Source organism: Bombina bombina, chromosome 4 (assembly GCF_027579735.1).
Source record: "Bombina bombina isolate aBomBom1 chromosome 4, aBomBom1.pri, whole genome shotgun sequence".
NCBI lineage: Eukaryota > Metazoa > Chordata > Amphibia > Anura > Bombinatoridae > Bombina > Bombina bombina.
In genome coordinates, this window is record NC_069502.1 from 681,303,749 (window position 1) to 681,375,837 (window position 72,089).

Here is a 72,089-nt window from a genome sequence, read left to right on the forward strand (position 1 = left end):
GAGGCGGTCGACCGGGAAGGTTTTCCTCCAGCCTAGGAGGGTTTTCCTGGTCATACACCAGCTTTTCACAAGACAAGCAAACCAAAGCTTCCAGGGATTGTGGTTGCTCTGAGGAGCCCAAAACCACTGAGAAACAACAGGGGTGAGGTTGTAGGGGGGTGGGGGGGTAGCCTTAGCTGTCTGGTATCCGTGACATGGATGAAGACTTCTGCCCGGTTGGATGAAGACTTCTGCCGCTTCGTTGAGGACTTATGCCGGCTTCGTTGAGGATGGATGTTGGGTCTTCAAAAACTGTAAGTGGATATTCGGGGGTTAGTGTTAGGCTTTTTTAAGGGTTTATTGGGTGGATTTTATTTTCAGGGCAATGGGGAGCATAGGTTTTTTAGTTAGAATTTTATTTGGGGGGTTGGTTGTGTGGGTGGTGGGTTTTAGTGTTGGGGGTTGTTTGTATTTTTTTTTTTACAGGTAAAAGAGCTTTGCAATGCCCCGCAAAAGGCCCTTTTTTTAGTTTTTTTTATTTTGGAGGGGCTTTTTTTATTTTGATAGGGCTATTAGATTAGGTGTAATTAGTTTAAATATTTGATCATTTCTTTTTTATTTTGTGTAATTTAGTGTTTGTTTTTTTTTGCAATTTAGTTAATTGTATTTAATAAAATGTAATTGATTTAATTGTAGTGTAAGACAGGTTAGATTTTATTTTACAGCTAACTTTGTATTTATTTTAGCTAGGTAGCTAGTAAATAGTTAATAACTATTTACTAACTAGTCTAACTAGTTAAAATAAATACAAACTTAGCTGTGAAATAAAAATAAAACCTAAGCTAGATACAATGTAACTATTAGTTATATTGTAGCTAGCTTAGGGTTTATTTTACAGGTAAGTATTTAGTTTTAAAAAAGGAATTATTTAGTTATTAATAGTAGATTTTATTTAGATTTATTTTAATTACATTAAAGTTAGTGGGTGTTAGGGTTAGGGTTAGACTTAGGGTTAGGGGCTAATAAGTGTAATGTAGGTGGCGGCGAGGTCGGGGGAGGCAGATTAGGGGTTAATAATATTTAACTAGTGTTTACGATGCGGGAGTGCGGCGGTTTAGTGGTTAATGTTTATTATAGTGGCGGCGATGTCCGGAGCGGCAGATTAGGGGTTAATAATTTTATTTTAGTGTTTGCGATGCGGGAGGGCCTCGGTTATTGGGTTAATAGGTAGTTTATGGGTGTTAGTGTACTTTTTAGCACTTTAGTTATGAGTTTTATATTACAGCTTTGTAGCGTAAAACTCATAACTACTGACTTTCAGTTTACGGTATGGATCTTGAAATTTTAGGGTGTACCGCTCACTTTTTGGCCTCCCAAGCAAACTCGTAATACCGGTGCTGTGGAAGTCCCATTGAAAAAGGACTTTTTAAAATCTGCGGTAGTTGCGTTACGGCCAAAAAAGTGTGCGGTGCCCTTAAACCTGCAAGACTCGTAATACCAGTGGTAGTGAAAAAAAGGACCTTAACGCTGCTTTTTCACTCATACCGCAAAACTCGTAATCTAGCCGAAAGATAGCAAGAGAACGAAGAAAAATTGATAATAGGAGTAAATTAGAAAGTTGCTTAAAATTGCATCCTCTATCTGAATTGTGAAAGAAAAAAATTTGGCTTTAGTATCCCGTTAAGCATTCAAATAGTTTTTCAATAAAACTTCTCTATCCAGTACCTGTTTTCTAAAGAGCTGACTCACTAAAGTGAGTTAAATGTTGGTAATAGTTGGTTCTGTCAGCTTCAAAGGTTAATATAAGAATTTGTTTGTTTTTTTTTGTTTTTTTTTAAATCAATGCCGAGTTCTTTGAATTCTTAATGAATCAGTTCTTCTGTTCATTCTCATTTGCATATGTTTGACCAGACTCTCTTTCTGCACTTAACATGCTTTGGAATTCTTAGCTAATTCATCGGAAGCTGGCCTCAAAGAGGTCGCACAGCAGTAAGGGGGGCAGCATAGCAATATACATAGTTGTGAAACTGACTGATTTATTTTCAGACACCTTCTGGAGCAAAGTCATTGTTTCTGTGTATGACATTTGGTGCATTGTCTGCTTTTCCAGAACACTTTAGAGGATTTTAATGCATATTGGGAATCATAATATGAGAGATTTGTAATTTTTCTCTCTTAGAATTTTGTAATGTTTTGGGCCTAAAACAGAAACCACAAAATAGAACTTTTCTTGTAAATTTGGGACTCTTGACTATTTTGCAGAATGCTGATTGGTGTGTTTTTCTGATTTTGTTTATACAGTATTTGAATGTAAAGTAATGCAATATCAGTTACAAAACATTTTATGACGTATTAAAAAGTGAGAGAAAACCAGTGTTCTATAAATAAGATTAATCAAAATAATATTGCGTTCAAATATTTGCAGCTCCAGACAGGTTATGAGATTTATTTTCCCACAGAACATTCTCAGCACACATTTGTCTATTGTAGATGAGGATTCTGGGTAAAAGCATGTAACTGAAATTAACGTTGTCCCACTTTTTAGCTTCTAAATACATTGTAATATGGATGCCCTTATGCTAGTGCAGTGCTGCACAAGACAGCTTTAAAGCATAGCAAGTGTAATACGATAGAGAGCCGCACAGCATACGGTAAAGTCCCAAGACAATGCGCTCCACCATTCCAGAACATGGATGTCCCTGAAACCTGAGTACAAAATGTTTTCAGTGGCACCAGCCACCCAGGTTCACGTTGTCCTGGTTACGGGAGCACTTCATCAGCTCAGCTAACAGATGGCTAGTAAGCAACAGGCAGCATATGTTGTAATAAGCACTGACATCGGCACAGATGGAGGGTGGACAGTGGGCAGGTTCTGAAACATAACCTGACATTTCCTTCTATTTTGGTGCTTCATTGTTGAAGCTTACACAGGGAAGATTAGCTAGAAAAAGTGAATGGTATTAGTGAGACACCGAAAAACTGATTACTAACACTTCACTGTGCAGGTTTAAGAAGTTTTTTTTTCTTCATTCCTTATTTAACTTAACCAGCCTGTGAAACATTGTTTACAACAGCCTGCATTACAAAAGGAAGCTCGGCACTTGTATTTCATTCTTTACGATGTCTGGGTTGTCCTGCTAGAGACAATAATTGTAGCTAGTGCTTTCACACTGACTGATTTTTACACACCATGCAGACAAAAAAAAAAAAGAACTACCTTAAAAGCTGAAAAATTATGTTTTAATATTTAATAATGTTTGTGTTTTTACTGTAAATAGTTTACATTCCAATGTTTTTCACTTAGAAGAAAATGTTATTTTTATTTTAAAATATTTATTTATATATATATATATATATATATCTGTATATATCTATACCTATATATTGATATGAACATGTGAAGAACATTGGAATATAAAATATTCATTACTACCTTAGGGTTTATCGGTGTATGTCTAACGCGTTGTTGGGTTAATGTGCGAGCAATAAGTGTTAGTTTTTTTTTCTTCATCATGCTCCATTGAAGTCTATGGGAAGAAGTTAATGCTGTTGGTATATCCGAAGTCCTGCAGTTAGCACGCATTGGGTTTCTCTTGCGTGCAAAGAATTTACTTTAAACTTGTTAAACACGCGCTAACACGCCTGCGTTAAAAGTTTACTTTGAGCGTTGTTTGCGCGTGAGTGGGAACAAAAAATTGCACGCTACTTGTAATCTAGCTCACTGTGTGCAAAAATATAAATATTTAACAAATCAACCTTATTGCATTTGACCAGTTTTGCTAAGGCTGGGGTAGGTACAGTTAAAGGGATATTAAACAGTCCTCCTTTGGTAAAAAAAAATATATTAAAGGGACAGTCAACACCAGATTTTTTGTTTAAAAAGATAGATAATCCATTTATTACCCATTCCCCAGTTTTGCATAATCAACACAGCTATATTAATACACGGTTTACCTCTGTGATTACCTTGTATCTAAGCATCCTCTGACAGCCCCCTGATCACATGACATTTTATTGATTATCTATTGACTTTCATTTTAGCCAATTAGTGCAGTGTCTGCCACAAGCCATGGGCGTGATCACATTGTTATCTATATGGCTCACATGAACTAACTCTCCCCTGTTTTGAAAATCAAATAAAAAAGCATGTGTTAAGAGGCAGCCTTAAAGGGCTTAGAAATTATCATATGAACATTCCTAGGTTTAGCTTTTAACTAAGAATAACAAGAGAAATTGGTGCTAAAAGTAAATTGGAAAGTTTTTTAAAATTATATGCCCTATTTGAAACATGAAAGTTTTTTTTGGACTTGACTGTCCCTTTAAATCAAAGTTAACATAAAAAGAAACAGATTGTTTTAAAAAAAATGCAAATAACTTGTTTTCTTGCAAAATTAGCACTGCCCCAGTGTTTTAAGAGCAGAGGATTTTTAAAACCTAAAGTTTTGTTCTGTCAGTTCTGGTCATGAGCAAATCTGACTCCCTGTTATCTGGTCTATTCACTAAACTAGTTTTATCACATCAGGCTAAGATGAAAGTTTCTTACAAAGGTCTCCTCCTCCTTATAGGGCTGTGACAGGAAGCACAAATGTAGTGTAAAAAATATACAAGGTAAAATACATTTACATAGATGAATAATAAGTAATGCAATGATTTATATTAAGTAAAAGCAACTGCTTAGTGTTTTTGTTTATTACAACAATGAAACAGACTGTTTAACATCCCTTTAAGCTTTCACTAAAGGGATTAGACCAAACATAGCCCTACTTTGATTTCAAACGTTTGCGCTGTTTTTATTAGTAACATTATTCTTAATATTACACTGTTTCAAATGCACTGTTCTAATTTGCATCATTTCTGCGGCAGCATTTCAAAAGTAAATTAGTAAACATTGATGGGTGTGTGATATTTGTTAAACCCAAAGACTGCTATCTTGGAACAGAAATGCACATTAATGTTCCTTTAGAATTTTAAACAGTTAATTTAAACGTAAAATTAAAGGGACACAAAACACAATTTTTTTCTTTCATGATTCAGATAGAGCATGCAATTTTCAGCAACTTTCTAATTTACTCCTATTATCATTTTTTCTTATTTCTCTTGGTATCTTTATTTGAAAAAGCAGCAATGTAATCTTAGGAGCCGGCCCATTTTTGGTTCAACATCTGGGTAGCGCTTGCTGATTGGTGGCTAAATGTACTACATGCTCTATATGAATCATGAAAGAAAAAAAATGGGTTTTGTGTCCCTTTTGAATTCCAGATAAAGGCCTAGATTAGAAATCAAGCACTAAAATGCAAGTTATGACGCACTAACACAACTGGCATGTAAACCATGGTGCTTCAACACCTCTTGTATTTTTGCGCTGCCCTTATGGTTTATATTTCTAGACGAGCATTAGTATGGTGTGCACTGCAGTAAATCATCTTGGTTAGCGCAGTTAAAGGGACAGTAAACACTTTGGGCTAGATTTTGACCCACACTCAGTACCGTTCACGTAAAAAAAAATGCAGATATGCGCTCCATAGGTAATCTAGCCCCTTATCATTACAAGACATTTCTGTTGTGTTGCTATAAAATAACATAAAGGGACATGAAACCCAATTTTTTTCTTTTATGAATCAGATAGAGAATACAATTTTAAAGGGACAGTCAACACCAGAATTTTTATTGTTTAAAAAGATAGATAATACCTTTATTACCCATTCCCCAGTTTTGCAAAACCAACACTGTTATATTAATACATTTTTGACTTCTGTGACTAACTTGTATCTAAGCATTTTCTGTTCTCCCCTAATCACATGACTTTTAGTTATTATCTATTGACTTGCATTTTAGCCAATTAGTGCAGTGTCTGCCACTAGCCACGGGCGTGATCACAATGCTATCTATATGGCCTACATGAGCTTGCTCTCCCCTGCTGTGAAAAGTAAATAAAATAGGGGCGGCCTTCAAGGGCTTAGAAATTATCATATGAGTCTTCCTAGGTTTGCTTTCAACTAGAATACCAAGAGAACAAAGCAAAATTGTTGATAAAAGTAAATTGGAAAGTTGTTTAAAATTACATGCCCTATTTGAAAAATGAAAGTTTTTTTGGACTTGACTGTCCCTTTAAACAACATTCCACTTTACTTCTGTTATCTAATTTGCTTCAATATTTAGATATCCTTTGTTGAAGAAATAACAATGCACATAGGTGAGTCAATCATGAGGCATCTATGTGCAGCCACCAATCAGCAGCTACTGTGCCTATTTAGATATGCTTTTCAACAAAGGATATCAATAGAATTAAGCAAATTAGATAATAGAATTACATTGGAAAATTGTTCAAAATTGCAGGTATAAAACCCATTTATTTGCAGTTGTTATTACTTAAAGCCAATTAGGGACAGCTAGAGTTAGCCTTGAGAACTCAGCAGGCTTTATTTTAAAGGGCCAGTAACCCCACCAAATAATGTTATATAATTTTGCACACAGTGCGGAATTATATAACATTAGCCTAGCGCCAGGTTTCTAAAGCAGAGTATTGCAAAGATATTTACCTCCGAAAATATATTCTTCAGAACACCTCTCCTGGCTCTACCGAGCGGGTCTGCTTTTTACCTAAGCGCATCGGGCACGCTGTCTAGTCACAGCACGCACGATTGTGCCATTAAACTGAATGTAGCTTGCTCCTGCTCTGGTAACTTTTTTACTGTTACTGCTGCATGATATAGAAAGGGTTTAGGAGGATATTTGCAGCTTATTCTAAAGTAAGACTTTAAGATGATTAAGTTGTAAACTGTCCCTATAAATACCTGGCTTCTTAGCATTAACCCTTTAGCAACTTTACACATTGTGGCATCACAAATTAACAATTAAAGGTCTCTGGGCTGGCGAGATTATTATAGAATGCTCGCCAGTACTTCTATTTCCATGGCCACTTTTACCCTGAAAACAGGGTGCCTCGCTAAGGGACATATACGGCATTTTCGTATGAAAAGTACACAATAAAATTAGTTTTTTAACATCATACAAAAAATAATTGAAACATTCACACAAAATAAGCATGAAAAAATTGTATTGTTAAGGTGCTTTAAAAATCGTAATGAAATTGTTCACCAGAAATTGTATTTTATCAAAAACGTAAAATTTGTAGGTAAATTACACAGGAATAAAGTGTTTTCACTATGCACAGTGTAAATCGTAATTTAAGTACACTGGATGCGCAAAAAAAGCAAGAAATTCATACGTAAAAGTACAAAATATGAAGTGTAATTGTTTCTTTCCTGTAAAATGGGCTGAGAATGGGCGTTCCAGGGGCATATATGAAATTGTCTCTCTAAATCCAGCGTAATTCTGTAAAGATTTTCGCACTGCAGACCTCAGTTTTTTCTCATCAACTAAAAGGTGGCAAGCTTTTCTCAAAACATTCAAAATACTTATAACCCTAATAGACAAACACATGCATATGAAAATATAGGCAATTGTAAGATGCTATACACAAAAAGCAGCGTAATGTTATTTAAATTGGCTGCAGGATTTAATTTTTATAGTGTCCCACCTGTTCTCTGCTAACTTTGCTCTACAGAGTGAATTGTCCCTTTCCAACAAGCTCCATTACTTTTAATATAAAAAGATAAGAGGGCGCTCCAATGGTGAAGTATGTCTCGATGACCATAAACAATATTAAAGAGTATGTGCACAATACTCACAAACACGATGCACTCAGCAGTGCAATTGAAGCAGGCTGAACTCTGAGTTGTATAAGTTGGTCAAATTATCCCAAAGGATAAACAGAGGATAACCGGACGCTCACAGTGTATATAACATCAATACAATTTATTTACAGCGCGTTTCTCAGTACATGACTGTTTCATCAGGTGATCTTACTTTTAATAGGATACATTATGCCACTCGCAAAGACTGCCCATTTTTTTTTATAATAATTCCATCAAGCCAGCCCCTGTGAGAGTCAGCGAGAAAAAACACATCTGAAATTGTGAGGTTTAGATCTTTGGGCTCTAAAAGTCACTGTTGAGCACCAAAAAAATTGGTTTGTCTGAATCTTTTGGAAAGGGCCTTTTGATAAAGCCTTGATGGCGAAACGCGTCAGAGGCGTCTGTGTATAATATTTTAATAGCATAATGGGATTATAATAATCATAATATATGAGGCGATGAGTATTGAATAATTTAGAGATTTTAGTGTAATATATGAAGTGACACAGACGGCACTATATAGTATGCAACAAGGTTTAATGGAATAAGAAAAAGAGTTATTCAGAAATCCCTGTAAATTATGGAAGCACCTTGGAACTGCATAAAAGAATAAACTGTGCGCTATATACAGATTTACTCAATTATGCTATCTCGTAAAAAATGGCTATTACTAATTTCCCCTCTTCAATTTCAATATTATATGCATTATTGTGTTTTTAATATATTTTTGTATTTATGTTACAACTTACAAAATAAAAAAACTATAAAAATTTAAGTTTTAATATATTATAACAATACGAAGAATTATGTGATAGTTACGTCCGTGAGTGCAATAGGTTTTTTCTTTTTCAGTCCTTTACTGAAATTTTCTTTTTTAGTATGTTATAATACACTGTACCCTAAAAAAGACTGTATAATATATTAACAAAACTTTTTTTACTATAAGGAAGACGTACATATAAATTATAATAAAGTAGTGCTATTGGTTTCGCAGAGTATTTCCACACAGAAATTGCCTACCTTGGAGTGGCCATGAAGACTTTTCACTAGAGTAATCACTATTGTTTTACAGTTCCTTATTTGATAATCTCCGCTGAAGAAAATGACAGAAAATTGGGTCAAATTAGATATTAAAAATACCGGTGTATTGCAAAGTTTTACTAAACATAATTAAACATTTTGGGCCAGTTTACAAGTGGAGCTCAAACATTTGCGGGCAAGCGATATTGGTTTTTCACGATCGTTTGCACACAGGTTAATTTGCGCGGGTAAAACTCGATCGCTTGAGCAAAATTTACGTTAATGCGTCCTAAGAGCTGTGGTTAACTGTTTTGCATAACAAAAAAGTGTCATAAAACACATCCTTTAATAAATTACAAAGTAAACTTACACTTATAATAACACCATCTAATAAAAATTATAATAAAAAATATTGCACTCAAAGGTTCTATGGGCTCAAAGGGCTAACATTGAGATAGTGATACATAGTACATATACATCTCCAAAGATAGATATGTATGTATTTATATATGTCTATATTTCTGTACATATATATTTATGTATTAACATGTGTATATATGTATTTACAGACATATATACACATACATATGTATACATATATAGACATATATAGAAGTACATTGGAGCCCTTGGCAATTAAGTAGATGATAACATGTAAAAGCATATTTATGCAATAATTATACTTAGTAATGTGTATTTACTGTAAATATTTCCTATTCCAATATCCTTCACATAGGGAAATATGTTCTATGTGTTTCTAAATAGATATATAGATATATATTGTTCAGAAATACCATAAGAATGATAGGAGACTATGTTCTATTTATTGATAAATACATATTTCTATATATGTGCAGAACATTGAAATGTGAAATGTATTCATATTTTCATGTCGGGTTAGTGCACATGAGAATATGCGATCTTGTTTGTATGCGAGCAGGGTGTTGATTTTTTTCCCCCCACTTTTTTTTTGCTCAATTGGCTTCTATAGGGACATAGGTTATCGCACACGCAATATTGTATGTTTTGCACTCGTCTGGTTAGTGCAAGAGCGCTAACTTTTTACTTTCAACTCGTAATACAAGTGCAACCCGACTCACTCAAAAAGTTTACTTTTAGTGCAATTATCTCTCTAGCGAAAGAGTTAAATAGTGCTCCACTCGTAATCTGACCCTTTATATTAAAGTTTCAAAAGGTGTACTGTCCTTTTAAAGGGACATAATACCCATATCTTAAATCACTTGAAAGTGATGCTGTGTAACTGTAAAAAGGTAACAAGAAAATATCACATGAACATCTCAATGTAAAAAGGAAGATATTATTTTACCTCAAAATGTCTTCGGCTCACATTAGTAAGTGCTGTTTGAACAGTTATGCTGTAGCTACTGTCATCTGCATATTGAAAGGGAAAAAACAGCCAATCAACTTCATCAGTGCTATGTCATACTTTGCTTTACTATGATCTCATGAGATTTCACCTACATCTCACAAGATTTCATAGTAAACTTCCTTAAACTGAGTAGGCAAAAAATATGACTGTGCTGGCACATGCCAGATGCACACCCCCTTGCTAGTCCTGGGACTAGTATCCTGATTGGCTGCTTAAAGTCTCTTTACAATTGGATGAGGCTACTGAGGAAAGTTGAAGGTAAAATATCTTCTTTTGTTTACATAGAGATGTTCAGGTGATATTTTCTAGTCAACTTTTACAGATATGCTGTCATGTCCCTATACAGATTGCTTTCTATTATAGAATTTTTAGTCAAATTAACAGTATCACTATAACATGAAGACTTTTTTTTTTCTTAATACTTTCACTTCTGGACCAAACAGTTATTACAAATTATCTAATGAAGACGTCCACATTTAATTTGAGCTTATATGGTTTTTGTTTCAATAACTATTTTTGAAATTAGTTTAACTTTTTATTCCCTGAAAGTCTATTGAGCTAATCTTACAAATATTTTTTTTTTATATTTCACCCTTATTAAAATACTTGTTTTTGCAAATTAACTGCAATGGCAATATGTGTGTTTTGATATGAGATTGTCTGAGTTTACATAATTCCTGGCAATGAATTATCACAAACTGTTAACCATTACATTTTCCTTTTTAATGGTTAACATCTCTCGGCAGATAACATAGAACATATTTTTTTTTCTGTTACCATTTACTAAATATCTGCAGGGATTTACTGTTATCGGTTCCAATTGACGTCAATATAACCAACAAACAATAGTTTAACCACTGCTGAACTTTGGCAAAAAATTACATTTTATAAATGGAGCAAGTAAAGCACAAAGAAGTTTCACAACCGTGTTCAAAATGTTACAAACAATATTAAACATATTATGGTGTTTGGATTGATCCATTTGTACAGTAATTAGGGAAAATAATAATTTACATGTGTCAAATGAATCTTTTGTATTCTAAAATCGCCAAGTGTTAAACAATTTAAATGCCATATTTATATGGGATGATGGGTATTCTGAGCTTGTTTGTCAACGATTTCTTTATTACTTTTTATATGTTTGAATATTTTTTATATTTACTTTTTTAAATACTTTAATCATCAATTGAGAAAACACAAAGGATAGTTTTACATTGCTACAACCTGCCCAGTTAGGCCGAGTTTCCCCTGAGGTGGTAAAGTTTGAAAACTGGTGATAAAAACATGTATCTTCATTAATATCTATAGAGAATTTTTATGTTACCACCGGTTTCCAAACTATACCAACACAATGGAATCTAGGCCTCTAAATCTCTCTAGTTAAAAAAATTACCTTACCCAATTTTAAATTGAGTTTCAGTTTATTTCATTCATATGTTTTCAATCATCATCAGTAGTCAGACTGAGGGACTTTAAGGAATAATAAAGTAAAAATTAAACTTTTATGAGTCGGATACAGATAGAGCAAGGGTTTTTAAATCTGTTCTCAGGCCTCCTTAACAGACCAGATTTTCAGGATTACCTTGGGTGAGAGCAGGTAAAATAACCATGTTTACTATAAGTTGATTATTTTACCTGAGCTCCAGTTCAGATATTCTGAAACTCTTGCCTGCTAGAGAAGCCTCAGCACAGGTTAGAAAACCATTGAGATAGAGCTTGCAATTCTAAACAGTTTTCTAGTTGACTTATATTATCAAATTTGCTTTGTTCTTTTGTCATCCCTGTTGAAGAGCATAACAAGGAAGTCCCAGAAGCAGCAATGCACTAGAGCTAGCTGGTAATTAGTTGCTGCCAGGGCCACATTTAGCATTTGCAGGGACCCGGGCAAGGCAAATATGTGGAACCCCTTGACCCAGCTCCCTTATTTGCCTACACCTGCATGCCTGGCCCCTGACCCTTGATTGGCCTAACCCCTGACCTAACATTCAGTGGGTCCTATATAAAGAATAACACTATACTGTACATTACAACTTCTAATACTATAAATGCTTTTTTCATAAACTGAATACAGGATGTACATTGCACCTTCACTACTGATAACAGTGTAGGGCACCCCAAAGCACAGAGCATGGTGCTGAAATGGCAGGCCTGGTGGCTGTATATGTACTGTCTACTGTCATCGGATCACTGTGTTCAGCTAGGTCCCTGTAAGGCATTGCTGCTTCTAAACCTACTTAAGTTACCTTTCGACAAAGGATGCTAATAGAACAAATCAAATTTAATAATAGCGGTCATTTGAAAAGAGATTTAAATTTATCTGAATTATGAAAGTTTCATTCTGACTTTACTGTCCCTTTAAAGGACCACTAAAACAATAGAATTGCATAATTCACAAGTCCAAAATAAAAAGACAATGCAAAAGAACTCTGAATTTCAAATAAGCAGTAAAACATTTTTCAGACAAATGTATTTTTCCCCCATTTCCCGGCCCCCTGTATCATGTGACAGCCATCAGCCAATCACAGACTAGTGTATGTATACCCTGTGAACTTGTGCACATGCTCAATAGGAGCTGGTGCCTAAGAAAGTGTGTATACAAAAATGTACAAAATTTGTTAACCCCTTCACTACCGGGAATTTCAGAGAAGAACTTGTCTAAAATAATTTTTAAATTTTTTTTAACATGCAATCACTCCATTAAAAGGGCCATCCCACTCCCTCCCTTCCCGGTCCACTGCTGGACTGCCAACCCAACTACAGGTTTCCCTCCTACACCTCCCGCCAGCACCAGCAGATGTTTGTTACAGACGGTGACACATACAGTGTCACTGACTGTAACGATCAGGCATCTGCCTTCATATGGAACTGGAGCACCAATCATGCTCTGATTCCATATGCAGGTAGATGCCTGGAGCTCAGGAACCCAAACTCTTGGTTGTAACTTAAGCTCTGATGCATATATACATCATGCAGTATGATAGGTAAAGTACGGCATGACGTATATATACGTAATTTTGGGTTAAAGGGTTAATAGAAGTAAATTTGAAAGTCTCTTAAGACTGAATCATGAATGTTTAATTTTGAATTTAGTGTCCCTTTAACAAACTTACCTCCCTTTATAGACTTTGTGACTTAAAGGGACATGAAACACAAATTTTTATCTTCCATGATTTAGGTAGAGAATACAATTTTAAAAAGGTTTCCAATTTAATTCTATTATCAAATTTGCTTTGTTGAAGAGATATCTAGATAGGTAGCGTGCACATGTTGGGAGCACTAAATGACAGGAAATAGTGCTCTTGCCAACGTATAAAATTGTTGCAAAACTGCTGCCATATAGTGCTGCAGACACGTGCACACTCCTGATCTTACCTTCCTGCTTTTCAACAAAGGATTACAAGAAAACAATGACAATTTGATAATAGAAGTGCACGTTGTTTTAAATTGTATGTTCTATCTGAATCATGAAAGAAAAACAAGCAAGATCAATTAATATCTATATTGAAACAATAATTATAATACATATTTAAGATGGCAACACATTATTGCATCAATCATCAACATTGCTTCTATGGTTTAGCGGACTCGTCACATGAAATTGATTCCTCCTCATTGCATATTTCTACAATTAATCAAATTTCATATTTCTATGAAAAGGGAAAAAAATGAGTGTGTATTAGGATCACATTTTTAAAGTTAATTATACTCAAAGTAAAACAAAAACATTCTAAAGAGGGTTTAAATATTTTAATATTTTTATTTTATTCCAAACCCCTCTTTGAGATTGATTTATCATGTCTAAAAAAAGAGTAGGCACAACGCACAACTGTGACATTATATGCACCATCAGTGCCAGTGGACTATTCTTTTTTACCACAGAGACCCATACAAAAACAAAAAAACAAGCAACCAACGGAAAAGATTGAAAATATAAAACAAACAAGATGCATGGAGAGTGACAGACAGGCAGAGGACAGCAGAGGCTGCAACAGCAGGATTGAGATCAGACTACAACTACAACAGCAGGATTGAGATCAGACTGCAACTACAACAGCAAGATTGAGATCAGAGACTACAACTACAACAGCAGGATTGAGATCAGAGACTGCAACTACATTAATAACTATTAATAGATAATAAGTCAAAAGTGAACAATCTAAAGTATATTAAACAGTTAACAAAAAGATCTCCTCCACATATTATAGAGCCCTCTCAATCCAGTTAACACACATGAGAAGATATTAATAAACAGCAGGATTAGAATCCAAGGCTGTCAGTACATTAATATCCTAAAGCCATGTCCCAACATTGCTGAAAAATTAGGTAACATTTGTACCACTTCATTAGAAGGGACATATTCATATATACAGATTAATATAATACAGGCACATAAGTAAAATCTCTAAATATATCTTATACTTGTAACATGCAGATCTCCTCAAGTTGCTATATGTTATCATATATATTAAACTAGAAAACTATTGTCTGCCCATATGAACAACAGTGAGGACTGCTCGCAAGCACTAAATAATTTTATATTGGCCCTGAAGTTAGCGGCCACAAATGAGTTAAGACTATTGCATTGTACAAGTATACGAAAGTGTACTTATATTATGTCAGCTAGAAGAATAATAAGGTGGTTGAGACAAAGTATAAGTTGATCCGTATATGGGCAGCAAGCCAAGCTATTTCTCAAGGAGACAAAAAAAGCAAAACTTAACACCTGACTTAAAGGGACATTCCAGCCAAAATTTGAATGAACTTGGGTGCATTTCAGATTTGAACAGAAGCATTTATAGTAATGTACATGTATTAGCAAAAATGCTTCTAATAAAAACTATAGCTGTTTCAAAAGTTTTTTTAAGTATGCTCCGTGCACCAGCATATGAAACAGCATTTTCTCAGAGAACCTAAGGTGCTTGTACCATCTGGCCATGAATCTGTTAATTGTTGACATGATAGAAGTCCCACTGGTGCTCTAAGCAGCTGCAATATTTAAAATGCTGGTGCACTGAGAATATCTATCTATGTTTCACATGCACGTGCAGAGAAAATTTTTAACACTAAAACAATAACTTTTACTAGATACATTTCTGCAAATACATGTATATTACAAATATGTTTCTATTGAAAGATGTAATTCATCTATGTGCATTTACATTTTATCTGGAATGTCCCTTTAATACATGAGTAAAAAAACTAAACAATTAACACAGTGAGCTAGAAACTAACCTGTAACATGGAACATTAGTAAGCCCTATAATTGCATATGTTGGTGTGGGTGGAAATAAGAGTAAACACCCCAAATATGTTATCTACAAAACAGAACATTAATGAATCTGAGAATCTGCCCCTGTAATTTAGGACCTCTGGGATATGTAAAAACGTATAGCCCTCATTCTAATATTAATAACTAATAAAAGGAGCACTGTAAAGCGTTGCCAATGCATCCCAGCAGCTGACAATGGATAAACAGCCTAGGAAAATGTTAGAAATCAGTAGATAATGAGGGCAGAACCATATTAAACTTTTCTGTGGCATCTGTTAATGACAATAAACTTATGGAACATGCAATCGAAGAGACAATAAACTAAATTGTGAGAAAGTAAAAATGCTCACTAGCAATAGCAATCACATTGTTGTTGAATCTGGACGTTTATCTAAGAGCCCTAGGGAGACCCTGACATATTGATCCGATTAGGAGTCTTCCCTTTTGCTCTTTAAATTCATATGCTCTATCTGAATCATGAAATCAAAAATGTTGGTTTCATGTCTCTTTAAAGGGATAGTTTAGTCAAAATTAAACTTTTATGAGTCAGATAGAACATGCAATTGTAAGCAACTTTCTAATTTACTCCTATTATCAAATTTTCTTCATTCTCTTGTTATCTTTATTTGAAAAAGCAAGAATGTAGGCTTAAGAGCTGGCCCATTCTTGGTTCATTGCTGATTGGTTTCTAAATGTAGCCACCAATCAGCAAGTGCTACAAAGGTTCTGAACCAAAAATGGGCCGGCTGCTAAGCTTACATTTCTGCTTTTTCAAATAAAGATATTAAGAGAATAATAAAAAATTGATAATAGAATGAAATTAGAAAGATGCTTAAAATTGCATGTTCTATCTAAATCAGAAAAGTTTAAATTTTGTCTAGACTATCCCTTTAAGTGCAGCAGGAAGACTAGAATCATTGCATTTAGGGTTTAGATCTACTGGGAAGGTCAGGGACAATGTGTATAGGGATTATGTGTGGTAATGTCTGAATGAGCGCATTAGGGTAATTATGGTGAGAGAATTCAGGGAAGAAGCAGTTAGGGTTTTGTCTCTGTCTGGGGGAATGGGACAGCAATGATTACAGTGAGGTGGGAGAGTTACAGTTTACTATAAAAGACTAACACTGGTGCCTACCGCTAACGGCTGGACATAGTATCAAGCTATATAGTATCATAGCTATTGTTTAATGACCCACAAACAGGACTAGATTATAGCTGGTCAAACATGATCCCATCACTGAAACTAAAAACCATTATATTGACTTTGGATCTAGTCCTAATTCTGGCCTAGCATTTGCCATAGCATAGCATGAACTCTTCTTCTCACCATACTCCTTCCAGACAGTCTGGTCTGTGATTAAAGGGACATGAAACCCATTTTTTTCCTTTCTGCTTCATATAGAGTATGTAATTATAAACTATTTTATAATTTACTTCTATGATCAAATTTTCTTAGCTCTCTTATTGGGGTCTATCTATCAAGCTCCGTATGGAGCTTGAAGCCCTGTGTTTCTGGCGAGCCTTCAGGATTGGATTCTATCCGATTGGCTGATAGAATCCAATCTATCCAATCGGAATTCGAGGGACGCCATCTTGGATGACGTCCCTTAAAGGAACCTTCATTCTTCAGTTGGACGTCGAACGAAGAGGATGGATCCGCGCCGGAGGTCTTCAAGATCAGCCGCTCGTCATCAGATGGAAGACCATAGAAGATGCGGCTTGGATGAAGATGTTTGCCGGTCCGGATCTACTCTTCTGCCCGGATAGGATGAAGATTTCTTCCCGAAGATGGACCTCTTCATTCGCCGCTTGGATCAAGACTTCAGCCGGAGGATGGACGTCACTCTTCAGCCCCTGCTTGGGCTTGAATGAAGACATCAGAGGCTCTTCTGGACCGATCGGTGAACCCAGTGTGGTGAAGATAAGGTAGGGAGATCTTCAGGGGCTTAGTGTTAGGTTTATTTAAGGGGGGTTTGGGTTAGATTAGGGGTATGTGGGTGGTGGGTTGTAATGTTCGGGGGGGGTATTGTATGTGTTTTTTTTTTACAGGCAAAAGAGCTGAATTCTTTGGGGCATGCCCCGCAAATGGCCCTTTACAGGGCTGGTAAGGTAAAAGAGCTTTGAACTTTTTAAATTTAGAATAGGGTAGGGCATTTTTTTATTTTGGGCGGCTTTGTTATTTTATTAGGGGGCTTAGAGTAGGTGTAATTAGTTTAAAATTGTTGTAATATTTTTCTAATGTTTGTAAATATTTTTTAATTTTTTGTAACTTAGTTCTTTTTTATTTTTTGTACTTTAGTTAGTTTATTTAATTGTTAATTTATTTATTTGTAGGTATTGTATTTAATTAATTTATTGATAGTGTAGTGTTAGGTTTAATTGTAACTTAGGTTAGGATTTATTTTACAGGTAATTTTGTAATTATTTTAACTAGGTAGCTATTAAATAGTAAATAACTATTTAATAGCTATTGTACCTGGTTAAAATAATTACAAAGTTGCCTGTAAAATAAATATTAATCCTAAAATAGCTACAATATAATTATTCGTTATATTGTAGCTATATTAGGGTTTATTTTACAGGTAAGTATTTAGCTTTAAATACAAATAATTTATTTAATAAGAGTTAATTTTTTTTAATTTTTTTCGTTAGATTTAAATTATATTTAACTTAGGGGGGGTGTTAGTGTTAGGGTTAGACTTAGCTTTAGGGGTTAATTAGAGTAGCGGTGAGGTCCGGTCGGCAGATTAGGGGTTAATAATTGAAGTTAGGTGTCGGCGATGTTAGGGAGGACAGATTAGGGGTTAATAATATTTATTATAGGGTTATTAAGGCGGGAGTGAGGCGGATTAGGGGTTAATACATTTATTATAGTAGCGGTGAGGTCCGATCGGCAGATTAGGGGTTAATAATTGTAGGTAGGTGGAGGTGACGTTGGGGGCGGCAGATTAGGGGTTAATAAAGATAATATAGGGGTCGGCGGTGTTAGGGGCAGCAGATTAGGGGTTCATAGGGATAACGTAGGTTGCGGCGGTGTACGGAGCGGCAGATTAGGGGTTAAAAAAATATGCAGGTGTCAGCGATAGCGGGGGCGGCAGATTAGGGTTAATAAGTGTAAGGTTAGGGGTGTTTAGACTCGGGGTACATGTTAGGGTGTTAGGTGCAGACTTAGAAAGTGTTTTCCCCATAGGAAACAATGGGGCTGCGTTAGGAGCTGAACGCTGCTTTTTTGCAGGTGTTAGGTTTTTTTTCGGCTCAAAATGCCCCATTGTTTTCTATGGGGGAATCGTGCACGAGCACGTTTTTCCAGATGGCCGCGTCCGTAAGCACCACTGGTATTGAGAGTTGCAGTGGCGGTAAATTATGGTATACGCTCCATTTTTGGAGCCTAACGCAGCCATTCTGTGAACTCTAAATACCAGCTGTATTTAAAAGGTGTGGCCAGAAAAAAGCACGCGTAGCTAACGCACCTCTTCTAATGCAAAACTCCAAATTTAGGCCTAAGTTAGTTTATACCCATTCAATGTAGAGATGTGGATATTGGGTCAATATATCCTCTTCCTCTGACCACTATTATGTAATGGCATATTAATAGCTAATATGTAACTTAGTAAACAGATAATCATAGCATTTTATGAAGAAAAAAAAACAGTGACTCTTAAACAGCAGATGAACATCATCAAATGTGAAAATGTTCTGATGAAGAGAACTGTAACCTAGTCAGCCGACACCAGAGCGCAGAATTGAAAAGACATGTATCAAGACTGAGTTCCATATCGTGCAGGATCTCGATTGTGTGACCAGGGAGGTTGAAAATAGTGACAACAACACTCGATAGCCTCCGAAATCATCATCTGTACCATCAGCTGCAATGGACTTAGTTAGGGGTTGAAGTTGCTCAGATCTCTGTGTGTCGCCAGCACACTTTGTAACGTTAAGGTCAGGAGAGTCCCAGTTGGAGCAAGCAGTGTAACTCATATCAATCAGTCCAGTAATAAGCTCAGGGCTGGTATATGAGTTCTTCTTCCTCCTCTGGAATTCCGATTGTGTAGCATCTATCCCAGGGTAAGTCTTTAGTTTATGCGGGATGTCACCTGAGCTGTGTGTGCCCTGTTTACCGGTTTCCTCTTCTGCTGATTGAGAAGCGGCTCTTGCGACTCTGCTGCCTTCAGCTACCTCCCATGTATCAAGGGATTTATAAGTCTCACGATCTCCGGGCACTCTCTCAGAAGCATTAGTGGCATAGATGATCGCTAATGGCGGAGAATACTTAATATCATGTGGCTTATTATCATCAGGTAGTATAGTTATGAAAGCCTGGCGCAGCTGCTGTTCAAGACTTTCAAAATGTGTTACAATCATCTGTTTCAACCTCTGCTCCCATAGGGTTATACGTTCACAGATCTGTACGATGCTGCTTCCACGTGGCTCTTCACTATGCAACATGGCTTCCTGCTATGTTGAGGAGGACTTAGTCAGTTTATAGACTAGAAAGGCGGTTACCAAAAAAGTAATGGCCATAAATCGAAAGCTCATAAATTAAAAGCTCGGTCTTTAGCACATTCAGTTCAGCATATATAGCTGCGTTGCCTGACACTTCAGGAATATGGAGGGGTGAGAGTAGATTCAGGCCGTAAGAAGGCCTCTGCTGCGTATCTCCTCGTTAGTGGTCTGCCAGGCTGAAGATATGAATACTTGGTGTCATAAGCAGTTGCTCTGGTATTTACCCTTACTAATCCCGTAAAAGTAAACCTGGATTGGCACTTAGGGAAGCAATAAACAGCAGATTTATTGACTTCAGTGTTCAGCCGTTTTAGAAAAGGCAGCCATCATTGTCGGTGGTTAGACACGCCCCCCCCCCCCCCGAGGGAGGATTTTTTGAGGATGGGGGTGACCTTTGCATGTGTTGAAGGAAGATGGGAATGAACCGGTATTAAGGTATAGGTTGAATGTGTGAGTAAGAGCTGAAGTGAGGGTAAAAGACAGAGAAGGTATTAGATGTGAAGGGATAGGGTCAAGTGGGCAGGTAGTGAGGTGTGAGGAAGACAATAGGGAACTCACTTCATTCTCAGTGGTTGGGGGAAAGGTACTGAGAGTGGTGGAGTGGGTGGCCGGGGGCAGAGATGGAAGGTTGCAGTCTTGTGTTGGGATATTAGTTTGGATGGCAAGTGTTTTGTTAAAAAAGTAGTCTGCCAGGTCTTGAGCACTAAAGGCAGATGAAGGGGGTGGTGCATGTGGATAGAGGAGAGAGTTGAAAATGGAGAAGAGACGTTTAGGGTTTAAGGAGTGAGTAGACATAAGAGAAGAGATGTAGGTTTGCTTGGCTAAGTGAAGGGCAAAGGAGTACGAATAAAGAATTGTTACAGTGGAGGAAATATGGTTCAGAGTTGGATTTCCTCCAGGCAGAACGGGAGCATTTTTGCAGGTAGCATGTTTGCTTAGAGTGCCAGGGTTGGAGCTGACAACGTGGGGTTTTGCGTATTTGGGGAGGAGCAAAAGTGTCAAGTGCAGAGGATATATATATATATTTTATTTATATATATATATATATATATATATATATATATATATATATATATATATATATATATATATATATGTGTATATATATATATATAGGTATAGATATATATTGTACCAAAATACCATCAGATATATGCAGGAATATGTATTTATAAATAAATAGAACATATTCTTCAATGTGAGGAACATTGGAATGGGAAATATTCATATCTTCATGTCGGGTTAGCACATTTGAGACTATGCGATCGGGCTTGAGAGTGAGTAGGGTTTTTTCCTTTTTTTTAACTCCATTGACTTCTATGGGGGAACCAAGCGTGCAGAATATTGAAAGTTTGGCTTTCTACGCTTGTCAGGCTATTACTTTTTTATATTTAAACAAATGTGAATCTCTTTGAAAATTAAACTTTTTGACATAGGATTATGAGTTATGGGGTAGTATTTGGGTTTATGATAAATAAATGGCGAGCAAGGAAGGGTGAAGATATTGGAAAACAATTGGATGCTTAGTTAGAGGGATCCAAACCCCCCAAAAAATTATTTTGTTATTTAGACAAAACAAACAATTAAAACAAAATATTCCAATTTACTTCTATAATCAAATTTGCTGTGTTCGCTTGGAATTCTTTGTTGAAGAGATAACCTAGGTATGTGTGTGCAGAACTACATGGCAGGAAATAGTGCTGCCATCAAGTGCTCTTGCAAATGGATAAGGTATAGGGATCCAGACATGTGCACACACCTGAGCTTACATCCCTGCATTTTAATAAAAGATAATGGGGCCTATTTATGAAAGCCTGTCTGACACAATCCGACATTGCGGATCATGTCTGACAGACCTCGCTGAATGCAGAGAGCAATATGCTCTCCGCATTCAGCATTGCATCAGCAGGTCTTGCGAACTGCTGGTGCAACGCCGCCCCCTGCAGATTCGATCGGGTTGTATTGCGGCGATCTCGGTCCGCCTCCTCAGAGCAGGTGGATCAGCCAATCAGAGAGCACCCAATCTGAGAGACAAATTCGTGAGAAGTCAATATACATCACTTAAAAAACAAACAGATTGGCTTACCACACATAGGTCCACTGGAAATCATCCCTGTGGAAGATGTGTGGCGTGCAAATACATGATAAAAACTAAAGTGTTTTCAACCCACACAGGCAAAATATACAAATTAAAACACCACATTACATGCAGTACTGAAGGGGTTATTTACCTCCTCTCCTGCAGTTGCCCACGTTTTTACGTGGGTAAAACCAGGAGAGCCATAAAGGACAGGATAACTGAACATAGGGATGACATTAAATATAAAAATCCCAAGAGTAATGTGGCAAAACATTTTGAAGAAATTCATGCCTGCAATCCTGACTCCCTCTCATTCATTGGTATTGACAGAGGTATTACTAATAACAGAGGGGGTGATAACGATAAAGTCCTCCTCCAGAAGGAATGTAGGTGGATCACGATCCTACAAACCCAGATACCCAAGGGGTTGAATGACAGGATAGACATGGCCTGCTTTCTATAAGGCATGGCTGTCATCTTAATCCCATTCTCGTTTTCAGACATTCGTTTACCATACAGTGATATAATAAAATTACTCAATTGAGTACTAATTTCATAGTAGTATTACACTGTTGTAATATAATACAATTTTTCAATTGAGTTTTTTGAATTCAGGGCCCCTATTGGCGTAAATTTTATTTGGTAACTTTCCTGTATTCTTCATATAATATGCATGACCAAATCATGACTTATTTTGTACATATTTTGTTTTACTTAATTTTTCACTTAGGTTAAAAGTTAGGCTTGCTATCTTTTCAATATTACCAATATTAGAATCTGAATATTATATAGTGAGTCCTCATGTTTTTAATTATCCTGTTTAGCACTATTGAACTCTATAGCTTTTCAATAGGGGCGTGCATTCCCTTAAGCTTAAAAGGGAGAGGAGATGCTCCCTACGTCATTACGCCCTGACGAAGCCCGACACACCCAGCGGGTGAAACGCGCGTCGGCATTGGACAAGCCGACACGGAACATGTGGTCTGTGTGAACGCCACTGAACATAGACGCTTTGCAAACTAAACGCCAACGAAGGATCTCCTGTAAGATGACTGTGGGGATCCAAAAAGGACTTTTTACCATCTACTAGTCCTTGGAATGTGCAGGAATGTGCAGGAAACAGGTCGTATGCTACTATAACTCTTGCCTGATAAATAGGCACATCTTTATATGATCTGGATATCGCTACCCGGTTGTAAGGGTAAAACTGCAAGTCTCTAAATAACACCATCACTATGCAAAACTACTATGCAGTCTTCTACTTTGCATTTATGCTTACCATTCCTATCATGAACTTTTCATCCTCATGTATTTAAGACTGCTTGCACGAGACTGCCTAGCAACTAACAGAAATATATGCTACTATCTGTCCGTTACTCATTCCTGCTGAGCTAATTTCTATGCTTACGCTTATACTGTTTGCTACTTGCTTATTAACAGACGTATGTACATATTTTGAGATACATTATTAATAACTACTTAGATCCCATTAATATACCTGCACGGCATTAAGCCTTACATAATAAGGTGCCGCACGCAGCAGGGTGTAGTAGTTTAATAAGTGTGTCTCACTAATATAACTGCTCATATAAATGTATGTACACGACATTGACATGCCTTATATGTACTGCCCATAGTTACACTATATTTTCTTGGGCGCAATGTCAGTATCTACTTAGATCCCATTCTTATACCTGCCCGGCAATTAACCTTATACTTGAAGGTGCCGTTCGCAGCAGGGTGTAGTAGTCTGACAAAGGCTTCCTATGAGATATATTTACTCAACGGTTTATACAATGAGATATCTATGTCTGACATGATAAAAAACAGCAGATTTAGCTATCTGCTGTAATATTGGTATACCTTTTGAAACTCTTTGTCAGTATATGTACTATGTTCAAGCATTCACACTAACCCCTGACCGGTCAGGTTTGTATTATATTTTTGTGTTTATTTTTTCTTTTGTATGTACATTTTTTGGTCCATAGTATTTAGACATATTGTATCTGTTTTTTAAACAATATGTCTCGCTAAATAAATAAATGCTAGAGATTGTCCTCTCTTGTGGCCACGTAAGTTTATTTTTTGGATACTCCTCATTTTACTTTATTGAGCTAAATAAAATACTTTTTGAAAAGAGTGCTGAATTCCCTGTCTTTCATCCTGATATACCTGGCTCAGGATTTCTTCTCTGTCTTAAACCCATATAATATATATATATGTGTATATATATATATATAGGTATAGATATATATTGTACCAAAATACCATCAGATATATGCAGGAATATGTATTTATAAATAAATAGAACATATTCTTCAATGTGAGGAACATTGGAATGGGAAATATTCATATCTTCATGTCGGGTTAGCACATTTGAGACTATGCGATCGGGCTTGAGAGTGAGTAGGGTTTTTTCCTTTTTTTTAACTCCATTGACTTCTATGGGGGAACCAAGCGTGCAGAATATTGAAAGTTTGGCTTTCTACGCTTGTCAGGCTATTACTTTTTTATATTTAAACAAATGTGAATCTCTTTGAAAATTAAACTTTTTGACATAGGATTATGAGTTATGGGGTAGTATTTGGGTTTATGATAAATAAATGGCGAGCAAGGAAGGGTGAAGATATTGGAAAACAATTGGATGCTTAGTTAGAGGGATCCAAACCCCCCAAAAAATTATTTTGTTATTTAGACAAAACAAACAATTAAAACAAAATATTCCAATTTACTTCTATAATCAAATTTGCTGTGTTCGCTTGGAATTCTTTGTTGAAGAGATAACCTAGGTATGTGTGTGCAGAACTACATGGCAGGAAATAGTGCTGCCATCAAGTGCTCTTGCAAATGGATAAGGTATAGGGATCCAGACATGTGCACACACCTGAGCTTACATCCCTGCATTTTAATAAAAGATAATGGGGCCTATTTATGAAAGCCTGTCTGACACAATCCGACATTGCGGATCATGTCTGACAGACCTCGCTGAATGCAGAGAGCAATATGCTCTCCGCATTCAGCATTGCATCAGCAGGTCTTGCGAACTGCTGGTGCAACGCCGCCCCCTGCAGATTCGATCGGGTTGTATTGCGGCGATCTCGGTCCGCCTCCTCAGAGCAGGTGGATCAGCCAATCAGATTGAGCTCGCATTCTATTGGCTGATCGGAACAGCCAATAGAATGCAAGCTCAATCTGATTGGCTGATCCAATCAGCCAATCGGATTGAACTTGAATCTGATTGGCTGATTCCATCAGCCAATCAGAATTTTCCTACCTTAATTCCGATTGGCTGATAGAATCCAATCTATCCAATCGGAATTCGAGGGACGCCATCTTGGATGACGTCCCTTAAAGGAACCTTCATTCTTCAGTTGGACGTCGAACGAAGAGGATGGATCCGCGCCGGAGGTCTTCAAGATCAGCCGCTCGTCATCGGATGGAAGAACATAGAAGATGTGGCTTGGATGAAGATGTTTGCCGGTCCGGATCTACTCTTCTGCCCGGATAGGATGAAGATTTCTTCCCGAAGATGGACCTCTTCAGTCGCCGCTTGGATCAAGACTTCAGCCGGAGGATGGACGTCACTCTTCAGCCCCCGCTTGGGCTTGGATGAAGACATCAGAGGCTCTTCTGGACCGATCGGTGAACCCGGTGTGGTGAAGATAAGGTAGGGAGATCTTCAGGTGCTTAGTGTTAGGTTTATTTAAGGGGGGTTTGGGTTAGATTAGGGGTATGTGGGTGGTGGGTTGTAATGTTGGAGGGGGGGGGGTATTGTATGTGTTTTTTTTACAGGCAAAAGAGCTGAATTCTTTGGGGCATGCCCTGCAAATGGCCCTTTTCAGGGCTGGTAAGGTAAAAGAGCTTTGAACTTTTTTAATTTAGAATAGGGTAAAGCATTTTTTTTTATTTTGGGCGGCTTTGTTATTTTATTAGGGGGCTTAGAGTAGGTGTAATTAGTTTAAAATTGTTGTAATATTTTTCTAATGTTTGTAAATATTTTTTTTATTTTTTGTAACTTAGTTCTTTTTTATTTTTTGTACTTTAGTTAGTTTATTTAATTGTATTTATTTGTAGGTATTGTATTTAATTAATTTATTGATAGTGTAGTGTTAGGTTTAATTGTAACTTAGGTTAGGATTTATTTTACAGGTAATTTTGTAATTATTTTAACTAGGTAGCTATTAAATAGTAAATAACTATTTAATAGCTATTGTACCTGGTTAAAATAATTACAAAGTTGCCTGTAAAATAAATATTAATAATAAAATAGCTACAATATAATTATTCGTTATATTGTAGCTATATTAGGGTTTATTTTACAGGTAAGTATTTAGCTTTAAATAGGAATAATATATTTAATGAGTTAATTTTTTTCGTTAGATTTAAATTATATTTAACTTAGGGGGGTGTTAGTGTTAGGGTTAGACTTAGCTTTAGGGGTTAATACATTTATTAGAGTAGCGGTGAGGTCCGGTCGGCAGATTAGGGGTTAATAATTGAAGTTAGGTGTCTGCGATGTTAGGGAGGGCAGATTAGGGGTTAATACTATTTCTTATAGGGTTATTGAGGCGGGAGTGAGGCGGATTTGGGGTTAATAACTTTATTATAGTAGCGGTGAGGTCCGGTCGGCAGATTAGGGGTTAATTATTGTAGGTAGCTGGCGGCGACGTTGTGGGGGGCAGATTAGGGGTTAATAAATATAATATAGGGGTCGGCGGTGTTAGGGGCAGCAGATTAGGGGTACATAAGTATAACGTAGGTGGCGGCGGTGTGCGTCGGCAGATTAGGGGTTAAAAAAATTAATCGAGTGGCGGCGATGTGGGGGGGCCTCGGTTTAGGGGTACATAGGTAGTTTATGGGTGTTCGTGTACTGTAGAGCACAGTAGTTAAGAGCTTTATGAACCGGCGTTAGCCCAGAAAGCTCTTAACTCCTGTTTTTTTTCTGCGGCTGGAGTTTTGTCGGCGTTAGAAAGATCCCATTGAAAAGATAGGATACGCAAATGGCGTAGGGGGATCTGCGGTATGGAAAAGTTGCGGCTGCAAAGTGAGCGTTAGACCCTTTAATGACTGACTCCAAATACCAGCGGGCGGTAAAAACCAGCGTTAGGAGCCTCTAACGCTGGTTTTGACGGCTAACGCAAAACTCCAAATCTAGGCGTTAGTGTTAATGGATGTTGTATCTCTGAAGTGCTTTATTTTACATGTTAGTACTTGACTATTAGAAGTTGCTTTCACTATCTGTTTAGCTTGTTAGGTTGTGTTAATATGGAATCTGACTTGTTTTTTTAAGAGACATGACCCACTTAAGCTTATATTGTTTCCATACCTTAAGGCACCCATTTACTTGTTACATATAGCCATGAAGTCAATACATGAGTGAATTTTATGCTTATAATCTCCATTAGGCTGTTTGTACTTAAAATACTAGACACCATGCTTTTGATATGTCTATAGGAGTAATACCCATGTGTAATCATGTGCAATCCTTATTTCAACTATGCTGACCTTCAAACCTCAAATGCTGTCTTTCCCCAGGGAGCTAAATTACTCTATCATATGTGAATCCTGTGTTATATATGATTCAAAACATTATATACAGTTTGTGCATTATACTATGGTGCATGTTATACTATAAGCCCTCAATACCTATATATGGGGTGGACGTGTTGTCAGCGGCCGAGACAACGGACCCCCCTTGGCTAAGATACTATTTTTTCACAGACTATTCCAAGAGGATATAAACATTGGACACCTGTAGAGATAGATAGGAAAATTGGTAAATTCAGAGAGCTACCATACTTTGACTACTCCCTTGCCCATGTTATATTTCCTTTGAATATTGTTCTTCTTCAACTGATCAGATATAAAACGGTTTGTAACCATAATAGTCCTATCCTAGGTAAAATTAGACCGATCCCCAATCAGCATAATTTCCACCTCCACATATAGCATCCTAGTGACTAATGTTTCCTTACAAAATCTCAGCAATATTATCTAATATCCTATTTTTTAGTAATTTGACCATTGTGCTATATAGTACTCTATAGAGATACAATACCAGGCCCATATATACAAATGCTGAGCTATATCACCAGACTTGTACCAAGTTTTAGCATATAAACAAATATGGTCTATTCATAATGTTTGCACCCTCGCCCTTTTTTATTATATTAGATCTCCTACGTTTATTACAATGGTCCAAGTGTAGTTTTTTAATCTCATAAAAGGGGGAGACCACTTTAAGTGAGCTGAATACACCATAGGAGTTTTGGTATTATCCATAAATGAAAAAGTTCTGTGTTTGCACTCTGCTCCTAGTTTATAAAAGATATCTAGAAATTCTGAAAGTTTGCCAATTGTACTTTACTTTCCTTTAAACATATCATTTTGGTCCATGAGTGACCAATAACACATCTAGACTCCCTTATATAGCATTGAGGAGTAATGTGAGGTCCAAGAGTGGCCTATTAGTACCAGTGGGAGATATGTAATACTGCAAATGAGGTCTCAAATTAGTAGGTCATACTTGTATGCAGAATATCTTATATGTATTTACGATATTAAGTCAAATGTGTAACTTTGCTTGTTTTTCTTAGTCATATCTATTGACCTTTCATATTTCGTTTGTAATTTCTAAAACCTCAATAAAAGAAAACTTAAAAAAAAAAAAAAAAAAATCCTCCCTCGACCCCAATTCTCCTGCAAACTACCGCCCATATCACTGTTTCCACTAGCTTCAAAAGTCCTGGAAAAACTAGTTTTCGATCGCCTAACCCACTTCCTGTCCTCCAAATCATTGCTTGACCCCTTGCAATCTGACTTCCGTCCCCAACACTCAACTGAGACTGCCCTCACCAAGGTTACTAACTATCTTCTTTCTGCTAAAAACAATGGCCACTACTCAATACTTATCTTACTTGACCTGTCTGCTGCCTTTGACCATCCTCTTCTCCTACGGACTCTCAGCTCCCTCCGGCTCTCTGACACTGCCCTCTCCTGGATCCACTCTTGTCTCTCTAATAGGTCCTTTTCTGTCTCCTTTGCTAGCAACTCCTCCTCTCCATTGCCTTTGTCTGTTGGAGTACCTCAAGGCTCTGTTTTGGGTCCTCTACTCTTCTCTATTTATACTTCCTCACTGGGTAAACTTATCAGTAGCTTTGGCTTCAACTGTCACCTCTCTGCTGATGATACTCAGATCTACCTATCCACCCCTACACTCTCTCCTTCTGTCATTTCTCTCATAAGTGTCTGCTTATCTGGCATTTCTTCTTGGATGGCCTCTCACCACCTAGAAATCAACATGTCCAAGACTGAGCTCCTTTTAATCCCCCCTCTAATTCTACCCCGGTTTCTAATGTTTCAATCACTGTTGGTGACACCACTATCTCCCTATAACCCCAAGTCCGCTGCCTAAGAGTTACACTTGACTCCAATCTGTCCTTCATACCCCACATCGAATTGCTCTCTTAATCCTGTCACAACCACCTACGCAATATCTCCAAAATTTGTCAGTTTCTGAGTGTTGAAACTACTAAACAGCTAATCCACTCCCTGGTAATTTCCAGACTTGAATACTGTAATAACCTAGTAACTGACCTCCCTCTCTCCCACCTCTCCCCTCTTCAATCAATCCTAAATGCCTCTGCTAGGCTAATCCACCTCTCCTAAGACTCTGTATCTGCTGCACCTCTCTGCAAGTCCCTTTACTGGCTCCCCTTTCACAGCAGAATTAAATTCAAAATTCTCACCCTGACCTACAAAGCCCTTACCAACGCAGCCCCCCCCACCTGTCCTCACTCATCAACAAATATACTTCAGCCTGCCCACTAAGATCCAACAATGACCTGCTCCATGCATCTTCTACCATCACCTCCTCCCATGCTAGACTACAGGACTTCTCTCCTGCTGCACCAACCATCTGGAATGCATTTCAACGAGCTGTCAGACTTTCCCCTAACCTTTCTGCCTTTAAACGCTCCCTAAAGACCTTTTTGTTCAGGGAAGCCTATCTCCAAATTAGTAACAAATGAATTCCACTTGCCTAATAGCTCCCCTCATCTAACTCCACACTAACATCATTCTCACCTTTGCAGTCTCCAATTCCTGTTTCTCACCCTCCTACCCATCTAGATTGTAAGTTCCCATGGGAACAGGGCCCTCAATTGCCCCTGTATTTGTTTGGTAAACTTTGTCTGGTGTCTTTTTTATATTGTATTGTACTGTACTTTTATTTTTGTACCCATGGGCAGTGCTGCGGAATCTGTTGGCGCATTATAAATAAATAATAATTATATATATATATATATATATATATATATATATATATTTATATTTATATTTATATATATATGAAAATCTATTGAGCATATTCCCCTATGTGCAGAACACTGGATTGTGAAATACTTACAGTAAATACACAATATAAAACTTTATTAAATATGAATATTGCACAAATGTTTTTTCATATTTTAATCTTCTTCACTGCATATATACATATCTATTTATAAGTTTATATGTGTATATATGTCTGTAAATACATATATGCACATATAAATATATCTGTACACACATACAAACATACAGTCATTGGAAAAAGAAAGTATACCCTCTATGAATTCTATGGTTTTACGTATCAGGATATAACATTCATTTAGTCCTTAGCAGGTCTTAATATGAGGTAACTATATCATCAAAAATAATATATTATCAATATAAATATGTTTGCCCTGAGGAAGCCCCATTGACATTGTAGTCATGTGGGGGGTGAAACGTGCGTCGGAAGTGACATCATCAGAGCGGGAGGCTCAACTTGTCTTTATCGCGGCTTGACAGAGGAACGCTGTGGTTATTTGGCCGATCATGTGATATGGCGAAGTGTTTGGATGCTGTTTTTTGAACATGGCCTACATTAGTGCTTAAACATGAGCAGCATCTAAAAACTGCAAAACAGCTCGGCAAAGGGCCGGAAATGAATTAGCAGTTAAGGGGTTAAAATACAGTCTTTTAGACAAACCAACAAAAATATGCATGTTATACAATTCTATGCCAATACCCCCCACAAATATAAATAACTTAATACAAAATTAAACAGAGATAGATACATACATGTCTAAATATGTATATGTTTGTAGATATACTGTAGATGTATATTTGTGTGTACATATGTATTGATATGTTTATATATGTATTTTACAGACATATATACACACATATAAACATATGTATAGATATATATTGTACAAAAATACCATCAGATATATGTAGAAATATGTTTTTATGAATAAATAGAACATATTCTGATTTGTGTAGAACATTGGAATGTGAAATATTCTTATTTCCATGTTGAGCTAGCACACTTAAGAAATTACAATCAGGTTTGCGCGCAAGTAGGGTATTTTTTCCCACTTTTCACGCTTCATTAACATCTATGGGGGAATACGTTAACTCAATCGCCATATTCAAAGTTTGGCTTTTTGTGCACGTCAAGTTAGGGTGCAAGCGAAAACTTCTTTTTTTTACTTTCAAGTCGTAATATGAGCGCTACCCGATTCTCACTAAAAGCTTACTGCTAGCGGAGTTAGTGAGTGAGCGAGCGGGCGGTAGTAATAAATAGTGCTCCACTCGTAATCTAGCTTTTAATGTTTTATTATAAACACAGAAGTTATGACCATATGTTTGCTATTAAATGTGTGTCTTCAATGTAATGAATATCTGCAGAGGGATGTGCGTTGGCATATCAGAGCATCTGCATTCCTGGTTAACAATTGCATAACAACGCATGAAGTAAAGCGCTACTTGTACATTTGTAGATGCATTACATAAAGGTCAGAAGTACACTATATTAATATATTTATTTATAAAAAAAAATTTCAATAATTAATATTTTATCTGTTAAAAAAAACCTGGAAAGCATTTTTGATGTTGCATCTTAAAGGGTCATTTAAGCATGTGTCTTTAGTACTTGTCTGCTAACAGAAGTTTATTTGTATTTTATGTATTGTTTGCTATTAGTGTGTGTGCTTGCATGTGAGAGTTTTGGGTGACTACATTGTGTGTGTATGTGCATATATCTATATTTTTGCTTGTATTTGTATAGGTCTGACTACTGAAGTGTATGCACGGTGGCATCCTGTACAATACAATATATTCTGGTGTGCTCAAGCACAACTCTTCTATAAAATGTTGTGGTACAACATCTAAATCTAACTCCTCTTCCCTTAATTTCCTTTTTAAAGGGAGAGTCTACTTGAAAATATTTACTGTTTAAAAAAAATAGATAATCCCTTTATTACCCATTCCCCAGTTTTGCATAACCAACACTGTTATATTAATATACCTTTTTACCTCTGTGATTACCTTGCATCTAAACCTCTGCAGACTGCCCACTTATTTCAGATTTTTTGACAGACTTGCATTTCAAACAATCAGTGCTGACTCAATAACTGCACAGGAGTGAGCATAGTGTTATATATGTGTCACACATGAACTAGCTCTGTCTAGCTGTGCAAAACTATCAAAATACACTGAGATATGAGGTGGCCTTCAAGTGCTTAGAAATTAGCATATGGACTTAACGAGGTTTAGCTTTCAACAAAGCATACCAAAAGAACAAAGCTAATTTGATGATAAAAGTTATTTGGAAAGTTGTTTAAAATTGTATGCCCTATCTAAATCATGAAAGTTTAATTTTGACTACACTGTCCCTTTCAAGGGATAGTAAAAGTCCAAATTAAACTTTCATGATTCAGGTAGGGCATGTGACTTTAAACAACTTTCTAATTTACTTTTATTATCACTTTGCTTTGTTCTCTTGGTATTCTTAGTTGAAATATTGTTTTATATTGTACTGTACTTTTATCTTTGTACCCATGGACAGCGCTGCAGAATCTGTTGGTGCTTTATAAATAAAGAGTAATAATAATAATAATAATAATAATAATAAAAGATAATCCTAGGTAGACGCAAATGCTAATTTCTAAGCCCTTGAATGCAACCTCTTATCTAAATGTATTTTATAGTTTTTCACAGCTAGAGGGTGTTAGTTCATGTTTTTCATATAAATAACAGTGTGCTCATGCATGTGGAGTTATTTAAGAGAGTCAGCACTGATTGGTTAAAATGCAAGTCTGTCAAAAGACCCGAGATAAGGGGGCAGTCTGCAGAAGCTTAGATACAAGGTAATTACAGAGGTCAAAAGTATATTCCTATAACAGTGTTGGTTATGCAAAACTGGGGAATAGTAAACAAAGGGATTATCTATCTTTTTAAACAATAACAATTTCAGTGTTTACTATCACACACATGGTTTTATAGTCTAAAAAAGCAGCAAGAAGGTAAGAGACTTAAAGTACAATACTTCTTATCTGAGAAATATATTGCAAAAATAGCTAGCATAAAGGAGCTGCAGGGTTCATGCTTCTGGTCCGCAGTATTATTTGCACATACCAATAGCATAAAGGTAGGGTGACCATATTTCCGCTTTAAAAAGGGACACATATAAAAAATACATATGTCAGGGTTCTTATACAAAACATTTATTAAAACAGTCATGAAAACAACCATGACATATGTATTTATATGTGATATGATAGCATATTTGTGCTAAAAAGGGGCTGTAGGAATCATCCTTCTTTTCTGCAGTATCATTTAGGCATACAGCTTGTACCAAGGGTAATCCACAGGCCGTGGTGCTTCAGATGTGAAGTGTTATTTGAGTGGATAGTTAGCATAAAGGTGGCTGCATATATCTCAATTTGTATCTAGATGAGGATATAGCCAGCAATTAGGAGCAGGCTTAATTCTCATCTGTAACACAATTGGGTATTCAGGACTTTGACTATGTGTTTAAACCAGACTGGGACTACACAGGCTACATGTGCCACAATATGTCTGTCTGTTTCTTGGGAATTCAACTTTATAAATAGACCCTTTTTGGTTGAAAATAAAATTGTCTAAGAAAACAAAGTATTTTATTTTTACCCTAACGTGTCACTATTGGCGTCACATGTCAAGTGAGCAGTGATGTATTTGATTAAATAAAGTGTAATGTCACGAAAGACTTAATCGTCAAAACCCCTGACAAGTCAAATATAAAATGAATTTATTTGCTGTTAATTAAAGTTTTGTCATTGCTTTATATATTATTTAAATGTGATAACAAGAATTGAATAATCAACAAGTGCATAATAAAATGACAATGAAATAGTGCTTACTCTAAATTTTATATGAGCAGTAGATTTTTTTTTGGACATATTTAAAAAAATAAACATTTCCTGTACCATGTGACAGCAATCAGCCAACCAAAATGAAAAAGAAATATTAAAATGAAAAAATATTACAAATGTATTCAAATTTAAATTTGAGAATTTTCAGGAACACATCACACATTTTATAAATAAATATGAATATATATATGTGTGTGTGTGTGTGTGTGTGTGTTTGTACTGACATCTTCTGTGTAAGAAGTACATAAAGTGTTATTTTAAGTTATTAAATAAAATATAACATTTTAAACAAACCAAGTTAAAAAAAATCAAAGAAATGTACTTTATAGAATGCAATTTAGCAGAATGCAGAATCTATTTAAGTTCTCAATAACAAAGGGCACAGCTGCAAAGATTTTCTTCCCAGAAGTCTTTGTATCAATTTGTTGCGCTCCAATCGATCATTATGGTAGGAAACGAAGCTTTAAAAAAAGATTAAAGACACACATATTATAAGCCTCAAGTTGCGTCTGCACACAGCGGGGGCCAATAAGATTGCATGCACACTGCCTCTAGTAACCCCTGCTGTGTGTAGATAATTCTTGTTACAAGCCCTGCTTACTGTTTAAAAAAAATCGATATGATGCTTAAAAAATTAAGCAGAGGCTTCAGGGAGAGAGCATCTTGCAGGTGTGTAGCTTAGCCTCTTTAAAAAGATACAAAACATTTATTTTTTTCCTCATGATTCAGACAGAGCATGCAATTTTAAACATTTTTCTAATTTACTTCTATTATCAAATTTAATTCGTTCTCTTGGAATCTTTTGTTGAAAAGCAGGGATGCATGCTTAGGAGCCGACCCATTTCTAGAGCACTATATGACAGCAGTTTTTCAAGATTGTTATCCATTTGCAAGAGCACTAGATGGCAGAAATATTTCCTGCCATATAGTGCTCTAGACACCTACCTAGGTATCTCTTCAACACAGAATATCATGGGAACAAAACAAATTTGATAATAGAAGTAAATAGGAAACTTTTTTTAAAATTGTATTCTCTGTCTGATTCACAAAAGAACATTTTGGGGTTTCATATCCCGTTAAGGTTTCTAAAATAACCAACTGAAGAAGGATAAATTGTCTCACTTTTAATGTACAGTATTTTTGGCATCTTTTGTATATTTTTTTCATATGTGAACTAAAAAAACAAAACATTTTAAAATATGTAAATGTCTGACATGTACGTCTAGGTTCGCCAGCTGTTCTAGACACGTGGTAAGTGACTGGCCACCGTTTGTAGATTGGATCACACAATGGCTCCTCTCCAAGTTCTACCTGAGACACAAACCTTGACTGCAATCTATATATTTTCACAAATGATTGTTGTATTACTTTTGGCTGCCAGTAACATCAGCAAATTTGCTTTGTTCTCTTGGTTTTCTTAGTTGAAAGCTAAACCTAGGTAGGCTCATATGCTAATTTTAAGCCCTTGAAGGCCGCCTCTTGTCTGAATGCATTTGACAGGTTTTCACAGCTAGAGGGCATTAGTTCATGTGGGCCATACAGGTAACATTGTGCTCACACCTGTGGAGTTACTTATGAAAGGGTACTGATTGGCTAAAATACAAGTCTGTTATAAGATCTGACATAAGGAGGCAGTCTGCAGAAGCTTAGATAAAAGGTAATCACTGAGGTACAAAGTATATTAATTTACCATGTTGGTTATGTTAAACTGGGGAATGGGTAATAAAGAGTTTATCTTTTTAAACAATAAATATTTTGGAGTAGACTGTCCCTTTAAAAACTAGATTTTACTTAACAGCCTGCAGAAATACTGGACTGACTGGTTGAATACTGGACACTTGGCAACCCTATCTACACCATATGCACAATTCATCCTTTGATAAACATGTCTTATGAATCAAAAATGCGCTGGTGGAAATGTCAGATGAACACATGCTACAATTTCTTTTTAAACACAGGATTTTTTTTTTTAATTTCTTTTAAATAAAAACTGTAATATATTTAAATATGTTATCTTATAAATGCAACAAATAAAGATAAAATAATTACATTTTCATTTAGTTACATGGGTGTTCATGTAGTTGTTTATACTACAAAGAACATTTAGGTAAGTGCATGAAGAGGTCAGAATTTTACAGATTTTGATTATGTATAATATGTTTGAACGATTATACATTATGAGAATCACCTGTTCCAAAACTTTCCTACAGTATTGATTTCTTTCCCTTTCTTAAAGTGCATGAATAATGCCTCACTACAGTGTTTATAGGGCTAATATAGTTATAGCGCTAGTTACACAGATGGGTCATGTGACTAGTGCTGCTGTTTCCGCTTGGGTTTAGCAGTGGTCTGCAGGTCCCAAGCAGCACTTTAAACATATGTTTAACCCAGGGGCATATTTAGGTTCTGTGCTGCCTTAGGCACTCAAAATTCTGCTGCCCCCCTCCCCCTCTAGGTTTTTAGCCGTAATATTTTTTGGTCAGGGAGTAAAGTGACATTTTTATGACATTTACTAAATAAATGTTCACACCTACACAGTCACAGGTACACACACAGACACACAGGTACACACACAGACACACACACAGGTACACACACACACACCTATCTATTGCTTCAATATACAAAATTAAAAACATGCACAGATTTCTTGAAACAATACTATACCCCCTAGATTGTAAGCTCTTTGGGCAAAATCTCCCTTTTATACCTGTATAAAACTTCTAAAATAACTGTGAGCTTCTTACAAGTATAGCCACAAAAAAGTTCTACCCCCTCCCAATCTGCTGCCCTAGGCAATTGCCTTGTTTGCCTAGGCCAAAATACGCCCCTGGTTTAACCCTTTTGTGGGGATTAAACACATAGTTACTGTATTGCTAGTGATAAAAAAAAAAAAAAACATGCTCTGATGAGTAAGTGCATTTCATCACTATAATAAATAGACAGACTATGCTGTGATGGCACATCTTTGTAGTTTTCAGCTTCCAACAATCCATTTTCAAAGACATCCATTTAAATGATGGTTAACAATATAATTTTCTAGTATATATATATATATATATATATATATATATATACACACACATATATATACACATATATATATACACATATATATACACACACATATATATACACATATATATACACATATATATACACATATATATACACACACACATATATACACACACATATATACACACATATATATATATACACACATATATATATACATATATATACACACACACACACACACACATATTATATATATATATATATATATATATATATATATATATATATATATACACACACACATACATACATACATACATATATTAATAATGCTTATCAGTATGTATGTTATTTTTTGTACAAGAATGAAACTATATTATTATCCTGAAAATACTGAGAATGTCTAATGTATTTAAACAATACAGGGTGCCCTCATTATCATACATTTGCATATACCGCATAAATCAGGAGCTAAAGCATGTAGGACTGATTTTAAATGTATTATTTCTTTAGAATTAGATTCCAACACACCACCATGATAGCATCTTTATTCCTATATGTAATCTATATTTTCACCTGTGACCTGAACCTTAAAAATACTGGCCTTGGCCTAGTTTCCATTGATGTGGTAAACTGTGAAAACTTGTTATAAAAACCATCTACGTCCAATAAAGTCTATGGAGATTTTTAATGTTACAATCAGTTTCCAGACTTTATCACTTCAATGGAAACTAGGCCCATGTAAAATATCGGCAGGGTGGAAACCATAATCTAAGCTCAAAGGAAGCAGACAATTGTTTGCTTTGCAAAAAATGACCGAGATTCACTCATTGGCTTAAAGGACCAGTAAATACAGTAGATTGGCATAATAAACAGTTGTATGATAACAAGACAATGCAAAAGCACTGTAGCGATCATATCGCCAGGCATCGATAAATGCAGACAGCATACGCTGTCGGCATTTATCATTGCACAAGCAGTTCTGGTGAACTGTTTGTGCAATACCAACCCCTGCAGATTCGCAACCAATAGGCCACTAGCAGTGGGTGTCAATCAACCTGATCATATGAGATCGGGCGGATTGATGTCCACAGCCTCAGAGGAGGCGGATAAGTTAAGGAGCAGCGATCTTAATACCGCTGCTTCTTAACTCCTGTTTCCGGTGAGCCTGAAGACTCGCGCTGAAACTGGGGTATACGGCCCCATTCGGACGGTGATAAATCGGCCCCTTAGTCTGAACTTCAAATTAATTGTAGATATTTCTGACACATGTCAAAGTTATGTCTATTTCCACTCCTCCTGTATCATGTGACAGCCTTCAGCCAATCACAAATGCACATATGTATATTGTGTGAATTCTTGCACATGCTCAGTAGGAGCTGGTGACTCAAAAAGTGTAAATATAAAAAGACTGTGCACATTTTGTTAATGGGAGTAAATTGGAGAGTTGTTTAAAATTGCTGCTCTATCTGAATCATGACAGTTTAATTTTGACTTGAGTGTCCCTTTTAAAGAAAGTGCAGACATAACAGTTCATATCACAGTTTCCCACGTAGGTATCTCCTGCCTTACTAACATAAACAAACTATGGGTTTGGATAATCCTGGCTGTAATCCTAACCTGGTATAATCCTACCTATAAAACTTCCTTCTTCAGTGATCCAAGAAGACCTCACTAACCATGATGAGCTGAGAGATTTCTCTCTCCCAGGCCTTGAAAGATCAACGATCTCACAATGCTCTATCAGCTCTTCCATCAAAGCAGCCAATGCCCTTAATGGGCCAAATCTCTTTTCTGTCAACGGCTGCTGCTATTTATTTTAGCCGGAGTGCTACACTGGTCCTTGTAAAAAGGCAATTATAGGCTTCTTGAACATTGTTTAGATTTCATTTACTGTACAGCTTCATGGTGGTTTCACCCTCCCCCCCTTTTTATTTGGCTCACTGTATGGAACAGGGAAATGACCAACTGAGACAGTGTTTATGTGGTCAAAAAATTAGGTATAACTTTAACTCTTTAGTGCCAGCTAATGCGGAAAGTTAGAGTGAATTAAAATCCATTGGCTATAGCTATAACAAAATATAAATATAAAAATCAAAGTCTGAAATGTATAATAATAAATCATCTGGTCCTATGGCCAAATTTGAGTAAGGGCTCCATCAAAAATACCCAAATCATCATCACACTATATACACAGATATTAAGAAAATCCTACATATATGTATATAAATATTCAGGGTAGGTATTGGCCAATTCCCTATATCCCTGGTAATGACATCACAAACAGGAGCAAGCTGGAGTAGGTAGTCGAGCGTATTCACATAAAACTTTGGGGCTTGGTTAGGAGTCTGAAAATCAGAGCAATGTTATTTAAAAATAAGCAAAAACTATACATTAATTTAAAAAAAAAAAACTTTATGGGCTATATAAATAGATTATCTATAAAACATTTATGCAAAGAAAAAATGAGTGTATAATGTCCCTTTAAATAAATAGCCATGTGATCAGGGGTCTGGCAAAAGAGGCTTAGATACAAGGTAACACAGAGGTTAAAAGTATATTAATATAACCATGTTGTCTGTGTAAAACTGGGGAATGGGTAATAAAGAGATTATCTATCTTTTTAAACAATAACATTTTTGGAGTTGACTGTCCCTTTAAGCATATATTAGTTTTCTTCTGGCCAAAAGAAGGATAGTTTTGTTTAAATGATCTGTCTCTTTCATATGTTCAGCTCTACGGTATTTGGCAATAGTAGATAAATAATAATATTAATCATAATAATATGAATGGTAAAACAGTACAGTGTCTCCTTAAAGGGACATTAAACCCAATTTTTTTTCTTTCATGATTCAGATAGAGAATACCATTTAAAACAACTTTCTAATTTACTTCTGTCTTCTAATTTGCTTCATTCTCTTGATATGTCTGCCTGAAAAGCATATCTAGATAGGCTCAGTAACTTTTGATTGGTGGCTGCTCATATTTGTCTCATGTGATTGGCTCACCCTTGTGCATTGCCATTTATTTAACAAAGGATATCTAAGGAATGAAGCAAATTACAAAATAGAAGTAAATTGGAAAGTTGTTTAAAAATATATTCTCTGTCTGAATCATGAAAGTCATTTTTGGGTTTAATATCCCTTTAAAGCTTGAGAGATTTCTAGTTTTTATTGTATCAGGCTAGCAAGGGACAATTTGATTGTTATACCTTAACATTATAGAATACTACATTTTGTTCAAGTAACGTCATGTATCCAAATAAGAAAAATGTAGCAACATTGGGGTAGATTTATCAAGCAGCGGATGCTGCAATCTACCCCCCGAAGTTAAGAAGATCGTAAGGTGGTGGACTTCAATCATCCCGATCCGGATGATTGACACCCCCTGATAGCGGCCGATTGGCAGCGAATTTGCAGGAGGCGGCATGATTGCACAAGTATTTCACAAGAAACGTTTGTGCAATGTTAAATGCAGACAACGTATGCGGTCGGCATTTAGGGATGTCGGATGGACATGATTCATTACAGCAAATCATGTCTGTCCGCCATATCATAAATGTACCCCATACCCTGAAAATGGGAAATAAATGAAATAGGAAAAATGTTTACATTTTGCATTTCCCTGAGGAAGTCCAAGATTTTTTTCTATCTTTCTTGAATGTTACTAGTTTCTTGTAGACGTGTGCAAAACTTTGGGCTTCGTTATTTGCTAATTAAACAAATCCTCAAAATGTCTGTGATCTGTGGCATTTGGCTTGTTCCTGCACAGAGTTTATTAGAATAAAAAAAAATCAGGTTGGTGTGGAACAAACCGATTGCCATAAGCCGCAGACATTTTCGGCATTTGTTTCACTAATGAATAATGAAGATTGACATTTTGCACGCGTCTAGTTTTTGTCAGAAGAACATACTTTTAGTTTATAGAGAGGTGCTTTTTTTTTTAATGTTTCCATAAAATATGAAGAGAAACACAAATCCAAATTTTATGGCAATGTAATAATCTATTTTATGTAGTCTGTTGTATTATTATTTTAAATTAACAACCTTAATTCAAATGGTGTCTAGATTTTTATGTTTACTCAAACCTGTCACAGTGAAATCCATAACTAATAACAAAGGACAAAATGTTATTTAAAAAGATCATTTTAATTTACATTATAATAATAATATTTTGTAGAAAAGCAATTTGGTTGTTAACCAGTAATACATTTACAGTTTATCTACCATAAAACATTCTATACTACAGAATAACATAAATGGATAGTTAAAAACATTGGATTTTGATTACTTCTTTTAGTAGTCTAAAGGGGCATTCTAATGTAATCTATATTTTGTTAGGGTTTTTTTTCAGGCAAATTAACTTTTTTTATTATGTGTTTAAGTCTGCAGGTTGTGCTCCTGTGCCACTACAGATGATGACACAGCAGGTGAGCCAATCAGGAGCAGGCATACCTGTGTATGCTCCAATTACTCGTTGTATCCTTATCTGGAGAAGAACAAGTGTGGTCCACGAGAGCAACTTTTGATTGTGTGACGCTTAACGTCTTTTTTTATTTTATCAGTTTATTTAACAATATGCAACAGTACAATAGTAATCAACGTGGTTATTCAATGTATAGTCATAGTAGCAAATTGTGCATGTTTATAAATATTTGTAAACCAAAATTCATTAAAATTATGGGGGAGATAAAAAACTGAAATTAAAATCCTCCATGTCTCAAAATTAAATCAATGTAAATATTTGCATAGGAAATTAGCACATCCAGGCAAGTATCCCCGCTTGCTTTTCCCCAGAAATTCTTAATATACAATGTTACCAATGCACAAGAGAATTGTGGGTAAAATATGCAAATTAGATATGCAAATTCTCAGTTTTTTGCTTCAAAATACTGTTTTGACACAGCGATCCTTTTAACAGGATTATTACAGCAAACCACAAATCACTCACTATTTCTGGTTTGCTTTAATAATCCTGTTAAAAGGATCGCTGTGTCAAAACAGAATTTTGAAGCAAAAAAATTGAGAATTTGCATATCTCATTTGCATATCTTACCCACAATTCTCTTGTGCATTGGTAACATTGTATATTAAGAATTTCTGGGGAAAAGCAAGCGGGGATACTTGCATAGATGTGCTAATTTCCTATGCAAATATTTACATTGATTTAAATTTTTGTACTAATGCTAAAAGTTCCCTTAGCTCCTCATTGCTCCATGATGAAATAGGAAGTGGCTATAAAAGTTCAATGCCTTTTATTTTTACACTAGAATGTCCCTTAAAGGGATATTAAACACTAAATACACTTCATGTATCTCCCTCTAATTATGGGAGCTGCCATTTTGGAACCTAGATTTTACTGCAGATATCTGAAGGAGAGTTGCTGCAGATGTGCAAACACCGGTATGCAATATTTCAACATGGTCGCACCCATGAGTAGAGGGAGGTGGAGAATAACCTCAATAGTATGCTTATAAATGTAATTAGTGTTTGATGCCCTTTTAACAAAATATAAAAAAATTATGTTTTATATTTTCATGATTGGTGAGTTTTCTGGTATTGAGCTTTGATTAATTGGATTTTATTTCTATCCCTCAATTCCTACTTCTCTTTTTCCCTCCTCAGCTGACTTTTCAAATATTCCTCAATCATGTATTTCACACCATTTTAAGGCCTCTTTCTCACCTTCCCTCATAATGTTTTTTTCATTCCCTTCCAAAGGTCACACTTAGGGCTAGATTTATCAAGAGCTAGGAGAATTCTCCTTTGTATTCCCCTCCAAGTTCACTGCAGCTCGCCCTTGGAGCGGCGCATTGGTGCGCACAAATTTATAAAAAAAATTGCATGTAATAATTTGAGCTGTTTGGAAGGCGAGCTGGGGCGGATAATGATGAATTTCTCCACATGAAAAAAGCAAGTTCTCCTAAATTTATTATTTAAAACCCATGGTTTTTTAGGTTGCATTTTTTGCTCTCCTGAAGTAATTTTGTAATTACATTTGCGCATTAATTTTGGTGTGTTACCACAATACCTTTTTACTTTAACTTTTTTATAATAATGACTCTGTATAACCATAACACATTCCAGTCCTTATAACAATAACATGTATTGTAAAATGTCCCTTTAAATATAATCTTCAGATTATGCTTATTTATGACTTGAACAAAGTTTTTGGATGTGTATGAAATTGTAAATTTCCCAAATATGTGCATACATTAAAGGGATACTAAACCCACATTTCTTCTTTAATGATTCAGATAGAGCAAACAATTTTAGTTTTATATTGGCTTTGGGCAAATATATTTTTTGACCCTGTAATGGTTTATGAATTGTCATGCAGAAAAACTACCAAAAAGTGACACTAAACTCATTACTGTTGTGGTAACATTAAAACATCTCCACAGACTTGAATGGAGTTTACACAATTTACAAAATCAGTGGAAACTTGGCCTATGTATTTTAAAATATATCTGAATGTCTATTGCAGTTGAGTCGATCACAGGTGAACATAGCACAAGCAAAATAAGTCACAGCATACTCTGAAAAATGAATTTTCTTTTCCATTGCTGAACAATAAAGGAATGTAAAAGTGCAAAAGAAAATTATCTGATGTGATAGAATATTTTATTACTTTATCACTGCTTGCATAAAACTATGGGTTGATCACTATTCTTTGGAAAAGTGTATCTATAAAAATCCCCTTAGACTTTAATGGAGAATTTTGTAGACAAATTCATTAGACCCTGTGGGGCATATTTATCAAGCTCAGTATGGAGCTTAATGCCCCGTGTTTCCGGCGAGCCTTCAGGCTCACCAGAAACAGAAGTTATGAAGCAGCGGTCTAAAGACCGCTGCTCCATAACCTGTCCGCCTGCTCTGAGGCGGTGGACAGAAATCGACAGAAATCAACCCGATCGGGTTGATTGATACCACCTGCTAGCGGACGATTAGCGGCGAATCTGCAGGGGGAGGTATTGCACCAACAGTTCACAAGAACTGCTGGTGCAATGATAAATGCAGAGAGCGTATGCTGTCGGCATTTATCGATGTGTAGCGAACATGATCTGCTATATCGGATCATGTCCGCTCGCACCATAATTAATAGGCCCCTATGTGTTTAATATCTGAAAAGGGGTTAAATGCATAGATAAAACCAGCTTCAGCAAAGCACTACTGGGAGCAAGCTGAATAAATCAAGTGGGCCAACAACAAGAGACATATGTGTGAAGCTAGATCTCAGTAGTCCAATGAGCCTACCTAGGTATGCTTCCCAATGAAGGGTACAAAGATACCAAGTGTGCAAAGTAAATTTGAAAATAGAAGCAAATTTTAATTGTCCTTTAAATTTGCATGCTGTATCTAAACCATGAAAGTTTAATTTTGACTTTCACAACAATTTCAATGAAAATGGAGCACTTGTAAAACATAAAAAGGAAGTATGTAAACTATGTAGTAAAAAAGAGAAGCTGATAACACTTACCCATCCCAATTAATTAATGCGTTGTAGCTAATTTTTTACTCCAGCAATATAAATTTGGCTATAGTTAGTTAGGATCAGTAATAAGATCAGTAATGTGAAAATTATATAATTTAATTATTTCGACTGTGCCTTTAATGGGACCAGAAACCCAATTTTCTTTCTTTCTTGATTCAGACAGAGCCTACATTTGTAAACAGCTTTCCAATTTACTTCTAGTATCTAATCTGCTTACTTCTCTTGTTATCCTTTGTTGAAGAACATACCTAGTTAGATCCAGGAGCAGCAATAAACTACTGGGGGCTAGCTGCTGATTGGTAGCTGCACATATATGCCTCTTTTTCACTGGCTTGCCTGATGTGTTCAACTAGCAACCGGTAGCACATTACTGCTCCTTCAACCAAGGAGATACCAAAAGAATAAAGCAAATTTGATCATAGAAGTAAAAGTAGTTTAAATAGACCTTCTTTGTCTGAATCATGAAATAAAAATGTTAGGTTTCATGTCCCTTTAAGCATGAATAATGGCAGATAATAGTCTAAATTTTGGTTTTCCTCATACAAATAACAGTGAAACTGTAAATGATTTGGAGGGCAGTGTCATAACACTCATATTTTACTTTTTATAAACAAATTCTGGGAGGGACCATGCTTCATGTATCCAGTAAAGAGCTGGAATTAATTCATGTGGCTTACAGTCAAGACTTTTTTTCACACCAAACATAGATATACAGTAAACACCCTCTTATATCAATGATATTCCATTAAAATGTGTGACTTTGCATTTTAGTTTGTTTCAGACATAAACAAATACAATACACATAAACAGTAAATCTGCATATCATCCTTTTCACAATCTGAGGAGTTGCCCTTACTTGCAGTACGCACATATACAGCCAAGCTATTGAAATGCTTCAGCAGATTTTGGTGGCATTGTAGCACGTAATTGGTCATTTCCTGAACTGTTTAACTGTCCCACTCTCTGATAAAGTTAATTTATTGAGTGAAAGATTTATTCATCTTAACTAAAATGAAACTCAATAATAGTGACATGAAAATGTCTAGTTTATATAATGTCTCTCAACAGAATTCCACAGGGATAAAAAGCAGAAAGTACATAGCAGCAAATTAAAACATATCAAAATGTATTTCCTTTATTGTAGAAAGTCAGCAAGTCCAACAAAAACCTTGACTACCATTGCTTGTGATGAATTAATGAAATAATCTGTACAATGTAAGGAATATATATAAAATACATTATGGATTAAACAGATTTTAACAGACTTCCTTAAAATGTTGGACTTGGACATCATAAATTATTTGGTGATTTTGTAAAGTATATTAAGGGATTTAACAAAGATAAATATTTTCACATAAAAAGCAACACCAGAATAAGATGTCATGATCTCAAGATGGAGGTAAGTAGGTCCAGGTATTAATTAAAGGAACATGATATTACAATCAAACTTTTATGGTGCAAATAGTGCATACCATTTTAAAAGACTTTTTATTTTGCTTCTATTATTAAATGTACTTTGTTTTTTTTAAAAGCATACCTAGGTAGTATCAGCATCACCAATGCACAAATAAATCTTTTTTTTTAGAAACCTTGCATGTTAAATGATGCAAATATTGTCTTCTGAAGGATTAAAAAAATGTTTTAAAGGCATATGAAATCCACAATGTTTCTTTCATTATTTAGATAAATTTTAAGCAACGTCCTAATTTACTTCTATTAATTTTTCTTCATTCTCTTGGTATCTTTTGTTGAAAAGCAGGGACATATGCTTAGGAGCATTTCTGGAGCACTATATGGCAAAAGTTTTGCATGTTATTCATATGTAAGAGCACTATTTCCTGCCATGTAGTGCTTTAGATGACTACCTAGGTATCTCTTCAACACAGAATATCATGGAAATTAAGCAAATTTGATAATAGAAGTAAATTGGAAACTATTTTAAAATGGTTTGTTCTGTCTGAATCACAAAATAAATATTTAGGGTTTTCTATGACTAGTTCAAACCTGTTACAAATCTAAGCAGAGTTAGGGGCTGATTTATCATTGTTCTGTCCGACATGATCCGCTGTAGCTATCATGTCCGTCAGACATCGATAAATGCCGACAGCATACGCTGTCAGCATTTATCATTGCACAAGCAGTTCTGGTGAACTGCTTGTGCAATGCCGCCCCCTGCACATTCGTGGCCAATCGGCCGCTAGCAGGGGGTGTCAATCAACCCGATCGTATGCGATCGGGCGCATTGATGTCCGCCGCCTCAAAGGCAGCGGCCTTAACTCAACTCCTGTTTCCGGCGGGCAGCGGAAACAGCGGTATTTGGCACCATTCGGGCCATGATAAATTGGCCTCTTAGTGTGCAATATTATGGTGTGCAGAAATACAATTATTCAACAAATGCTTACTCACTGAAAAGTTTTACAATGGCAGAGGTCAGTGTTTGAAGCCAGACTAATTGCCATCAATAATGACCCATTCACAAGTCTTTCTGAAGTGCAGGTTACATTTTTAGGATGGCAACTCTGTTTTGTAAACAATCAGACATTCTATTCTAGTGACGAAAGATGTTCAGCTGATCATATCTGGTCACTGGCTTTGTCACTACCCCTCTCATCTTTCAAAGTGTGAGGGATCGCTTTCTAATATTTATTTACAATCAGTAAAACTTATGCTGCTGAAATATTGCATGAAAATCACTATCATTTCCAAATTAAGCAGCTATTTGTCAATGTCACTTCTTTAAAGCGCCAATAAATTGATTCATTGAATATTGCTTAAAATTGGGAAAGTAGATTGACTCTGGTTCTAGATCAGGGGCAGTATCAAAATGATATTGCTAAAAGGAGCCATTATGAATAACAAATGCTGTCTGCTTTTTAAAGGGATATGAAACCCAAGCATTTTATTTTGTGATTCAGACAGAGCATACCAATTTACTTCTATTATCAAATTAGCTTTGTTCCTATGATACTCTGTGTTGAAGATATATCTTGGTAGGCATCTGAAGCACTATGGGCGCGATCCGATATAGATCGCAGTTTGCGGCGCAAGCGAGGGAACCGGCGTCGCCCGCAGTTTCAGCTCGCAACTCGAGCTATCCCATATAAGTCGCCGTCAGATGCTAACGTGCCGTAAGTCTGACAAACCAGCGATGTCCAGAAATCTGCGTAAGTACAAATTTCTGGCGTCGCCAGTGACTTGCGCCACGTTAGAAACTGCCGGCGCCTATAAAACCTGACTAAAGTCTAAAACACCCGCACTGTCTAACACGCCTCCCTAACATAGCCCGACACGTCTAACCCTCTATCCGCTATCCCCCCTCACTAGCCTAACAATAAAAATGCTATTAACCCCTAAACCGCCGCTCCCGTACCCCGCCGCAACCTAATAAAGTTATTAACCCCTAAACCGCCGCCAGCTATATTATATCTATAACCCCCTAAAGTGAGCCCCTAACACCGCCGCCATCTATATTAAAATTATTAACCCCTAATGTAAGCCCCTTACACCGCCGCCATCTCTATTAAAATGATTAACCCCTAATTTAATCTACCTACCCCGCCGCCAGCTATATTATCTATATTAACCCTAAGTATATTATAGTTAATATAGGTATTACATTATATATATTAACTATATTAACCCAAATTATATTAGGGTTAATATAGTTAATATAGTTACTATAGTATTTATATTAACTATATTAACTCTATCTAACCCTAACACCCCTAACTAAATTTATATTAAATTAATCTAATTCATTTATAAACTAAAATATTCCTATTTAAATCTAAATACTTACCTATAAAATAAACCCTAAGATAGCTACAATATAATTAATAATTACATTGTAGCTATGTTAGGGTTAATATTTATTTTACAGGTAAATTGTTAATTATTTTAACTAGGTATAATAGATATTAAATAGTTATTAACTATTTAATAGCTACCTAGTTAAAATAATTACCCAATTACCTGTAAAATAAATCCTAACCTAAGTTACAAATACACCTACACTATCAATAAATAAACTACAAACATCTATCTAAAAATACAATTAAATTAACTAAACTAAATTACAAAAACAAACAAACACTAAATTACAAAAAATAAAAAAAAAGATTACAAGATTTTTAAGCTAATTACACCTATTCTAAGCCCCCTAATAAAATAATAAACCCCCAAAATAAAAAAAATTCCCTGCCCTATTCTAAATTAAACAAATTTCAAAGCTCTTTACCTTACCAGCCCTTAAAAGGGCCTTTTGTGGGGCATGCCCCAAAGAATTCAGCTCTTTTGCATACAAATACAATCCCCCCCCCATTACAACCCACCACCCACATACCCCTATTCTAAAACCACCCAAACCCCCCTTAAAAAAGCCTAACACTACCCCCCTGAAGATCTCCCTACCTTGTCTTCACCACACCGGGCCGAACTCCTGATCCGATCCGGGCGATGTCTTCCTCCAAGCGGCAAAGAAGAATTCTTCCTCCGGCGATGTCTTCCTCCAAGCGGCAAAGAAGAATTCTTCCTCCGGCGACGTCTTCCTCCAAGCGGCAGCAAAGTCTTCATTCTTCCGGCGGCATCTTCAATCTTCTTTCTTCGCTCCGCCGCCGTGGAGCATCCATCCCGGCCGACTGCTGTACTACGAATGAGGTACCTTTAAATGACGTCATCCAAGATGGCGTCCGCCGAATTCCGATTGGCTGATAGGATTCTATCAGCCAATCGGAATTAAGTTAGAAAAATCTGATTGGCTGATTGAATCAGCCAATCAGATTCAAGTTCAATCCGATTGGCTGATCCGAACAGCCAATCAGATTGAGCTCGCATTCTATTGGCTGATCGCTTGGAGGAAGACATCGCCCGGATCGGATCAGGAGTTCGGCCCGGTGTGGTGAAGACAAGGTAGGGAGATCTTCAGGGGGGTAGTGTTAGGCTTTTTTAAGGGGGGTTTGGGTGGTTTTAGAATAGGGGTATGTGGGTGATGGGTTGTAATGGGGGGGGGGGATTGTATTTGTATGCAAAAGAGCTGAATTCTTTGGGGCATGCCCCACAAAAGGCCCTTTTAGCTTTGAAATTTGTTTAATTTAGAATAGGGCAGGGAATTTTTTTTATTTTGGGGGTTTATTATTTTATTAGGGGGCTTAGAATAGGTGTAATTAGCTTAAAAATCTTGTAATCTTTTTTTTATTTTTTGTAATTTAGTGTTTGTTTGTTTTTGTAATTTAGTTTAGTTAATTTAATTGTATTTTTAGATAGATGTTTGTAGTTTATTTAATTTATTGATAGTGTAGGTGTATTTGTAACTTAGGTTAGGATTTATTTTACAGGTAATTGGGTAATTATTTTAACTAGGTAGATATTAAATAGTTAATAACTATTTAATATCTATTATACCTAGTTAAAATAATTAACAATTTACCTGTAAAATAAATATTAACCCTAACATAGCTACAATGTAATTATTAATTATATTGTAGCTATCTTAGGGTTTATTTTATAGGTAAGTATTTAGATTTAAATAGGAATATTTTAGTTTATAAATGAATTAGATTAATTTAATATAAATTTAGTTAGGGGTGTTAGGGTTAGATAGAGTTAATATAGTTAATATAAATACTATAGTAACTATATTAACTATATTAACCCTAATATAATTAGGGTTAATATATATAATGTAATACCTATATTAACTATAATATACTTAGGGTTAATATAGATAATATAGCTGGCGACGGGGTAGGTAGATTAAATTAGGGGTTAATCATTTTAATAGAGATGGCGGGGGTGTAAGGGGCTTACATTAGGGGTTAATAATATTAATATAGCTGGCGGCGGTATAGGGGGATTAGATTAGGGGTTAATAATTTTTATATAGGTGGCGGCGGTGTAAGGGGTCAGATTAGGGGATAGATAAGGTAGATGGCGGCGGTTTTAGGGGCTCACAGTAGGGGGTTAGTTTATGTAGATGGCGGCGGGGTCCGGGAGCGGCGGTTTAGGGGTTAATAACTTTATTAGGGATTTCGGGGGGGGGGGGGGGGATCGCGGTTGACAGGTAGATAGACATTGCGCATGCGTTAGGTGTTAGGTTTATTTTAGCTGCCAGTTTAGGAAGTTACGGGTCTCCAATAGTCAGCGTAAGGCTTCTTACGGCTGCTTTTTGTGGCGAGGTGAAAATGGAGTAAGTTTTCTCCATTTTCGCCACGTAAGTCCTTACGCTGCATATTGGATACCAAACTGCGCGGGTTTGGTATACCTGCCTATGGCCCAAAAAACTACGGGCGACGGCAGAAATATACGCGCGTAACTTCTAGGTTACGCCGTATATAGGATACCAAACCCGCGCAAATATTGGCGTCGCCGGCTTTTGCGGGCGACGATTTTTATCGGATCGACCCCTAGATGTCAGGAAATAGCTGTTATCTAGTGCTCTTGCAAATGGATAACATTCTTGCAAAACTGCTGCAATATAGTCCTCCTGGAATGGACTGGCTACTAAGCTTACCCCACTGCTTTTCAACAAAAGACACCAAGAGAACAAAGAAAATTGATAATAGAAGCAGATTAGAAAGTTGTTTAAAATTTCATGCTCTAGCTAAATCATGAGAGACAAATTTTGGGTTTTATATCCCTTTTAAGTAGTGGGAATGTTTTATGACAGGTGAATAGGTTTAGGACCTAAGTAACACCAATAGTGGTTAGCATTTTTTTTTTTTCTTTTTCAAAGCTTTATTGAAGAAATAGTACAATAACAAAACAAGTGCATACATGAACAAGCAAAATAGTATAATTTTACCAAGACAAATAGCATAGCAAATGTTCACATATACTGTGCATGAGAAGTTTATCACCCTACAAATGTAACAGTTTCATAAATGTCAAGTAAATTTAATTTAAGATAATAGTAATGCTCCATCGTGAGAGTGAGTTGAACCCACAGTTTCCATTCTTAGATCTTGGGAATATCTGTTTTCTTTCAGTGACATTGTATAAATACTTTTGTGCTATTGATAAGGATTCCGAGGAGTTTAGCTTTAAAGAGATGGCAAACTGAAGCGTATTACAAACGCTAGGATTTACCATCACTAAAAATAAACATGAGTTCTCTCCATCGTTTTGTAAAAAACAGCATTACACCATAGCATATCGCCAACACAGCGTCTCCACGTTTCCACCTCTAGACCAATAGCCGTGTGTGTCAGCTGACATCCTAGCACGGTCTAAACGCCACCTAATTGGAGAAGAGGGCTGTACCGTGGGCGGCCAGAGGCGCTGTGTTAGCGATATGCTTTCCTAACAGCTATGGTGAGTGTAACGCTGTTTTTTTACAAAACTATGAGAGAAATTCATGTTTATTTTAAGTGATGGTAAATCCTAGCGTTTGTAATACGCTTGGGTTTACCATCACTTTAAGTTTACAAGGGATCTGGGGAAAATTATTGAACAAATGTAGCAGGTGTCAAAAGTGTATTGATGTACTTATATGAAATCTAAAATATGTATTTTGTTTTTCACACCAAGCAACCAATTTTTAAAAGTTTTCAATTTACTTCTATTGCTTTGTTCCCATGGTATACCTAGGTCAGTGTCTGGAGCATTGTATGACAGGAATTAGTGCTGCCATCTAGTGCTCTTGCAAATAGATCACATTCTTGGCATGAATTAGTGCTGCCATCTAGTGCTCTTGCAAATAGATAACATTCTTGGCATGAATTAGTGCTGCCATCTAGTGCTCTTGCAAATAGATAACATTCTTGGCATGAATTAGTGCTGCCATCTAGTGCTCTTGCAAATAGATAACATTCTTGGCATGAATTAGTGCTGCCATCTAGTGCTCTTGCAAATAGATAACATTCTTGGCATGAATTAGTGCTGCCATATAGTGCTCTTGCAAATAGATAACATTCTTGGCAGGAATTAGTGCTGCCATCTAGTGCTCTTGCAAATAGATAACATTCTTGGCATGAATTAGTGCTGCCATCTAGTGCTCTTGCAAATAGATAACATTCTTGGCAGGAATTAGTGCTGCCATCTAGTGCTCTTGCAAATAGATAACATTCTTGGCAGGAATTAGTGCTGCCATCTAGTGCTCTTGCAAATAGATAACATTCTTGGCAGGAATTAGTGCTGCCATCTAGTGCTCTTGCAAATAGATAACATTCTTGGCATGAATTAGTGCTGCCATCTAGTGCTCTTGCAAATAGATAACATTCTTGGCATGAATTAGGTGCTGCCATCTAGTGCTCTTGCAAATAGATAACATTCTTGGCATGAATTGGTGCTGCCATCTAGTGCTCTTGCAAATAGATAACATTCTTGGCATGAATTAGTGCTGCCATCTAGTGCTCTTGCAAATAGATAACATTCTTGGCATGAATTAGTGCTGCCATCTAGTGCTCTTGCAAATAGATAACATTCTTGGCATGAATTAGTGCTGCCATCTAGTGCTCTTGCAAATAGATCACATTCTTGGCATGAATTAGTGCTGCCATCTAGTGCTCTTGCAAATAGATCACATTCTTGGCAGGAATTAGTGCTGCCATCTAGTGCTCTTGCAAATAGATAACATTCTTGGCAGGAATTAGTGCTGCCATCTAGTGCTCTTGCAAATAGATAACATTCTTGGCATGAATTAGTGCTGCCATCTAGTGCTCTTGCAAATAGATCACATTCTTGGCATGAATTAGTGCTGCCATCTAGTGCTCTTGCAAATAGATCACATTCTTGGCATGAATTAGTGCTGCCATCTAGTGCTCTTGCAAATAGATCACATTCTTGGCAGGAATTAGTGCTGCCATCTAGTGCTCTTGCAAATAGATAACATTCTTGGCATGAATTAGTGCTGCCATCTAGTGCTCTTGCAAATATATCACATTCTTGGCATGAATTAGTGCTGCCATCTAGTGCTCTTGCAAATAGATAACATTCTTGGCATGAATTAGTGCTGCCATCTAGTGCTCTTGCAAATAGATAACATTCTTGGCAGGAATTAGTGCTGCCATCTAGTGCTCTTGCAAATAGATCACATTCTTGGCATGAATTAGTGCTGCCATCTAGTGCTCTTGCAAATAGATAACATTCTTGGCATGAATTAGTGCTGCCATCTAGTGCTCTTGCAAATAGATAACATTCTTGGCATGAATTAGTGCTGCCATCTAGTGCTCTTGCAAATAGATAACATTCTTGGCATGAATTAGTGCTGCCATCTAGTGCTCTTGCAAATAGATCACATTCTTGGCAGGAATTAGTGCTGCCATCTAGTGCTCTTGCAAATAGATCACATTCTTGGCATGAATTAGTGCTGCCATCTAGTGCTCTTGCAAATAGATCACATTCTTGGCATGAATTAGTGCTGCCATCTAGTGCTCTTGCAAATAGATCACATTCTTGGCATGAATTAGTGCTGCCATCTAGTGCTCTTGCAAATAGATCACATTCTTGGCAGGAATTAGTGCTGCCATCTAGTGCTCTTGCAAATAGATCACATTCTTGGCATGAATTAGTGCTGCCATCTAGTGCTCTTGCAAATAGATCACATTCTTGGCATGAATTAGTGCTGCCATCTAGTGCTCTTGCAAATAGATCACATTCTTGGCAGGAATTAGTGCTGCCATCTAGTGCTCTTGCAAATAGATCACATTCTTGGCAGGAATTAGTGCTGCCATCTAGTGCTCTTGCAAATAGATCACATTCTTGGCAGGAATTAGTGCTGCCATCTAGTGCTCTTGCAAATAGATCACATTCTTGGCAGGAATTAGTGCTGCCATCTAGTGCTCTTGCAAATAGATCACATTCTTAGCATGAATTAGTGCTGCCATCTAGTGCTCTTGCAAATAGATCACATTCTTGGTAGGAATTAGTGCTGCCATCTAGTGCTCTTGCAAATAGATCACATTCTTGGTAGGAATTAGTGCTGCCATCTAGTGCTCTTGCAAATAGATCACATTCTTGGCATGAATTAGTGCTGCCATCTAGTGCTCTTGCAAATAGATCACATTCTTGGCATGAATTAGTGCTGCCATCTAGTGCTCTTGCAAATAGATCACATTCTTGGCATGAATTAGTGCTGCCATCTAGTGCTCTTGCAAATAGATCACATTCTTGGCATGAATTAGTGCTGCCATCTAGTGCTCTTGCAAATAGATCACATTCTTGGCATGAATTAGTGCTGCCATCTAGTGCTCTTGCAAATAGATCACATTCTTGGCATGAATTAGTGCTGCCATCTAGTGCTCTTGCAAATAGATCACATTCTTGGCATGAATTAGTGCTGCCATCTAGTGCTCTTGCAAATAGATCACATTCTTGGCATGAATTAGTGCTGCCATCTAGTGCTCTTGCAAATAGATCACATTCTTGGCAGGAATTAGTGCTGCCATCTAGTGCTCTTGCAAATAGATCACATTCTTGGCAGGAATTAGTGCTGCCATCTAGTGCTCTTGCAAATAGATCACATTCTTGGCAGGAATTAGTGCTGCCATCTAGTGCTCTTGCAAATAGATCACATTCTTGGCAGGAATTAGTGCTGCCATCTAGTGCTCTTGTAAATAGATCACATTCTTGGCATGAATTAGTGCTGCCATCTAGTGCTCTTGCAAATAGATCACATTCTTGGCAGGAATTAGTGCTGCCATCTAGTGCTCTTGCAAATAGATCACATTCTTAGCATGAATTAGTGCTGCCATCTAGTGCTCTTGCAAATAGATCACATTCTTGGTAGGAATTAGTGCTGCCATCTAGTGCTCTTGCAAATAGATAACATTCTTGGTAGGAATTAGTGCTGCCATCTAGTGCTCTTGCAAATAGATAACATTCTTGGTAGGAATTAGTGCTGCCATCTAGTGCTCTTGCAAATAGATCACATTCTTGGTAGGAATTAGTGCTGCCATCTAGTGCTCTTGCAAATAGATCACATTCTTGGTAGGAATTAGTGCTGCCATCTAGTGCTCTTGCAAATATATCACATTCTTGGCAGGAATTAGTGCTGCCATCTAGTGCTCTTGCAAATAGATCACATTCTTGGCATGAATTAGTGCTGCCATCTAGTGCTCTTGCAAATAGATCACATTCTTGGCAGGAATTAGTGCTGCCATCTAGTGCTCTTGCAAATAGATCACATTCTTGGCAGGAATTAGTGCTGCCATCTAGTGCTCTTGCAAATAGATCACATTCTTGGCAGGAATTAGTGCTGCCATCTAGTGCTCTTGCAAATAGATCACATTCTTGGCATGAATTAGTGCTGCCATCTAGTGCTCTTGCAAATAGATCACATTCTTGGCAGGAATTAGTGCTGCCATCTAGTGCTCTTGCAAATAGATAACATTCTTGGCAGGAATTAGTGCTGCCATCTAGTGCTCTTGCAAATAGATCACATTCTTGGCATGAATTAGTGCTGCCATCTAGTGCTCTTGCAAATAGATCACATTCTTGGCATGAATTAGTGCTGCCATCTAGTGCTCTTGCAAATAGATCACATTCTTGGCAGGAATTAGTGCTGCCATCTAGTGCTCTTGCAAATAGATCACATTCTTGGCAGGAATTAGTGCTGCCATCTAGTGCTCTTGCAAATAGATCACATTCTTGGTAGGAATTAGTGCTGCCATCTAGTGCTCTTGCAAATAGATAACATTCTTGGCAGGAATTAGTGCTGCCATCTAGTGCTCTTGCAAATAGATCACATTCTTGGCAGGAATTAGTGCTGCCATCTAGTGCTCTTGCAAATAGATAACATTCTTGGCAGGAATTAGTGCTGCCATCTAGTGCTCTTGTAAATAGATCACATTCTTGCAAAACTGTTGCCATATAATGCTCTAGACATGTTTATAGCCCTGAGCTTACGTCCCTGTTTTTCAACAAAAGAACCAAGAGAACAAAGAAAATGTGATAATAGAATTTAGAATACTTTTTTAAATCTGTATGATCTCTCTCACTGGTTTTTAAACCTGCCCTCAGGTCTCCCTAACAGGCCAAATTTTGAGGATATCGGGACTGGAGCACAGGTGAAATAATCAGCTGATTAATAAACATGGTTATTTTAACTGCTGTCATCCAAGCTAATCCTGTAAATCTGGCCTGTTAGAGAGGCTTGAGAACAGCTTTGAAATCCAGTGCTCTATCTGAATGATTAAAGAAGAAAAAAAAAAGGATTTTATGTCCCTTTAAGTATTGAAGGCCAATAGGGTGTCATAGATGGATTGTCCCAACATGTAGCATAGATCCTCTATCTATAACATAGATTCAACATCTTGAGGTTTGTTTCCAAGATATCAGCTGAACCAGAAGACTTAGCTATGTTTATTATATTAAAGAAATCAGTGTAACTATTCTCTCCTGTGTAAATATAAATGTGCTCATAGATGTTTGCATACTTTGATTGATGACCCCAAAATATGTCATTAAAATAATAACCATTATTATTAGAGTGTGTGTATATATATTGCAGTAATAGCCCCATGTACTACTCTTGATGTATCACAAGATAGATACTTAGTTTATAAAAAGCTGCTGGTTTTAGAGTCAGCTTATGTTAACCCCTTTCTGTGCTGGATGTAATTCAGCCCTATCAGATATTGTGTCCTTCCCAATCCACAGTGTACTGAATAGCTGTAAATGTAGTTCCAATTGGTTAGCCATTAAAGGTGTCACCTGTACATTGCTCAATGTCTTTGGCAAAATATTTTTTTTAATACACTGGCTAAAATGGCACTACTTTTTTCCTTTATTAACATGTAAGAAAAATCTGCTCTAAGATTCCTGGATAATGACAAGATTCTATCACTAGTAAAAGTAGAACTATGAATCAATTGAATCCTGCTAACGCTCACAATATATGAATATATACACCAGGCAATCCACCTCCAAATGAGGTATATAGCAACCCCAGACAATTGTTTCAGCCTTTTGTGAGGTGCAGCCATTTCTCTTTAGACACATTGGGCCTAGTGTCTCCCATCACCCTTTTTTTCCAAGAGAATGAAGCAAACTTGATAAGGGAAGTAAATTGGAAAGTTGTTTAAAATTGTATTCTCTATCTTAATCCTAAAAGTCTAATTTTGACTTTACTGTCCCCCACCTTTTTCCTACCATTAACACCTGAAGCTTTTTTGTCTTTATTATTAAAAATTATATCTAATCTATCTATCTGCACCTAGTGTGTGTAACCACAATTGAAATAGGGATAGCAATAGCATTATGACGGCTTTAGTTTAATTTTGAGGTTTTTAACACAGGTCTACAAGACATATAACAACTCTTATTGGAAGAAATAGTTGATAGATATTAAATAGTTGATAGATAATGTATTTTAAAGGTGCAGTGGTGGTTTCAATACACATTAGAACAGTTTAACCTTTATTAAATAGGAGTTAAACAAATGAATGTTTTAATTAAATGCTGTCATTGCTGACAATTTTTAAACTGTTCATTATAGCACAAAAAAACATGTTTCAGGAAGTTGAATGTTTACCAGCTTAGTCTACTGTAATGGATCATGTCACTTAAAGGGTCATTAAACGTATAAAGGTCTATCATGCATGTGAAGAGGATCCATTTAAATGGACTAAATATATATTATGGATGAAAAATTAAGTTAAGTGATTTTTATTGAAACAGGCAAGAGCTGTTTCAATATGGATAGAAATACAACCATAAGCAAATGTTATTGCTTTTTAACACATGAATATCTGTTTAAAAACTATGGTACATTTTAAATTGCTCTATTTACATCAAGAAAAATTACTTGAATATATTTTTTTCTCTTTTGCATTTAAAGGAACAGAAAACCCCAAAATTTTCTGTCATAAATTGGATAAAACGTACAATTTTTTGTTCCTTTTCCAATTTACTTCCATTGTCAATTTTTCTTCGTTCTCTTGTTATCCTTTGCTGAAGGAACAGCATTGCACTACTGTCAGCAAGATGAACACATCTAGTCAGCCAATCACAAAAGACAAATGTGTGCAGGCACCAATTAGCATCAGCTCCCTCTAGTGTAGGATATGTGCGTATTCTTTTTCAACAAGTTATACCAAGAGAACAAAGAACATTTAAAAATAGAAGTTAAATTAAAAGTGTCTTAAAATGACCGGCTCTATCTGAATCATGCAAGTTTAATTTTGACTTTCCTATCCCTTTAATAGAGTATCTTAATTCTATGTAAAGCCTTTTTCTATGTGTATAAATAAGCTCCCATATATTCCCCCCATACACTTAATTATTTATTTATAAACAGGGTGCAAAATGCACACCCAACTTTCTCTGTAGTGTCGCAGAATGCCTGAGGGGTGGGTGAAGCTTTTCAGTAGGACGTCTGGCAAACCTCACTTCAAAAGGTATCACAGAACTTGCCTAGGGTTGAGAGGCCTAGGATGCAGGAAACTGTCCCCCACAAATTAAGGGAGTTGACCCTTGTCAGCAAGTAAACATGAAGTCTTTTTAGCCACACAGGAGAAAAAGTTTAGCAAATAGTTAAAAAAACAAACAAAAACAAAATGCTTTGCTAAACAATGTAAAAAAACGATCAAAAGAGATGAAATGAAACAGAATACAGAGACTGGGTTGTAAAGGTTTGAAGTATTATTGGTAGCTTACGCTATGGGATATATTTACTAAGCAGTAACTCGTTCACCACCTTTTAGGTAACAGACTGAAATTATCCCGATCCGATGGCTGATTGGCTGCGAATGTGCAGGGGGCGCCATTGCACACGCATTTATTGTGAAATGCTTGTGCAATGTTAAATGCCAACAGCGTATGCTATCAGCATTTAGTGATGCATGGCGGACATGATTTGCTATAGCAAATCATGTCCGCCCGGGGTTTGATAAATCTAACACTATGGCTGTGCATTCTACAAACAAAAATACCACCATTTGAGCATGAAGGGCAATTTTATTAAAGGACATTGTACTCATTTTTTTCACGTACATTAAAAAGCAGCTGTTAAACATGTATTTTTGCAATAAAAGTTTAAGGGTCATAATAGTCAGATAATTAAATGCTCTAATTCCCAAAGGGGTTTAACACACAGTACATGTACAGCTTGGGACCCACAGAGCACTGCTGGTCCTGAGAGGAAAGCGACGCTCATCAAATCAGCACTAGTCACATGACTCTCACATTAAATTAGCGCTGCTGATTGGATTGTCGACAGTTTCTGCTTGGGACCAGAAGCGCTCTGCAGGTCCAGGTGGTACTTGTAATGTGTGTTTAAACCCTTTGCGGGGCATTATATACACAGAAGTGCAGGGTTGATAGTTTTAAAATTACATGCTCTAACTAATAAGAGCATATCATTATTTATTTTTTTACTTCTATGGACATTTAAGCAAATACTTCTTAAATTTAAACTAACAGAAAGCAAATCTGAAACCTAGACATATTTTGCTCATTGGCCGACAGGTACAACCCACACAAAAAAAAGTGAGTCTATTTAAAAAGGAATATCATTTTTTCAAAAATCAAACTGCTGTAATACATTAAAGGGACAGTCAACACCATCATTTTTGTTGTTTTAAAAGATAGATAATCCCTTAATTACCCATTTCCCAGTTTTGCATAACCAACACAGTTATAATAATATACGTTTTACCTCTGTAATTACCTTGTATATAAGCCTTTGCAGACTGCCCCTTATTTGAGTTCTTTTGACAGACTTGCATTTAAGCCAATCAGTGCTCAAGTGCATGAGCTCAATGTTGTCTATATGAAACACATGAACTAACGCCATCTAGTAGTGAAAACTGTCAAAATGCATTTAAATTAGAAGTGTCCTTCAAGGTCTAAGAAATTAGCATATGAACCTCCTAGGTTTAGCTTTCAACTAAGAATACCAAGAGAACAAAGCAAAATTGGTGATAAAAGTAAATTGGAAAATTGTTTAAAATTACATGCCCTATTTGAATCATGAAACAACAAAAGATATTTTGGTGCACATCCAACCACTTAAGTCCACTCTTTCATGGCATATTAGTATATGCTTCTGTCTGCCAAATATACTTACATAGCTTCTAATAAGATTGGGATAAACATCTCGCAATAATATGAGCTTATATTTGTGCTGCAAAAACAAATATACTTCTATCTGCTAAATATATTTACATAGTTCAAATAAAATTGAGATTAACATCTTGCAATAGTATTGACTTATATTTATGCTGCAAATTTTTTTTTTTGCTTTTTAAAAAATGCCTTTAAATGAAATGGGATCTTAGTCACACAATATGATCATATTCTGCTAAGCCAGTCTACCACTTACAAGGTGTCCCACATCAGACCGGTCCTATACTAACCAGTTTCCACACTGCAGCAAGTCATGTCTACACAGTGTGAAGCGTTCTAGCTTATTGAGTATATTTATCAGGAACACACCTGGGCTGGGTGGCGTTCAGTAACCAAAGGGGAGGGATTTGGTCAGCTCCCTATTTAAGAAATACAACAGAGGGGTTTTTTGGTTACGCACACCACAAAAGGACTGTTTAAACTTAACACACATATTGTGGGAGTGCTACCAAAGTGACCAAAATAATTACAAATAAACAATAAACAAATAAACAAAACAAAGCTATTTTTTAAACTAAGGGGAAACACATATCTGTACAAAGTTCATTAATAATGACAGATTGCTCATTAGTTAAAAAAAAGTTTTATTTTATTTCAGCACAGAAAGCCAAGATAGCTGTATTCATTTAACTATTCAGTTAAAGAGAGTAATGGATTCCAGGTGATATGTAGAGTTGCAAGCTGCCCTCCAGATATTATTATTATTATTATTATTATCGGTTATTTATAGAGCGCCAACAGATTCCGCAGCGCTATACATAAATACTGGACATAGGTTGTAGTTGGGGATCATGCAATGGCCCCCAAAAATCTCTAGCTTTGCCTGCACGCATGACCCCTACCATGTATATTTTCACAATTAAACAGTCATTTTATCCCCTTGGCTGCTAGTAACATACAAATCAATGCGTTTTACTATTTGGTTGCAGTAACAAGCATATACAGTTGTGATATGACCCCCTTAAAGGGACATTACACTAAATAAATGTTAGATAGAATAATTCAGTCAAAGAAAAGATTAGTCTGAGAATAACATGTAGATGTGTTTTTTTTTTTAAAGTATCATTAGCTGTTTAAATATTGACAAAACAAGTGCAACGTTTTAATGCTCACAAATTCAGAATGCAATACAGGTAAAGGGGAGAAAATAAAAATTAAAGTATATTGCAGAGTTTTTATATATATATATATATGATTTATCATTTAATATTACCAACTCAAAGTGTTTAATGTCCCTTTAACTGCCACAATTACACACATAGCAGTTATTTAACACCCTCATGACTGCCAGTAACAAATAAAACAGGGTTTTCAGCTACATAAAAGAGCAGAATTACACTTGCTGATTTATTTGTTACCTTAAAAAAGCTGCATAAAAGTCCCATCTATCACAAAGTGATATCTTTATCCCTAGGAAAACATGGTTACCAGATAACCAACAGACTAGACACTTATCACTCAAATTCATTTGGGAGGAATATTTAGCTAAAATATAGCAAACTTTATTGCAGTAGAGTTCAATATTTATTTGTACTTTGCATTTTTATTAAATGTATATCCAAATTGTTGTGACTTACCTGTTGAGATTTTACTTGTTTTGTAAGCATTGTAAACAATTACTACATAATGTTTGCAAATATATTAAAAAAAAAAAAGCTGCTTAAATTTGAATTGAATTTAAAGGGATAGGCAAGTCAATAATAAAATTGCACAAATCAGATAGAGCATGTCATTTTGAGTCACTTTTAAATTCACTTCTATTTTCAAATGTGCTTTTTTCTATTGGTATCTGTTGTTGAAAAAGAATATGTACATATCCTACACTGCTAGTAGCTAGCTGCTATTTGGTACCTGCACACATTTGTCTCTTGCGATTGGCTCACTATATGTGTTCAGCTAGCTCCAGTAGTGCATTGCTGCACTTTTAGCAAATTATACCAAGATAAAAAATCAAATTTAATAATTGGAAGTTGTTTACAATTTTATGCTCTGTTTAAATCATGAAAGAAAAATTTGGGGTTTCATGTCCCTTTAATTCATTTGTTTAACTTGTGCACTTTCATTTTCACTGGTTAATAGGTACTTTCTGCTTAAAGGGACACTGTACCCAAAAATGTTCTTTCGTGATCCAAATTGAGCATGAAATTTTAAGCAACTTTCTAATTTACTCCTATTATCAAATTTTCTTCATTCTCTTAGTATCTTTATTTGAAATGCAAGAATGTAAGTTTTAAATGCCGGCCCATTTTTGGTGAACAACCTGGGTTGTCCTTGCTGATTGGTGGATAAATTCAACCACCAATAAAAAAAAAAGTGCTGTCCGGAGTTTTGAACCCAAAAAAAGCTTAGATGTCTTCTTTTTCAAATAAAGATAGCAAGAGAACGAAGAAAAATTGATAATAGGAGTAAATTAGAAAGTTGCTTAAAATTGCACACTCTATCTGAATTACAAAAGAAATTTTTTGGGTTCAGTGTCCCTTTAAGCACACTTTAGTATGATTATTTAAATAATAAAATAATAATCATAAAAAATAGTTTCATTCTTCTGGGAAATAAATAATATACAGTATGTGTTATTTTCTTATAAAGTATCAACTCACGACATGAAACCCAATTTTTTTTCATGATTTAGGTAGAACACACAATTTTATACAACTTTCCAGTTTACATGCTTCACTGAAGTAGCAGCAATGCACTACTGGTTGCTGACTAAACACATGGGTAAGCCAATGACAATCGGTATATATATGCAGCCACCAATCAGGAGCTAGAACCTAGATTCTGTTCCAATCAGCCAATAGAATGCAAGCTCAATCCTATTGGCTGATTGGATCAGCCAATAGGATTTTTTCAACTTTAATTCCGATTGGCTGATAGAATGCTATCAGCCAATCGGAATTCAAGGGACGTCATCTTGGATGACGTCCCTTAAAGGAACCTTCATTGTTCAGTAGCCGTCAACAGAAGAGGATGCTCCACGACGGATGTCTTGAAGATGGAGCTGCTCCGCGTCGGAAGGATGAAGATAGAAGATGCCGTCTGGATGAAGACTTCTGCCTGCCTGGAGGACCACTTCTTGCCGCTTGGATGAAGACTTCTGGCTTCGTTGAGGACTTCTTGCCGCTTGGATGAAGACTTCTCCCGACTTTGTTGAAGATGGATGTCCGGTCTTCAAAAACTGTAAGTGGATCTTCGGGGGTTAGTATTAGATTTTAAGGGTTTATTGGGTGGGTTTTATTTTTAGCCTAGGGTTTGGGCTGAAAAAGAGCTAAATGCCCTTTTAAGGGAAATGCCTATCCAAATGCCCTGGGAAGCTTAGGTTTTTCAGATAGTATTTTATTTGGGGGTTTGGTTGTGTGAGTGGTGGGTTTTACTGTTGGGGGGTTGTTTGTATTTTTTTTTTTACAGGCAAAAGAGCTGATTTCTTTGGGCCAATGCCCCGCAAAAGGCCCTTTTAAAAGCTATTGGCAGTTTAGTTTAGGCCAGGTTTTTTTATTGGGGGGGGGGGGGCTTTTTTATTTGGGGGGGGGGGGGGGCTTTTTTTTATTTTGATAGGGCTATTAGATTAGTTAATTGTATTTAATTAATGTAATTGATTTAATTGTAGTGTAATATAGGTGTTAGTGTAAGACGGGTTAGGTTTTATTTTACAGGTAAAATTGTATTTATTTTAACTAGGTAGCTAGTAAATAGTTAATAACTATTTACTAACTAGTCTACCTAGTTAAAATAAATACAAACTTACCTGTGAAATAAAAATAAAACATAAGCTAGATACATTTAGTTATATTGTAGCTAGCTTAGGTTTTATTTTACAGGTAAGTATTTATTTAGTTTAGAATAGGAATAATGTAGGTATTAATTGTAATTTTTATTTGGAATAATTTAAAATATGTTAAAGTTAGTGGTGTTAGGGTTACGTTAGGGTTAGGTTTAGGGGTTAATAACTTTAGTATAGTGGCGGCGATTTTGGTGGCAGCAGATTAGGGGTTAATAACAGTAATATAGCTTGTGGCGATGTTAGGGACAGCAGATTAGCGGTTAATAATATTTAACTAGTGTTTGCGATGCAGGAGTACGGCGGTTTAGGGGTTAATATGTTTATTATAGTGGGGTCGATGTTCGGAGCGGCAGATTAGGGGTTAAGAATTTTATTTTAGTGTTTGCAATACGGGAGGGCCTCGGTTTAGGGGTTAATAGGTAGTTTATAGGTGTTAGTGTACTTTTTAGCACTTTAGTTATGAGTTTTATTTTACGGCTTTGTAACATAAAAGCCATAACTACTGACTTTCAGTTTACGGTACGGATCTTTTAGCTATAGGCTGTACCACTCACTTTTTGGCCGGACAGGCAAACTCGTAATACCGGCGCTATGGAAGTCCCATTGAAAAATGACTTTTTGAAAGCTGCGGTAGTTACGTTGCGTTACGGCCAAAAAAGTGTGCGGTACAGATATACCTGCAAGACTCGTAATACCAGCGGTAGGGAAAAAGCATCGTTATGAAGCTTTTTCACTCATAACACAAAACTCGTAATCTAGCCGAATGAATATTGCATAAAAATGATTTTACATGTTTTCAGTTACTTAACTGCGAAGGGCTCCATTGCACCTACAGCATATATATGTTTATATATTTGTGTGTTTATATGTGTTATACTGTATATTTACTGTACATTTAACATTCCAATGTTCATTTACAGGATAATGTACTTTTTGTTCTTAAATACAATTTTCTATATATGTGTATATACCTATACCTGCATATCTATTCCTATAGATATATATGTATAGATATGTATTTTACATGAACAGTATATACAGTGTATATATATATATATATATATATATATATATATATATATATATATATATAAAATAATAGTATATTATTTTCTATGAGAACATAGGAATGTAAAATATATAGAAATATGTATTTAAGAATAACAAGTAAGAATAAACAATATATATTTCTATATATTTGATACTGTTCATGTAAAATACATATCTATACCTATATATTTATAGGATTAGATATGCAGTTATATGCACATACTATATATATATATATATATATATATATATATATATATATATATATATATATATATACAATAAAAAGTACATTATCCTGTAAATGAACATTGGAATGTTAAATGTACAGTAAAACATAATTTATGCTTACAAGATAAATTCCTTTCCTTCCTGGCAGGGAGAGTCCATGACTTCATGCCTTACTGTTGGGAAATACAACTGGCCACCAGGAGGAGGTAGACACTTCAGCCAAATGCTTAAATATCCCTCCCACTTCCCCTATCCCCCAGTCATTCTGCAGAGGGAACAAGGAAAATTAGGAGAAACATTAGGGTATAAAGGAAAAAGAAGAAATAATATAAAAAGGGAGCCGCCCAACAAAAATAAATTACGGGCGGGGTTGTGGACTCTCCCTGCCTGGAAGGAAAGGAATTTATCTGGTAAGCATAACTTATGTTTTCCTTCCTTAAGGCAGGGAGAGTCCACAACTTCATTCCTTACTGTTGGGAAAACTATACCCAAGCTCCAGAGGACACTGAATGAATAACGGGAGGGAACAGAAAAAAGAGGCGGACCCTATTCTGAGGGCACCGCAGCCTGCAAAACTTTTCTCCCAAAAGCTGCTTCAGCCGAAACAAAACACATCAAACATGTCAAATTTAGAAAAAGTGTGTAAGGACCAGGTAAGCCGCCTTACAAATCTGTTCCATTGAGGCTTCATTCTTAAAAGTCTAAGAGGAAGCCACTGCTCTAGTTGAATAGGCCGTTATCCTCTCAGTAGGCTGTCGTCCCGCTGTTTTATAAGATAAGCGGATGACGCTGCTCAACCAGAAAGATAGAGAAGTCGTCGTAGCCTTCTGCCCCTTACGCTTTCCCGCATAGATGACAAACAAAGAGGAAGATTTTCTGAATTCCTTAGTAACCTGAAGATAGAACTTCAAGGCACAAACCACATCTAGATTGTGAAGTTAACATTCCTTCGCTGAAGAAGGATTAGGACACAAGGAAGGAACAACAATCTCTTGATTAATGTTACAATTCAACACCACCTTAGAGAAGAACCCTAGTTTAGTGCATGAAAAACCAGATAAGGGGGATCACACAAAGCAGAAATCTCAGAAACTCAATAGCAATAGCCAACAAAAAAAGAACCTTTCAAAATAACAATTTAATGTCAACAGTATGCATAGGCTCAAACTGAGCCTGCTGCAAGACACTAAGAACAAGATTGAGGCTCCAACGCGGAAACCCAGATCTAAACACGGGTCTGATCCTAGTCAGAGCATTAAAAAAAGGACTGCACATACGGAAGCTCTGCCAATCTTTTGTGCAGTAACACCGACAGGGCCGATATCTGTCCCTTCAGGGAACTAGTCCATCCTGGAGGAAAGCTAAAATTCTGGCAACCTTAACCTTATGCCAGGAAAAGCCACGCTCTTCACACCAGTACAAATAAGTCCTCCACACTTTATGGTAGATACGATGAGTAACTGGCATACAAGCTTAAACCAGAGTGTCGATAACACTCTCAGAAAACCCTCTCTTGACCAAGACTACATTCAATCTCCACACAGTCAGCCTCAGAGAATCTAGACTGATGAACGAAAGGACCCTGTATCAGCAGATCTCTGCGACAAGGCAACCTCCACTGAGATGAGGACATCCCCACCAGATCCACAAACCACGTCCTTCGCGGCCACGATGGAGCAATCAGAATCACAGATGCTCTGTGATGAGTCTGAACCTCCATGGTACTGATAGGGCATATATCAGTTCCGCCTGAGGATCCCTCGACCCGTACCTGGGTAGCTTGGTATTGAGGCGAAATGCCATGAGATGTATTTTCGGCTTCCCCCACTCGCTTCATAACTCTACAAACACCTCAGGGTGAAGAGACAATTCCCCTGGGTGAAAGGATTGCATGCTGAGGAAGTCCGCTTCCCAGTTTTCCACAACCGGAATGTGGATTGCTGACAGCGTACATTTGTGAGTCTCTGCCCATTCTAGTATCTAAGATACTAATCTCATCGCCAAGGAACTTCTCGTTCCCCCCTGATGGTTGATATAGGCAACCAAGGTTATATTGTCTGATTGGAATCTGGTAAACTGGAATGAACCCAGAAGGGACCAAGCCTTCAAGGCATTGAATATTGCCCGGAGTTCCAAAATATTGATTGGAAGGGAGGACTCCTCCTGAGTCCACAGACCTTGTGCCTTCTTGGCACCCAAAACGGCTCCCCAGAAGGAAAGGCTTGCGTTCGTAGTCACAATCTCCTAGGACGGTCACAAAAAACATGTGCCTTGGGACAGATGATCTGGACAGAGCCACCAGGAGAGCGAGTCTCTCATCAGGCTGTCCAGCACAATCTGTTGATACAGATCTGAATGGTCGCCGTTCCATTGCCTCAGCATGCATAGTTGTAAGGGTCTGAGATGGAATCTGGCAAAAGGAATGATGTCCATGCAGGACACCATGAGCCCGATTACCTCCATACACTGAGCCACTGATGGTCTCAAGGAGGCCTGGAGGGCAAGACATGCAGAAGTTAGCTTGCAACATCTCTGATCTGTGAGTAATATTCTCATGGATATGGAGTTTATTATAGTTCCCAGAAAATTCACCCTTGTACTTGGAGTAAGAGAACTCTTTTCCAAGTGTATCTTTCATCCATGTGATCAAAGAAGATTGAGAAGGAACTCCGAATGTTCTTCCGCTAGATGAAAAGATGGTGCTTGTACCAAGATATCGTTCAGGTTAGGCGCTACTGTAATACCTTGTGTTCTGGCAATGGCTAGGAAAGCCCCCAGAACCTTTGTAAAATAGGTCAAACGGAAGAGCTATGAACAGGGAAGTGCTGGTCTAGAAAAGCAAACTTCAGGAACTGAAGATGCTCCCTGTGAATCCGGATGTGAAAGTATGAATCCTTCAGTTCTATTGTGGTCATAAACTGTCCTTCCTGAACCAGAGGAAGGATTGACCGTATTGTCTCCTTCTTGAAAGAGGGAACACTCAGAAACTTGTTTAGGCCCTTTAGGTCCAGAATTCGTGGTTCCAAAGTTCTCTCCTTCTTTGGAACCACGAAAAGTTTTGAATAAAACCCCAAACCTCTTTCTGCTATAGGTACCGGGACAATTACTCTTAGAGAGGAGAGATCCCATACACAACCTAAGAAGGCAGCCCTCTTTTCTGGTCTTGTAGACAGACTGGAGAGTAGGAATCTGCCCTTGGGAGGATGAGACTTGAATCCTATTCTGTATCCTTGAGATACAACCTCCAGGATCCAAGGGTCCTGTACATCCTGGAACCAAGCGTCTGAAAAAAGAGACAGTCTGCCCCCTACTCGATCCGATCCCGGATTGGGGGCTGCCCCTTCATGCTCATTTGTTCTTGGCGGGCTTCTTAGTCTGTTTGTACTTATTCCAGGAGTGAACCGGCTTCAAAGTACTCTTGGGCTGCTCGGATTTGGAAGAGATATATATATTAAAGTGTGCGCAAGAGGCACCAAACTACTCCAACCCTAAAGTCCCTGGCGTTAGGGACAAAAAGATAATCAAAGAACAAATTATATGGAGATGCGCTAACAGAAGCTAAAGGTGCGGTAGTAATTCACAAAGGTAGATATATACTGGCTATGCAAAAGGATTTAATCAAACAATTAGATAGAATACAAATTTTGTAAAGATAGAATACATAAATGTAAAGATATTAAAAATCGTCTCCAATACAGTAAAAACACAGGAATGGATAAAAGCAAAAACCCAAATGACTATTGTTGCCAATATGATAGAATAAGTTTCTGTATTAATCAGATTGTATGGGCCCTTAAAAATAAACGATCACATCAAAGGATCAGTTCCAGGTAAGATTCATACGTATTACCTTCTAGAGTTCCGTCTGTCAGTTCGATAACACCTCCGTGAGGCGTATGCGTGTCCTGTGACGTCACCGGTTGTAATGACAAGGTTCCTAAAAAGGCTGTAAAGGTTTTGCTGTAGGCTAGGTAATCCTGGGGAGGATTTCCCAGGACTCCCTAGTACGTTAGTTTATGCCAAAAAATAGAATTGAATAGATAAATTGGAGTTTCACTCTATTCAATCTATTAGGGTGGCAGGAAAACACAACAGTAAAGGAAAACTTAAATTGGGACAGCGTAATATGACAAGGCAACACTCGTAGCAGATATTCAGAAACAGCTGAGGAAACACTTGTAAGCTAAAAGTCAATTAAAGTCCTGACCTGTAGTTGTTGTAGGATTGTTCCGGTTGCCACTTGTGAAGTCCTGGGTTTCCAAGGTCTTTAACCCGATGCAGAGTTGTGTGAGCGCGGCAAGCGCTGGAACTGACAGGCAGGGAGAGAAGCTGTCGGCTGTGTCTGACGTATGCGGCACCGTGTACCGCACAGACACAGCTGAGTGTAGAGGCTGAGTAGCGCTACCTGAGGTTGTACCCTGAGCAGAGGAGAAGTAAACAGGTTAGTTACAGCTTGAATGTTTTCTGTTAGAATGTCAGATCGCAGGAGTAGATAGTTGCAGAAGCCAGCTATAGTCAATGGAGAGTTGCGTCTACAGGCTGTACCAGGAAGGTAACTCAATAAAGCAGCAATGTGCATAGGTAGGAAGTGCTTTAAATAGACAGGTGCTTAAAGGCACAGACAGCAGCCTTAACCCTTACAGAGCCCCCCAATAAAGAACCACAGCATGGGTCACGGTCTGGGACGATCTGGATTCCGTCTGTGAAAAAGGGATACCAGGCGAGGAGCCGAGACATTGGAGGCAGGCTCCCAAGAATCCTCTTCATGTCCAAAACCCTTCCAATGCATTAGATAGAACAGAAGCCCTCTGCGGATGCGGGAGTCCAAAATACTGTGAACAACGAATTCTTGATCAAGAGAATGAAGTAAAACAGGATCAGGAGTTCCAGGGCTCACTGTAGATACCGAACAGGGTTTAACCCCTTAACGACTGAGGACGTGCAGGGTACGTCCTCAGAAAAAAGGCAGTTAATGCCTGAGAACGTACCCTGCACGTCCTCAGTGTGGAAAGCAGCTGGAAGCGAACCTGCTCGCTTCCAGCTGCTTTCCGGTTATTGCAGTGATGCCTCGATATGGAGGCATCCTGCAATAACCTTTGTAAGCCATCCGGTGCAGAGAGAGCCACTCTGTGGCCCTCTCTGCACCGGAGATCGGTGGCTACCTGCGTTGGTGGGTGGGAGCCGGACCGGGAGGCGGGTGGCGGCCATCGATGGCCATGTGGATCTGAAGGGGGGCGGGATCGTGGGCGGGGGTGGCTGGGGGCGCGCACGTGCACGGGAGGGTGGGGGCGGGCGCGTGCACGGGGAGGGAGCGGGTGGGAACCGCTACACTGCAGAAAATGGGGAAATAAAAAATATAATAAAAATAAAATCTAAACAATCAGCAAGGTGGTGGGGGTTTGTTTGTGGGGGGTGGGGGGTTGGGGGAAGCTACACTACAGAAAAAAACAAAAAAACCCCAAAAAAAGCACTTTTTATTGTAAACTGGGTACTGGCAGACAGCTGCCAGTACCCAAGATGGCCCCCAATAAGGCAGAGGGGAGGGTTAGAGAGCGGTTTTGGGGGGGATCAGGGAGGTTGGGGGCTAAGGGGGGGATCCTACACAGTAGCATATGTAAATATGCTAAAAAAAAAATTTCATTTTTTTTTAAAAACCCTTTTATTTTAGTACTGGCAGACTTTCTGCCAGTACTTAAGATGGCTGGGACAATTGTGGGGTGGGGGAGGGAAGGGAGCTGTTTGGGAGGGATCAGGGGGTGGGATGTGTCAGATGGGAGGCTGATCTCTACACTAAAGCTAAAATTAACCCTGCAAGCTCACTACAAACTCCCTAATTAACCCTTTCACTGCTAGCCATAATACACGTGTGAGGCGCAACAGGATTTAGTGGCCTTCTAATTACCAGAAAGCAACGCCAAAGTCATATATGTCTGCTATTTCTGAACAAAGGGGATCCCAGACAAGCATTTACAACCATTTGTGCCATAATTGCACAAGCTGTTTGTAAATGATTTCAGTGAGAAACCTAAAATTGTGAAAAATTTTACGTTTTTTTTTTAATTTGATCGCATTTGGCGGTGAAATGGTGGCATGAAATATACCAAAATGTGCCTAGATCAATACTTGGGGTTGTCTACTACACTACACTAAAGCTAAAATTAACCCTACAAGCTCCCTAAAAGCTCCCTAATTAACCCCTTAACTGCTGGGCATGATACACTTGTGGTGCGCAGTGGCATTTAGCGGCCTTCTAATTACCAAAAAGCAACGCCAAAGCCATATATGTGT